General features: G+C 34.4%; 2 protein-coding genes and 1 long non-coding RNA gene across 3 annotated transcripts; all 3 read right to left on the bottom strand.

The window, feature by feature from the left end:
- Positions 1-28,621: 28,621 nt before the first annotated feature.
- LOC133029298 (uncharacterized) lies at positions 28,622-29,110 on the bottom strand. The gene is made up of 2 exons (XR_009683441.1): positions 29,023-29,110; positions 28,622-28,925 (listed from the first exon to the last, which is right to left on the bottom strand). It is a non-coding gene; the product is annotated as an uncharacterized LOC133029298 (long non-coding RNA).
- A 745-nt stretch (positions 29,111-29,855) lies between these two features.
- Positions 29,856-30,642, bottom strand: LOC133039593 (uncharacterized). The gene is made up of 2 exons (XM_061118488.1): positions 30,245-30,642; positions 29,856-30,002 (listed from the first exon to the last, which is right to left on the bottom strand). The coding sequence occupies exons 1-2, from the start codon at positions 30,542-30,544 to the stop codon at positions 29,856-29,858; spliced, it is 447 nt and encodes a 148-aa protein (XP_060974471.1). The 5' UTR covers positions 30,545-30,642.
- Positions 30,643-32,361: 1,719 nt separating this feature from the next.
- Positions 32,362-37,571, bottom strand: LOC133039592 (uncharacterized). The gene is made up of 3 exons (XM_061118487.1): positions 37,538-37,571; positions 33,393-33,449; positions 32,362-33,034 (listed from the first exon to the last, which is right to left on the bottom strand). Exon 3 carries the CDS (start codon positions 33,022-33,024, stop codon positions 32,362-32,364), a length of 663 nt encoding a protein of 220 aa, XP_060974470.1. The 5' UTR covers positions 33,025-33,034; positions 33,393-33,449; positions 37,538-37,571.
- Between the last annotated feature and the right edge of the window lie 34,518 nt (positions 37,572-72,089).

Below are 72,089 nucleotides of genomic sequence, written 5' to 3'. Positions count from 1 at the left end.
AATATTATTTGAATGTCAACTATTATCTGAGAGAACTGGCTCGTCGGAGCTGGGAATCTTATTGAAAAGTGAAAATACTGCGAGTATGTCTTCCTATGGCGAGGTAGATGCCTCGTCATTTGCTTTGGTTCACCCGTCTGTTATACTTAGTTTGTATACAATATATTAGTCCCTCCTCTTGTACACCTAAAGTTACATGGTTTCTCGTTGATGCACAAGGCAACATTGTATATTTTTATCCCGCATAAGACTATTCAATCAGTTGAGTTGTAAATATACTCTGTCAATTATGCTTTTAACAGTTATTCCACCTCAAATGTTATTATAATTACGTGCCTTAGTTCGTATTCTTCCCAGCTTGACACGTGTTTTCCTCTGATGTGTTAGTCAAATTTCGGGTATAAAACTAGCTATGGATCAAGTTAAAGATTAATGGTTGTCTAGTTTAATTTTCATATTGTGTATGGACAAATTAAGTGATGTTTTTCCTATTAGGTCATTATTGGCTTTTGCCTTAAAAATATCATTTTCACATTTTCTTCAATAATAATAATAATAAGGGATATTGGCGGCTACACCACCTGAACTTTACGGTTTGTAACACTTAACCACAAAAACCGAAATTTTGGCGGCTAAACTACCTTAACCCTGGTTCCGTTTCGCTCTGCACACCTCCGTCCAAAAATCACAGTTAAGTGCCACAGTGGACTGTCTACGTGTACACACTTGTACACGTGGCAAGTTTTTAATGGTCCACGTAATATTAGTTTTAAAAAATAATTATAAATATTAAAAAAAAAATTAAAAAATCAGATTTTTTTTTACTTTTTTTAATTTAAAAAAATAATTTTTTTTCTTCTTCTCTTTCTTCTCGAACCAGTACCCATTCTTCTTATTCTCTTCTTCTTCTTCCTTCTCCCATTCCTTCTTCTTCTTCTTTTTTTCCCCAAAAATTATTCAGATCATCTCTCTCTCCCTTTCCTTATTCACTATCAAAATCATATTGAGTCTAGTTTAGATTTAGGTTTACAACACAAATGAACAAGTTTAATAATCGTTAACATATTTTCTTAACCGAGTATTATCGAAATGCAAACCCAATTGAAGGTGAATGATTGCATATAAGTTGCAACATTATAAACAATGATGAGTAATTTCACATTCAATTGTCGTTTACTGTCAAAAACAAGAAAAGAAAAAGGCCCTGAAATGTTGCTGATTCAGCTTTGCATCCTTTGCTTTGCAGTTAGCAGCTATCACCATCTCACTTTGTACTACTCTAAAAATTTCATCATTGGCAAGTTTCCCCTTCCTCCAAGCTATCCAATTCCATGGAATCTTCACTGCAACTACTGGTAAATTGTGGGGTCATACTCATACCACCACCGTTCTTAACTGTTTGAGGACTCGATTCAGGATTCACACCCCTATCATCGTCATTATCACCCTCGCAGAAAAAAATTACGGGTTTGCTTTCTAATTTTTCATTACCATTTTCCTGGTTGAAGAGGGATTTTACTAAAGTGAGCCTATAACAATGTAATCACACAAAATAGGCAAGGAGAAATTGAAGAAATACACCTGATTAAGGAGAATAGGGAGAGCCCTAAACCTAGCAGCCGTAAGAACGGGAAGCCTGGGAGAACGACAAGACGACGTCGACAATGGCCATCGTTCTCTTCGGGTCTGGAGGATAAACCATCGAGAGTGAAGGAGAGGGAGAGAGAGATGATCTGAATAATTTTTGGGGAAAAAAAGGGAAAAGAAGAAGAAGAAGAAGGAATGGGAGAAGGAAGAAGAAGAAGAAGAGGAATAAGAAAATGGGTACTGGTTCGAGAAGAAAGAGAAGAAGAAAGAAGAAGAAAAAGTAAAAAAAATAAAATTAATTTTTTAATTTTTTTAAATTAAAAAAAGTAAAAAAAAAATATTTTTTTTTTCTGATTTTTTAATTTTTTTTAATATTTATAATTTTTTTAAAAAATTAATATTACGTGGACCACTAAAAACTTGCCACGTGTACAAATGTGTACACGTGGACAGTCCACCGTGACACTTAACTGTGATTTTTGGACGGAGGTGTGCAGAGCAAAACGGAACTAGGGTTTAGGTAGTTTAGCCGCCAAAATTTCGGTTTTTGTGGTTAAGTGTTACAAACCGTAAAGTTCAGGTGGTTTAGCCGCCAATATCCCTAATAATAAAAAAAACATCTTATTAAAAATTCTCGATTGCTTATACTCGACTCTGTAAAAAATTATAGACAATTGCTAATCGAGAAAATTAACTCATACATCTTATATATAGTATTATCTTTTTACACATTATCAATATTTCACTCTCTAATAATACTATAGCCAACAATATGAATAATTAGAATGTTGTGTATAATCTGAATAATAATTTAATAGGTTACTGATTAATTACATTATTAAATATAGCCTCTTTTAGTGACTAATTAATAAAAATTTATTTTTGACTAAAACACAATATTTAGATACAAGTTGTCACTATTTTAGTTTTAGTCACAACAAGAATTGTAACCAAAAACACATTTAGTCACGATAAATTATAATTTTTGTGACTAATACATTTAGTCACGATTTTTTTAGTCATAACATATGAATGATATTTTATGATTAGTTACAACTTTTTTAGTTTTAGTTACAAGTTTTATTGTGACCAAAAATAAATTTTTTTAAAGTGTGAGATCAATATTAGTTATATTAAAATAAAATATGTGAAAATACTTTATTAAATTTACCAACAACAATATTAATACTTGTTCATAACATATAAACATATATCATATCTCTATTAGCATCGAAAAACCTTCATAGTTAAAAGCTAAAAAATATAATGTAACTTTCATCAATTAATATTAATTAATAATAATATAAATACTAATACAAATACAAATACTTACAATTTTTTTTTTTTTTCTTTGAAAGGGCAAATACTTACAATTTGATATTTCACAAATTAGAGAAAATAGTCCAAAAATCTTAAATTTACTAACATAAAATTGGCCTGTGAGTGCAAAAAGGTACATGACATTAATAGCTACAATTAATATTGATTGAAAAAGAAAATGAGCTATAGCGAAATTTGTCTTATTGATATAATTTCCAATTTTCCATATCACTATCACTCTTACCCGGCCACTTTCTCTATTTGTTATTATTTATATATATATATATATATATATATATATGTAAGCACACATACGTATGTATAAAACTATAAATATATAAATATACAGATATATATTGTTAGAGCATTGTTATTAGGCATTAGTGGTGCCTAGCACTTTCTCGACATGTCGCGTTGTAATTGGCTAGCGATACTTCCTAAAAATTATTATATTAAACTATATGAGACCCGATACTAAGTTAAACTAATAGTTATACTAACACATAAGAGGGAGCTAGCCATGAGTACCCTTTAACATTTCTCATATGGTTATTATCTGACTTTGAATGAGTTTATTATGATAATAAATTGTGGGCCATAATCTGCACTGGGGTTGGGCACAACGCGGAGTTCAAGCTGGACAAATAGCAATCTCTGAACCACCACCAAAATCTAACGTACGCACACACCAATTATATATACATATGTATGTATATATATATATTTATAGTGATATATAATGAATAACAATGTGTGTTCCACATATATATTGATTAAATGGATTGAATTATTACAAGGGGTCCAGGACCATATAAATATATATATATAGTCATAATATATATTATTGGGTTTTGGATACGTTATAATCGGCGGTGGAAACTAATCCTGTCTCTCAGCTGATCGATCGAGACATGGTCCCTCTCAAACTCAATGCTGAATTTGAGTGCCTCTGCTGTGGACCTATAATGTATACATATATATATATGGACTTAATTATTATTGTTATTAATTATGACCATAATGTATATACCATATCTCATCTCATCTATGTGTATATATGGCTCATATTTGTTTCGATCAATATATGGGGTTTGAAAAATAGTAATATATATAACTTGGTCGTAGTAGTTACGTAGTAGAATGCAGCTGGCATGAAAGGTGAAATTGCTTAATTGAGAGGAGGCATATAAAATCAACAACCAAGAAATTATGTGTGTATATATATATCATTATATATATATATGTTGATGTAGTAGTACGGCTGTACGCTTCTATTGATTGGTAGGTGCATCACATCAATATTATATATCATCATAAATATTTAATAAAGTTACTAATATTATTCTCTCAACAATATCTCAATTATACATATACGATATATATGTATGTTATGTACATATATATACAGATATTGTGATTAGGTAGAGTACTTCAAATTTTTGCTGAATGTTATTTTCTATATAGTGATGAGGGTGGGTCCGGCGGGGCCAAACAAATTGATTAATTAAGAGTTTCGAGTACTATATATATATATATATATTTTCTACTAGCTAATATATATAGTATATATATCTCAGTTAAATCTTATTATAGCTACTAATGTACGTATACAGAGTATCAATAGTCACGTATATATCATTTGATGCAAATTTGCATGGATTTCATGCTATTATAAGACAAAAACGCAATTAGGCTAATCTAAATAAATAAGCATGCATATATAAATATTAATAATTATTTAGTAACATGTACTTATAATTAATGAGTAATAAGTCAATTAAGAGTAGTAATCACGAGAAATTAAAAGTGGTTTGGTTTCTTGATGAATATATATAATCCATTGTGGCCATGTGCTAATAAAGAAAATATATAAGCTTCGATTGCAATATGCACTTTCTTCTTGATCATAAAAAGGATATAACACAACGTGCATGAAAAAATATACACAACTCAAATCCTAAAAAAGAGGTTGACTTTTTTGTTTGACAAGCTATAGCTATATAGTCTCTTGTACAAGTAGTAGTTGTAATGAGTAGTAGTATATATAATAATAATATAGTAGAAAAGCAATATTAATAGAAGAGAAGAGAAGAGAAAAAGGGTATAATAATATTAATTAAATAAGATAAGATATATATAATTCTTTGGTTATATAAATAGAGAAAGGTATAATGTAAATAATAGAGCGTTATGGTGTCAGATGCCTAGCTTTATGCATACATTGGCATGTGAAATCATATTGGTCTTGCAGCGCGTGAAGTGCCACTTGCACATGAAAACACACACTACATATATACATATATACATATATATATATATAATAATAATATTATCCATATTTTTAGATATAGTGAGAGAGAGGGGGAGAAAGATGAAGAGTTTTATTATAACTACATAAGATGAACAATATTTGGGCCTGGTTGCACGCCGAAAAAGAGGCTGCAAAACATACATTTCTGCCAAGTTTTTCTCTTAATCAAAAATGAAAGACACTACTCAATTTATTGGGTTGTGTTTGTGTCATAAGATAAGATATATAGAGTGAGAGACAGAGTGGTTTTTGTGATAAGAGAGTTAGTTAACTTATTTCTTGCTTGTCACACCATGTGGGCTCTCATTAATATGTCCACTTGATATTATTCAGTTTATTATCATACTCCATCTCTTTTAATAATCTACAAATATATATTAATTACCACTCATGCAAAGTACCACTAATCAAAAAAAAAAAAAAAAAACACTAATGAAAAGTCTTATAAGCTATATAATGATCAATAATATGTATTTGTACATATAAATTAATTAAGAGTTTCCACCTATAAAGGCATTAACAAATGTTTATGAGTATCTCTCTCACTCCCTCTCTCTCTGTCATTATTCATCACTCCATCACATGTATATTATTAAATTTTATTATCCCTACAAAATTCTTTCATAACATTATTTTTAATGTCTGGCAATAAATAAATAGAATATAGCAATTAAACACTTATGAATATTATGGAAAATGTGATCATGCATCTTAGAAAATGTCGCTAATAATGATATTAATTAAATAGAATTGAATAAATTAGAGAAAATTCATTAAGTATTAGGGGAAAAGACTTCTTTTATATATCTGAAATAAAAAAAAAATTAATTTATTTTACAATATGCAGGGCCTTACATAGATAAAGGAATTTAACTCTAACAATGAAAAATAAAATAGAGTATATTTTTAAGCTTAATATTCCCTCTTAGGAGTGTACAAGTTTTGTAAACCAATATTGAAGACAATATTTGAAAAATGACTAGGAAAAAGAGTTTTTGTGAGAACATCAGCAAGATTGTTTTTGGAGGAGACGTGGATCAATTTGATGAGGCCATTGGTAATCTTTACCTTTGTGACAATCAATCTCGATGTATTTGGTGCGTTCATAGAAGACAAGATTTTTAGATATGTGAAAGGCAATAATGTTGTCACAAAACATGGCAGCTGTAAGGTGATGATCAATTCAGAGGTCTTTTAAGATGGCAGTGAGCCAAACTATTTTGCACGTGGCATTAGCAAGAGCGTGATACTCAACTTCAGCTGATGAGCGAGAGACAATTTGTTGCTTCTTAGACTTCTAAGAGATGAGAGAGTTGCCAAAGAAAATACAATATCCTGGAATAGATCTTCTAGTGTCAAGGCAAGACCCCGAGACGTCAACATCAACAAAAACTTTTAGCTAGAAAGGATGTGGATGAGCTGGTTGAAAGAATAATTCTTGCCCGGGAGTTCCTTTGCGATATTGAATGTAAAGACCTCTTAGTTTAATTTGGAAATTAGCAGTTTATCATGTTTAATTATGAAAAATTATTTATAGCTATTTAAATAATTATTTATACTGTTATTATTGAATTCAGAGAAGCATTTTTATCTCATTTAGTAGTTTTCATAATTTTGCATTTCCGGTGCCCGGTATCTTGAAACTCGGTGTTTGGCTCAATAAAATCACAACTTAGTATGTTAGTAGTTTGGGGCGGTTTATTAGACATTGGGAATGTCGGGAATGGCCGGGAATTTAGAATTTCCCAAAACCCCTTTAGTGTTAATTATGTGATTTTAGTGTGAAGGGACAAAATGGTCATTTTGCCCCATTGTTAGTTTGTCTTTTGTGACTTAATAAATTGGAAATATATGTTATTTAATTATTCTTTTTGGCTGAAGTAAAATGTGTTAAGTGCCTTAAAATTCATTTTCATTTCAAAACTTAGAAAATTATAAAATTTCTCAAAAAGCTCTCTCTCTTTTCCTCTCTCTTTTTCGGCCACTTGAGGCAGCAAGAAAAGTGGATTTTCCTCTTCAATTTCAAGTGATTTTCAACAAGTTAAAGTGTTTCTAGTTGAGGTATTTCTTGTCTAGTTTTCTTCCTTTGTTTTCTTGAAATTTTGATGAAAAAGATGAGTAATGCATGGATGATTTTGATGATGTTGCTGCTGTTAATTGTTGTTGTTGTTTCCATGTTTAAAATGTTGATTTAAGTATGTTTAATTAGGTTGAATTGCATGCTAGTTATTCTTGCTCTAGTTGGATAGATTTCTTGTTAAAAAGCTTGAGTTTTCAAAGAGAAATTGTGTGAATTGTTGCTATAGTTGTTGCATGAATTAGGGTTAGTTTTCTGCAGTGTTATTATGCTTGTTTATGAAGTTCTAAGCTAGTTTTGAGAACTGTTAGTGAGCTTTAGCCAAGTTTGAGTTTGAACTCAAAGCTTGGAGCTCACATGGTGTTTTTCAATTCTGTGCATTCTGGGTGATTTTAATGCTTTAGAAATGTTATTTGGGTTATATAGAACAGGTCTGGAAGGTTTGAGGTGATTTGGGTTGGATTTGATTGAGTGGTGAATTTTTGAAAAATTCCTGCGAGAACCTAATTCGGTTGTGCAACCGAAATTCGGATGAGGGTCCGGGAATTCTCGAACCGGAATTCGGTTGCGAGCCGTCTCTAGGTTGGGTGATTTTCAGAAACCCTAGTTTTCCTCGTTTTTATGTTATTTGCGGTATTGCCATGCTTTTTATCGATATGGTAACTTTTAGTTCCTAGTTTAAGTCCCCGGGAAGTGATTTAGCGTATCACTTATAGTGTTGTGATTTTTATAGTTTAGGAGCCTGTAATATCCGCCGCGCAGATAGTTCCAGTCAGGTTGACCGGCACACCTGAATTCGGAATCCAGGTAAGATTAGTATAACAGTATGCATATGTAGATTACATATTTAGCGTGCATGTAGGAAGCCTGTTAGATTACATTAGATATGTATGTTGGCTTCGAACCATCCAACTGTGTCACGTCGGTACAGGCTGGAGTATGACCAAGAATGAGTATGACCGGCTCGACCGATTAGGCCGACACCGTATCACGTCGGTACAGCCGGAGTATGACCAGCCGGAGTATGACCGGTTCGACCGATCAGGCTGATACTTAGGTTGGTGGTTCCGTACTATTTGACGTATCACGTCGGTACAGGCTGGAGTATGACCAGCAGCCAGAGTATGACCGGTTCGACCGATCAGGCTGATACTGTTACACGTCGGTACAGGCTGGAGTATGACCAGCAGCAGGAGTAGGACCGGTTCGACCGATCAGGCTGCTACTTGTCAATAGTACCATCCATATGAATGTTCAGAACTCAGTACCGTGTTGGACACGGCAGTTTGGGGGACTCAGTATCGTGTTGGACACAGCAGTTAGGGTTATGGTCAGGGGTATGGGCGTCTGATCATGACCGGGATTTATGTATGAGTATTATTATGCTTTTCTTACTGAGTCTGTCGACTCACAGTGCTATGTTTATGTGTAGGTAAAGGCAAGGCTAGAGCTGATGGACCGTGAACGAGCCTATGAAGATTGTACATGTCGGGGCGGTTAGGCCTGGAGCGTACGATCATCAGGATAGCGAGGCTATTTTTGCAACTAGTCGCTAGGCGACAAATATTTTGTATAAACAGTAAACTTTTGTAAACGATTTTGTAATCGGGATCCCGAGTCTTTTGTGTAATCGGGATCCATAAACCTCGTTGATTAGCAACGAGCTGCACAGCATGTTTAAAAATCACGTAATACGCCTATGCTAGTTAGGGTGTTACAATTTTGGTATCAGAGCCGCCAGGTTGTCTTCCGAAGATCGTCACGACATGTACAATCATCATCAGCAGTTAGCTCGTTCCACGGTTCCGTAAGCCTTTATTGCTTTAGTAGTTTATTTATTTATTTTATGAATAAGAAAAGCTTGATAGGAAGCATGTTAGTAGCCTGATAGTAGAATAGGCGCATGATTCGTTTTTAATTTCTAAATTAAACGGCATTAGTAAGCTCTCCTTGAATACGACCTGATATGCCAACTCTTGGTTTCGCAGGCGGTTCCGACTAGATGGACGCCAGGCGGACTACCAGGAGCCAGGGCAATTCAGTGGGGTCGAATCAAGGTCAGGGAGCTCAGTTTCCCCCGCCAGCTAGGGGCCGAGGTAGAGGTCCCCGGGACAGGGCTCGTGGTCGGGGTGATGAGAACCCGCCACAGGCTGCCCAGGCTCCCCAAGCCGATCAGGGAGCCTAGAATTGGGAGGTTAGGTTTGCTGTAATGCAAGCCCGGATAGAGGAACAAGACTTAGAGATTCAGAGGTTGAGGCAGCAGGGGGCTCCTGCAGTGCCTGTGCTAGTAGTTCCAGTGGCACCCGCCCCTGCTGCTCAGGCCGAAATAGTTGTGGCGGCCAACAGATTGGAACCTTTGTATGAACGGTTCCGGAAGCAAGCACCTCCGGTCTTTCTGGGAGGTCCAGATGTGATGAAGGCCGAACAGTGGCTAACGGTGATCACCAAAATCCTAAACTTTATGGGTGTCACCGGGAACGACAGAGTGGTGTGTGCCACTTTCCAGTTTCAAGAAGACGCTCTGGTCTGGTGGGACATGGTGTCTCAGATTCATGACGTCACCACCATGACCTGGGAAAGGTTCCAGGAACTCTTCAACGCCAAGTATTATAACGAGGCGGTCAGAAGCGCCAAGAGGAAAGAGTTCGCTCACCTGACCCAGCGAGAGAATATGAGCGTGACCGAGTATACTACTCAGTTTGACCGGTTGGCGAGGTTAGCCTCGGGTATTGTGCCAACCAACTTCAGCAAGAAAGAGAAGTACCTGGACGGGTTAAATGCAAAGATTAAACATGACTTGATGATCACCACTGACGACAAGACCACCTATGCTGAGATGGTGGAGAAGGCACTACGAGCTGAGGGCATAGTTGGATGTATGTCGGAGTCAGCTAGTACTCCGGCGAGTGGCGGGGCTCCTACCCCTCCTGCATCAGGTTTTAGTAGGGGGAGTAGTGGTTCGGCCATGGATCAGAGGAAGAGAGCATCCACTGCATCCGGTGGCTCGAGTCAGAACAAGAGGTTCCAGGGGAACCAGATTAGAGGTAGTCGTTCTAGTGGTGCAGAGACCCAGTTCTCCTATCCTGAGTGCCCCAGCTGCAAAAGGCACCATCGGGGTGAATGCAAGGGTCAGGGATGCTTTCACTGTGGCATGCCCGGACACTTCAAGAGGGATTGTCCCAGCTCCGCTCAGAGGCACCGAGGGCTCCGGCGATACCCACTCCAGCGAGGGTGTTCGCCATCACTCAAGCTGATGCAGATGCCAGCCCATCAGTTGTAACAGGTCAGCTTTCGGTTAATAACTCACTTTACTCAGTACTGTTTGATTCTGGGGCTACACATTTTTATGTGGCAACCAGAGTCTTTAGTAAATTGGATAGACCGTATGATAGATATGAATCAGGGTTTGGAACCCTATTACCTAGCGGAGAGTTAGTTATCTCCAAAAAGGTGGATTAGGTCTATGCCGATCAGGATAGATGGTAGAGAGTTAAGTGCTGACTTGATAGAGATGAGCCTAGTAGAGTTTGATATTATTTTAGGAATGGATTTCCTATCTAAATATTCGGCGAGTATTGATTGCAAAAGGAAGATGGTGATCTTCCAACCGGAAAGTGAAGAACCTTTTGTGTTGTTGGTTCGGTTCGGGGATCTCGGATCCCGGTGATTTCGGCCATGTTAGCTAGAGAATTATTGCATGGCGGTTGTTTAGGGTTTCTGGCCGTGGTGGTGGACACCACTCGGCCAGATACCATTCAGCCAGAGGACATTAAGGTGGTTCGGGAATTTTTAGATGTTTTTCCCGAAGAACTTCTAGGGTTACCACCTCAGCGGGAGATTGACTTCGTGATAGATTTGGCACCATGGGTGGAACCGGTTTCCAAGGCCCCATATAGAATGGCTCCAGCTAAACTTAAGGAGTTAAAGATTCAGCTCCAAGGGTTGCTTGACATAGGGTTTATCCGGCCTAGTGTGTCACCCTAGGGAGCACCGTTTTTATTCGTCAAGAAGAAAGATGGAACTATGAGGATGTGCATCGATTACAGAGAATTGAACAAGCTGACAGTGAAGAATAAATATCCATTACCTAGAATCGATGATTTGTTCGATCAACTTCAGGGGAAGACGGTCTTTTCTAAGATTGATCTCTGTTCGGGTTATCATCAGTTGAGAATCTGAGAGGAGGACATTCCGAAGACGGCTTTCCGTACTAGGTATGGACATTATGAATTCCTGGTTATGTCGTTCGGACTAACCAATGCTCCTGCAGCATTCATGGACTTGATGAATAGAGTATCCAAGGATTTCCTCGATATCTGTGTGATTGTGTTTATCGACGACATCCTCGTGTACTCTCAATCAGAAGAGGAGCATGAATTACATCTTCAGATGGTACTGCAACGGCTTCGGGAACACAAGCTTTATGCCAAGTTCAAGAAATGCGAATTTTGGCTATCTCAGGTGTCCTTCCTAGGGCACATTGTGAGCAAAGATGGGATCAAGGTGGATCCCGGGAAGATAGAATCCGTCAGGGATTGGCCGAGACCGAAGACAGTGACAGAGATCAGAAGCTTCTTGGGTTTAGCTGGGCATTATCGTAGGTTCGTGGAAGGATTTTCAAAAATTTCAATGCCCTTAACCGAACTCACAAAGAAGAATCAGCGGTTTGTCTGGTCAGACAAGTGCGAAGCTAGTTTTCAGGAGCTGAAGCAGAGGTTGATTACCGCTCCAGTGCTAGCTTTGCCTTCGGACAACGAGAAGTTCATAGTTTATTGCGATGCATCCAGACAGGGTCTGGGGTGTGTGCTGATGCAAGCCGATCGGGTTATCGCTTATGCCTCCCGTCAATTAAAGGATTACGAACAGCGATACCCGACTCATGATCTAGAGTTGGCCGCAGTGGTTTTTGCATTGAATATTTGGCGGCATTACCTTTACGGAGAAAGGTGTGAAATCTATACCGACCATAAAAGTCTCAAGTATTTCTTTACTCAGAAAGATTTGAACATGAGATAGAGACGTTGGTTGGAATTAGTGAAAGATTATGACTGCGAGATTCTTTATCACCCTGGCAAGGCCAATGTAGTGGCCGATGCCCTGAGCAGAAAGGGTCCCGGGCAAGTAGCTAATATGGTTCAGATCTCACCTCAGCTAGCAGAGGATATGGTTAGATCCGGCATTGAGTTTGTGGTAGGTCAGCTTCACAACTTAACGCTGCAATCTGATCTGTTGGAAAGAATTAAAACAGCTCAGATGACTGATCCAATGTTAGTGAAGATCAGAGATGAGGTTTTGGCTGGTCAAGCCAGGGATTTTTCAGTGTCAGACAACAGGATGCTTTTGTATAAAGCTAGGGTTTGTGTTCCGAATAGTGTGGAACTCAGGAATGAGATCTTTGAGGAGGCTCATTCTACCCCTTATTCTCTGCATCCCGGCACCACTAAGATGTACCAAGATCTTAAACCGTACTTCTGGTGGAGCGGTATGAAGAAGAATATGGTAGAATTCGTATCGAGGTGCCTCACTTGTCAGCAGATTAAGGCTGAACATCAGGGACCAGCAGGGTTGTTGCAGCCTTTAACCCTACCTGAATGGAAGTGGGAGGATATCACGATGGATTTTGTGGTCGGGTTACCTAGGACCACGGGTTTGTTTGTTTCCATCTGGGTAGTGGTGGATCGATTCACAAAATCTGCTCATTTTCTGCCTGTTAGAACAACGTTTATAGTGGATCAGTTGGCAGAATTGTATGTCAGAGAGATTGTAAGACTTCACGGGGTACCGAAGTCTATAGTTTCGGATAGGGATCCGAAGTTCACCTCCAAATTTTGGCAGAGTTTGCAACGAGCAATGGGTACAAAGCTGAAATTCAGTACAACATTCCATCCTCAGACAAATGGTCAGTCCGAAAGGACAATTCAGATATTGGAGGACATGTTACGAACCTGTGTTATGGATTTTGAAGGCTCTTGGAATAAATATCTACCGTTGATAGAATTTTCTTACAACAACAGTTATCAGAGCACGATAGGGATAGCTCCCTATGAACTGTTATATGGTAGGAAGTGTAGATCTCCCATCCACTGGGATGAGACAGGGGAGAGAAAATACTTAGGTCCAGAGTCAGTGCAGCAGACCAATGAGGCAACAGAGAAGATAAAACCTAGAATACTTGCCTCACAGAGTAGACAGAAAAGTTATGCAAATCCGAAACGCAGAGATGTTGAGTTCCAAGTAGGGGACCATGTGTTTTTACGAGTGTCTCCAATGAAGGGGATCAAACGTTTCGGGAAAAGAGGCAAGTTATGCCCTAGATTTACAGGACCTTTCGAGATTCTCGAGAAGATAGGTCAAGTGGCATACCGGTTAGCGTTGCCTCCAGCTTTATCAGCAGTTCACAGCGTATTCCATGTCTCGATGTTGAGAAAATACGTTTGAGATCCCTCTCATATACTCAGTTATGAGAGCCTTGAACTACAGCCAGATATGTCATATGAAGAACAGCCAGTGCAGATCCTGGATAGAAAGGATAAAGTCCTTCGAAATAAGACCATAGCATTGGTCAAAGTTCTCTGGAGAAACAGCAAGGTGGAGGAAGCCACCTGGGAACTAGAATCAGATATGAGAGCTCAATATCCAGAGTTATTCAGGTTAGATTCTGGGGACGAAATCCTTTTAAAGGGGGGATAGTTGCAAAGACCGCTTAGTTTAATTTGAAAATTAGCAGTTTATCATGTTTAATTATGAAAAATTATTTATAGCTATTTAAATAATTATTTATACTGTTATTATTGAATTCAGAGATGCATTTTTATGTCATTTAGTAGTTTTCATAATTTTGCATTTCCGGTGCCCGGTATCTTGGAACTCGGTGTTTGGCTCAATAAAATCACAACTTAGTATGTTAGTAGTTTGGGGCGGTTTATTAGACATTGGGAATGTCGGGAATGGCCGGGAATTTAGAATTTCTCAAAAATACCCCTTTAGTATTAATTATGTGATTTTAGTGAGAATGGGCAAAATGGTCATTTTGCCCCATTGTTAGTTTGTCTTTTGTGACTTAATAAATTGGAAATATATGTTATTTAATTATTCTTTTTGGCTGAAGTAAAATGTGTTAAGTGCCTTAAAATTCATTTTCATTTCAAAACTTAGAAAATTACAAAATTTCTCAAAAAGCTCTCTCTCTCTTTTCCTCTCTCTTTTTCGGCCACTTGAGGCAGCAAGAAAAGTGGATTTTCCTCTTCAATTTCAAGTGATTTTCAGCAAGTTAAAGTGTTTCTAGTTGAGGTATTTCTTGTCTAGTTTTCTTCCTTTGTTTTCTTGAAATTTTGATGAAAAAGATGAGTAATGCATGGATGATTTTGATGATGTTGCTGCTGTTAATTGTTGTTGTTGTTTCCATGTTTAAAATGTTGATTTAAGTATGTTTAATTAGGTTGAATTGCATGCTAGTTATTCTTGCTCTAGCTGGATAGATTTCTTGTTAAAAAGCTTGAGTTTTCAAAGAGAAATTGTGTGAATTGTTGCTGTAGTTGTTGCATGAATTAGGGTTAGTTTTCTGCAGTGTTATTATGCTTGTTTATGAAGTTCTAAGCTAGTTTTGAGGCCTGTTAGTGAGCTTTAGCCAAGTTTGAGTTTGAACTCAAAGCTTGGAGCTCACATGTTGTTTTTCAATTCTGTGCATTCTGGTGATTTTAATGTTTTAGAAATGTTATTTGGGTTATATAGAACAGGTCTGGAAGGTTTGAGGTGATTTGGGTTGGATTTGATTTAGTGGTGAATTTTTGAAAAATTCCTGCGAGGAACCGGAATTCCGGTTGTGCAACCGGAATTCCGGATGAGGGTCCAAGAATTCTCAGAACCGGAATTCCGGTTGCAGAACCGGTCTATCGGTTGGGTGATTTTCAAAAACCCTAGTTTTCCTCTTTTTTATGTTATTTGGGGTATTGCCATGCTTTTTATCGTTAGGGTAACTTTTAGTTCCTAGTTTAAGTCCCCGGGAAGTGATTTAGCGTATCACTTATAGTGTTGTGATTTTTATGGTTTAGGAGCCTGTAATCCGCCGCGCAGATAGTTCCAGTCAGGTTGACCGGCACACCTGAATTCGGAATCCAGGTAAGATTAGTATAACAGTATGCATATGTAGATTACATGTTTAGCGTGCATGTAGGAAGCCTGTTAGATTACATTAGATATGTATGTTGGCTTCGAACCATCCAACTGTGTCACGTCGGTACGACAGCCGGAGTATGACCAGCAGCCGGAGTATGACCGGTTCGACCGATTAGGCTGACACTATATCACGTCGGTACAGGCTGGAGTATGACCAGCAGTCGGAGTATGACCGGTTCGACCGATCAGGCTGATACTTAGGTTGGTGGTTCCGTACTATTTGACGTATCACGTCGGTACAGGCTGGAGTATGACCAGCAGCCGGAGTATGATCGGTTCGACCGATCAGGCTGATACTATAACACGTCGGTACAGGCTGGAGTATGACCAGCAGCCGGAGTATGACCGGTTCGACCGATCAGGCTGTTACTTTTCAATAGTACCGTCCCTATGAACGTTCAAAACTCAGTAGCGTGTTGGACACGGCAGTTAGGGGGACTCAGTATCGTGTTGGACACGACAGTTAGGGTTATGGTCAGGGATATGGGCGTCTGATCATGACCGGGATTTATGTATGAGTATTATTATGCTTTTCTTACTGAGTCTGTCGACTCACAGTGCTATGTTTATGTGTAGGTAAAGGCAAGGCTAGAGCTGATGGACCATGAACGAGCCTATGAAGATTGTACATGTCGGGGCGGTTAGGCCTGGAGCGTACGATCATCGGGACAGCGAGGCTATTTTTGCAACTAGTCGCTAGGCGACAAATATTTTGTATAAACAGTAAACTTTTGTAAACGATTTTGTAATCGGGATCCCGAGTCTTTTGTATAAATATTTTACAAGTTTAAGTAAAAAGCAAAAATTTTAATTAACCACGTTTTCCATAAACCTCGTTGATTAGCAACGAGCTGCACAGCATGTTTAAAAATCACGTAATACGCCTATGCTAGTTAGGGTGTTACATTGAAGAACTCTATGGGCTGCATCTAAATGAGGTTGTCTTGGTGTTTAAACAAATTGACTTAATATGTTAACTACAAAATAGATGTTAGGTCTAGTAATGGTGAGATATAAAATTTTTCCAATGAGACTTCTATATGGAGTAGGATTTGACAAAGATTGACCAACATCATTGTTGAGTTTGACATTAGGTTCCAATGGGGAAGGAGTAACTCTTGAACTGAGGTATCTAGATTCTTGAAGAAGTTTTAAAGTGAAGGGTCTTTGAGACACGGAGATACCTTTGTTGGACCTGCCTATTTCAAGACCACAAAAAAATCTCAACGGACTAAGATTTTTTAATTTAAATTCAGTATTTAACTGAGATTTGAAATCAGCAAGAGCATTATCATTGTTAGAAATAAGGATTATATCATCAACATAAATCAAAATAGCTAAAAACACATTGAAATTATGTTTGATAAAGAGAGAATGGTCGAGAAGGAGATTGTGCAAATCTTTTGTAAAGGAGAGTGGTGCTTAATTTTGCATACTACTGTCGTGAGGCTTTGTTTCAAACCATATAAACTATTTTGTAGTTTGCATACCAGATTAGGAGGGAGTTTACCCTTAGGAGTACTATATCCTTGAGGTAGTTTCATGTAAATATCCTCATTTAAATCTCCATGTAAAAAAGACATTATTTACATCTAATTGATGTAAGCTCCAATTATTTATAGCAGTAAGTGCAAATAGAAGTTTTAAAGTATTGAACTTAGCTACTCGAGCATAAGTGTCGAAATAGTCTATACCTTCTTGTTGGGTATAGCCTTTGGCCACTAAACAAGCTTTTAACCTTTCTACTTCTTCATTGACTTTATATTTAATTCGATTGACCCATTTACAACCAATTGTGTGTTGCTTAGAAGGTAGTGAGATGATAATCCAAGTATTATTATCTTCTGATACCTTTATTTCATGATTCATAACATTATTCCATATTGGAATTCTACATGCTTGGGTATATGAAGTAGGTTCTTCAATTGTGTTAGCAATAATAATGGCTGCTTTAAATGATGGAGAAAACTTATTATAAGATAAAAATATTGAAATAGGATAAGTAGTAGAAGATGAAACTTGAGTAAGATCACATTGATAATTTTATAAATAGGAAGGAGGTTTAGAAAGTCGCCATGTTTTTGTATTCTATTGTTCTGATATAATATCATCAGGTTGTGAACTAGGATCTACAATATTAGTAGGAATAATAGTTGTATGATAAAAGTTATCAACAAGATAATTAGCAAGGCAATTATGAAATGGATAAATGTCTTCATGAAAAATAAAATCTATTATTGAAGTAGAAATCTAGTTACTTTGTAAATTAAGAAGACAATAAGCTTTCATATTTTTCAGGATAACCTAAAAAAACATATGCTTTTGATCTTAGAGAGAACTTGTGCCTATTTCTATCTAATGTGAAAGCATAGGCAAGGCAGCCAATGTCTCAAGTGTGCATAAGTTGGTGATTTATTATTAAGAAGCTCAAATGAAGTTTTATCATTAAGAAGAATAGATGAAGCTTTATTAAGTAGATAAACAGCAACCTTAAAAATGAAGCTCCAATATGCAAGGGGAGTATGAGACTCAAATGTGAGTACCCTAGCAATGTTTAATTTATGCTGATACTTTCTTTCAACTACAAAGTTCTGCTTAGGTTTATCAACACAAGAATTATACTGAATGACTCCTTTACTAGCAAAAAAGGCAGTTAAATTGAGTTTTTTGGCATTATCTGTACAGACAGACTTGATAGTAGTGTGATATTATGTATGAATTAAAGTAAAAAAAAATTATGATTGAGATAGCATCAGATTTGGCAGCAAGTAAATATATCCAAGTAAATTGTGATTTATCTATAGTTAAGATAATACTAGTTACATGGAATGAACACCATATATCAATGTGAATTAAATCAAATAAGTTGGGGGCAAAATTATTATTAGAAACAAAGAAAGTTTCTTTTATTTTGCAAGATGATAAGTAGGACAATGAAATGAATGATGCGAATCAATGGGAATGTCAAACATTTTATTGACTTTATTTGTAACAGTCAATGAAGGATGGCCAAGGCAAGAATGCCATTGGTGATTTTTACATTGAATATTATAAAAAAAATAGTAGTATCATAACATAATTTTTGCTCAAGATTATTACAAGAAGTTGTGTTAAAAAAAGTAGACATTTGCTGAAGATAATAGAAATTCCCATGTCTTTTAGTAATCCCAGTCTTCAAAATTTGACGGGGTTCCTGTAAGAAACATTTATCATGAGTGAAGATCATGGAATAAGAAGAATTTTGCATAAATACACTTAAAAAAAGTAGAACTGAAATTGTAGAACAAAGAGAACATTAATCAAAATTATGGCATTAGAAAGATGAATAGTGCCTATGTTGACAATGGGAACAAGTGTGTTGTTAGGTAAATTAACATGTTTATCACTAATGGTATGAGTAAATGAAGAAAAATATGTTATATCACATCAAACGTAATATCCCGACAAAGAGAACATTAGTCAACATTATGGCATTAGAAAGATGAACAGTGCCTATGTTGACAATGGGAACAAGTGTGCCATTAGGTAAGTTAACATGTTTATCATTAATGGTATGTGTAAAAGAAGAAAAACATGTCATATCACAACAAACGTGATCGGTAGCACCAGTGTCTTTAATCTAATATTTATGGCGAGAAACATGGTTACCAAAGAAATTAGTGGCCACTTGTTGAGCTAAAGAAGTGTTAGGAGCATCTTTGGTTCATTGTTGACTCAAAAGTGAAATCAGTTTTTGACATTGAGCTGCAGAAGGTAAATCTGAATGTGGTGCAGTGGCCAAGAATGTCCTCGCCTTGGCGACTTCACAAAGTTAAAATTAGATGTCTCTACCCACCATCTCGCCGCGACCATAAGTCGTGGTTGTCATGGCGAGATTGCCTGGCTACGACCTTATTCTTCCTTGCTGCGGCCACTAAACAAAATTTGAAAACCCCCATTCTGTAGTGATCTTGCTGCAGCCATAAGTCATGGTTGCCGCGACAAGATTACATGAAAAATATGTATTTAAGCCTCATTTGTCCTGCCTCGATTCTTTTTCAAATATTGATGCACTTGACTTGTAAAAATCACGAGAGCCTGGAAAATATAGATTACATGCATAATTCTGTCCTAAAAGCATTAATAATACTAAAAATAACTCTAAATATCAACCTGAAACTTAGGCTAAAAATAGCCTAACAAATTCTCCCGAACTAATTCCTTACTCGTCCTTGAGTAAAACTAAAACTAAAGACAAACAAAAAAATAAACTAACAAACTATAAGATAACTAAGCCTCCAAATAATCAAACTACCGCCGCCACTTATGAAACTTCAATCAATAGGTTAAACCAGATTTTTAATTAAAAAACTCTAACAATTAACATGGATACTTCTTTTGAAATATAATGTATAACTGCAAATTTAACGTCAATATTTCAAAAGCATTACAAATATTATACATCTCACCAATTTTTCACAATCCAATGTTTAATATGCTTGCATGACCTATCTCTCTCCACTAATGTCGACAATCCTCACTTAGAATTAAAAGGTCTTTTTAGGTTGTAATATCACGGCTTAGGTAAAAGGTAGATGAAAAGTCATTTCGCCTTAATTATACCATAAGCACATCATAAACCAATTAAGAACCCATATAATTTCCCAATTCTCCACATTTACTCAAGAAAAATTCTTTTAACAATTGAGACAGTTTAATTTTTGAATCCAACAACACTAATTTTTTCTTCATTAATTGAACTTCTTTTTCTTAGCGAGAAAGTATCTTTTTTTCAGTGATGTTAGAAACACTTTCACATTAAATAACTTTTTCTCAATCTCCCACTTTTCACATAATTTCTCCATAACAATCCACTCCCCTAAACTTATCAGTACACTTATGGCATAGGTTCATTGAGAATACATGTAGTGAATGGGAATAACATCGGCTTAAAAAGTAGTTAAAATTTTATAACAGGCTAAGGCTCGAGTTCAAGTAAACTAAGGATACAACACAAGGGTAGGCTCAAAAGGCTCAATCGGTCTAATAAAATTACCTTAATCATGTTCCAAGTAATATGCATCCAGGATTTTTTCTCAAAAAAATAAATCATGCAAGTTTTATTCCATCCAAGCAAACATTCCACGGACTAAACTAGAATACAAATGATATTCTCTAAATATTGATCATTTACATCGATACACAATTTCAAATAGCAACTAAATTAATCTAAAAAGTTTACAAATTAAGCACAATGTTTACATATCAATCCATTCTACAAATAACATTGGTAATTCAATTAATCAGTTATCATCGACTCAAGTATTAATACTCTAAACACTTTAAACTTAACTAAAAAAATAAACATAACATTAAGCAAAAACAGAAAAAAATAGCAAAAATTTATAAGTCCCATCCTCCAAAAATAAAGTGCATATTATCCCCAATGTGTCATGCAAAATAAAGAAAAAGGGACTTATCTGCAACCCCCATCAGAAGGGGTTTGGTAGTGATGGTTGGTCATAAGGGTAAAATCGAGGTGGATTTTTTACATAATTAGGGTCCTAAATCCTGATATTCATCTGAGTGATCGAAGAATTTAGCTGTTGAACTTGCCCTTCATCAAAAATTCTCCTCTGCGCCATATAATTTTGCATGTGGATGTTTTGTTGAATAAGATAGTTCAGTTGATCATGTGTGTACTTCATGGCTGGGTCAATAGGGCTAGTAATGTAACGTCCCCGCTTCAAGCCTCCATTGGGTCCTTACACCCACAGAATGAATGGCTCTTATACACGAGTATGTCACTCTGGCTGCTTCATGGACTGACGACTGACCTTACAGACCAACAGGAGTGGTTCCAGCATGCTTTTTCCTCACTCGCACGCTTCTTGGGAAAACTTCCCAGGAGGTCACCCATCCTTAAATTACCCCAGGTCAAGAACACTTAACTGTGGAATTCTTTCGTGATAGGCTACCGAAAACCAAGATGCACCTTGTTGATAAGTACCAATCAATCCATTTAAGCTCTCTTCGACTGTGTAGTCCCATACCTACACAGTCTCATAATCATCCCACTTGACATTCCCCAGGCAATGTGGGATTGCACAACTTACTCGGTATTTCCCTTTACAGATCACGGGACTACTGACTGTCACAATCACCTCCCTTACGGGGTTTGATGTCCTCGTCAATCACACTTCCGACAGGGTCAAGGCTCTGATACCATTTTGTAACGTCCCTGCTTCAAGCCTCCATTGGATCCTTACACACACGGAATGAATGGCTCTTATACACGAGTATGTAACTTTGGCTGCTTCATGGACTGACGACTGACCCTACAGACCAACACGAGTGTTTCCATCATGCTTTGTCCTCACTCGCACGCTTCCTGGGAAAACTTCCCAGGAGGTCACCCATCCTTAAATTACCCCAGGTCAAGCACGCATAACTGTGGAGTTCTTTCGTGATGGGCTACCGAAAACCAAGATGCACTTTGTTGATATAGGTATTACCAATCAATCCATCTAAGCTATATTCGACTGTGAGTCCCATACATACACAGTCTCATAATCATCCCACTTGACCTTTCCCAGGCGATGTGGGATTGCACAGCTTACCCGGTAATTCCCTTTACGGATCACGAGACTACTGACTGTCACAAGTAATGCATTGTGGCAACTCTTCATCGTGCACTTCGTCATGCTTAGGAGGATTCATTGGGGGCTTCTTGTTGTGGTGGTACTGGGTTTTGACCAGGAAGAGGTTGTCCATATGGATGTGGAGCTTTCTATCTAGACATCATCCCCGCATCAATTTGGCATTGTGGAGGGACCTTCGAATCATATGAAAACTAACAAACATTATAGGCCTCACACAAATCAGTAACGACGTTAGCTAACCCAAGTCCTCCATCGAAAGCTTCTTCCACCATTGTATCAAAACTTCTTTGAATAATGTCACACACATTTAAATTGTAACCCTTTATAATAGCATACACATATATCAACCTATCCATTTGATCATCTGAAAAGTGTTTACTTGGCACCAACTTGCCACTCACAAAGTATAACTAGGCACGAGCTACCTAGTTCAGCTCACATCGATACAATTGATAAGGTTCTCCATCACACTCAAGAAACCTTAGGCTATGGTACCCAATTGTGTCAGCCACATCAACATAGTCAATTTCCTTAGCCTCCTCAATAATTCTCACACGTTGTTCCTCACGTGGGAAGGTGGGAAGCAAATACAATGCATGAATTGCTCGCGTTGTGACTGGAACATTTTTTTCCCTTACTTTCACCACTTCATTCTTCCTTTTGGGCCAATTAGAAAAAAAATCAAGGCCTAAAGTTTGATTCGTCTTTTCCTTAATATCAACAAATTGCGCCCAATCTCTTCTTTGAATTTAGAGCCTAATAGTTCCAAACAATGGGTGATTAGGCATAGGAGAATTACTATACTCAATACCCTTATCTTCAATGAGCACCCTATTTTTCAATTCAAGATAATGATCTTGGGCTTCAAGGCTTACAAACCTAGTCCTTTCCAAGGTTGCCCTTCCCGAAGCTCGTGGAGAGTTGGATGATGAGGCACCCTCTTCAATTACCCTTGAACGCTTTGGACCCATTATTCAAAACTCAACTTTTTAGTCTTTGGCTACAAGCCTAGCTTTAAAAGTCTTTACCTTCCCTTCATCATTTCTCTTCTTCTTATAAATCCATTTGCATCGTATTGGTGCCACACCTTTAGGTAGGATTTCATAGCCTAAGACTTTGTTGGTGAGCATAAAATCTATTTCTTGATCCATGGCATTGTTCTACTTATCTGATTTCGGGTCTTCCATTTCTTGCTTTTAAGTCAATGAATCGTTCTTGTTTGTGCCATAGATAAGAAAATGTGCCTCATGTTCATAGTAGACAGGTTGTGTCACAATCCTCCCACTATGACGATGTACATGGGTTTCCTTTTCAGGAACAATGGCAAAAATTATTAGTCATTCAACAGATGGTACTAAAATCGATGGTTTAGAAATCTGCTCATTTTTTATTTCCTTGATAACCACTTGACTCTGTGGTTTTTGACCTTTCATATAGTCATGTTCCTAGCATTTGTCGATACAAACACTTTATATTCTTCATAACTATAGAAGTACATATCTTGAGTTTCCTCTGAATAACCCACAAACATACAAACTTTTATCCGGGAGCAAGTTTCCCTATCCTCAGTTTTATAACAAGAGTAGGACAACCCAAAATATAGAATTGTTTCAAATTGGGTTTTCTTCTGTTCCGTAATTCTATTGGGGTCTTGCAGATTCTCTTTGAGGGTACTACATTCAAAATATAAGTAGTCTCTTGAAGTGCGTATCCCTAGAAGCTCAATGTCAGTAATGACTAACTCTTCATTGATCTAACCATGTTTAATAAGTTTCAGTTTCTATTGTTCAATGTGATCTTTTAGTTAAAATTAATATAACCATATCATGATTACAATATTTGATGTAATAATTGAAATCTTTTTCATATATATTTATAGGATAACTTGTATAATATATGTACTAATTTATATATTATGTTTACTAAGCCTATCCACACTAGAATTTTGATAATTGAATAGATATTATGTCTAGTATCATTAATTTATAAAGAAAAACAAAAACTAAAGAAAAAAGAAAGAAATTATATATTTACACGATAAAATCTATCAAATGACTCTTTTATGGGTTACTGAAAATAAATGGAAAGAAGTTCATATTCTTTTGAATTGTTGGCAAGTAATCCAAGCCTTGGTCATCAAATACTAATGCTCTGCAGATTGGAAGTCTCTTAGTACTTCATTATCTATTTTAGATCTTATTATGCAGTTTGATATTTATAGTTTTAACTTGTTTGGGAATGACCTAACTAAAAATATTAGAGGTTGCTAACCAATCAGCAGGCACATTTCAATGGATATCTTATTAATTAATGAACTCAGTGTTCTTCCAAAAAAAAAAAAAATCTATCAAAAGAAATAAAAAAAAAATTATCCAAAAAAGTTAAAACAAACTTTATATAATATTTTTTTTCTATACAAGTATTACTTGATATATAATGTTCAGGTTAAATTCTAGTGTAGTACTTATTATAATAAAATGTACTCAACTGAATCACATGCTAAGTAGAAATGACAGCTTGAAAACCATGATTGGGCCAACCATGCATACTAATTAAGCAACTCAAAGTACCAACAAAAGCTCCCTCGGCAGCTCATATATATTCTACAATCAAGTTTTAATTAGTGCTACAATTTCTTAATACACAAAATAAAATATTGTTATAACTAATAATTAATAATTTAATTAGGTTAGCATAATAATGATGAGCTACTCAGCTAGAGATAATAATCACTCGAATTAACACCCACTGCACCACATATATATATATTTATTTAAATATATATATGTTCTGTTATAATTATATTTGTTCATATAATTAGTCAATTAAATCATTAATCAGACTAACATGGAATTCCAACTTAATTTATTGGGCGCTTTCATATCGGATCTGATGATCTGTAACAGAACTGATCTGCATGCAGTTTAATTAATTATATAATGTTTTTTTTTTTTTAACAAAAAACTATAATTAATTTGAGTACTTGTGTCTTCTATACATAACAAATATAACTAATAATTATATATGCACACTCAATATACACGACACCTTGGTTTGTCATAAAAATTAACTTAGCAAAATATATTATTTTAAAAAAAATAATAATTGTCAACGAATAACTGGAAAAATTTTGCGAGATCACTTTAATTTCGACTATAAACTATATAAACAATATATAAATGTGAACAAAATAAGTTTGGTTTGAATAATTTTTATTTTTTTGTATGATCTAATTGAGATCTCTTAATTGATGACTAGGATATAAATTAATGCACATGTGTTATATATAAAAATTAATGCATGTATATTTATGTTTCAAGCCAGTCAAACATTATATTGCTATTATTCCATGTTCAAAATTGAATAGTATTATTTATATATGTATATATATACGTAGTTTTTTGTATGTAGATTATTAATTTATACGTATAAGAAATGATGATGAATAATAGGGCCACCATGTGACCATATATGCATGTTGTTATAACGTGAGACATGCAAGCTCGCCTTATTCGTTCGGTCCAAAATTCTTATACTTATCGAAAATGTTCGGATTAATTACCAAATATTAGACTATATATATATATATATACTTTACATATTTATTTTATTATTGAGGGGGAAAATCTTAGATTACTTTAGAGTTTAGATTCTCATACATTGAATTTATCACGAAATTACAATATATACTCTACTATATCGTTGGTCCCATATCTATATTTGGAAATGTAATAAGAAGTTGGACGTACATAATATATATAATATATATTTATAATAATGTTAATTATTAAAAATCATAATTTCACTCAATCCTTACACCTACCTAGTGATTATGAGATTTGTTTTACTATAGGCTTTTTATTTTATTTTATTATTATTTTTGTTCAAAGAGTGTGTAAACATAATTATTTGCCAAACAAAAACAATTCATGACACTCATTTCGTAATTTCATAATGTGGTGTTTCAATCACCATTCAAGAACATAGAACAAGATCAAATTAAACCAGTAGGAGAGAAAAACATAAAGCAGAAAAACAACCATCAAACCAGAAGCAAGAAAAAGAAAGAACACAACCAGATTACAAGGTTCAATCACAAGTGAATTAACACTTGGATCTAATCCTTGGGAGGAATTGCCTTGAGGCTTTGCCTTTCTTATTATGAATGTAGCTCAGTAATCAGTAACAACATACAGCAAACACACTAAATGGAGTCTTGCTCCTACACCAGAAACTTTGACACTCGAGAGATATGAATTGAAATAATCATTCTCTGTTACAACTCAATGTGAATCTCTCTGCTCACCACAAGAACTCTCTCTCTGTTTGTTACCCCTCAATTACAAAATACAAGCCTTTATATATAGGCTGAGAGTACAAACAACCAAAACAAAGTAACAGAAATAACTGTCAAGTTTTACAACAGAAACTAACTGACTTAAACTAATACTTGCAACTGTACATAAACCCCACACATAATATATAAATAGCGATGCATTATATATAATTAGTAATTTATACTATTACAAAAGGTATTTTTGGTATCGTTTAAAATATTACTAACATAAAAAATCTATACTTAAAATTACTCGAAGTCTTAATAATTCTCAGTTCTAAATCAAGAACATAATTTATCAATGATGTCGGTAGTGTAGATTTAAAGAAACAATATGTTGAATAGAAATCTCAGCTAATGAGTGAGTGATCAGCATTTCATTATATAGTAGAGTAAGATATTACAAGAGAAAAATAGAGACCAATAAAAGCATTACACTTGTTAGAGGAATTATACAAGAAACAAGGCCTAACGATAAGTTTGTTAGAAAAGGATAATGATTACACAATGATTGTAAAATTTTGGGATTCTCTCATTCAGTACTGCCACTACTCCTATGCCAACTCAAGATTGAATTCAATTTCTTTAACACCGCCCCTCAAACAATAAGGTGATTGAATCACATTGAGTTTGTTGACAAGAAATTGAAACTGAGTTGGGGTATGTCCTATGGTTAAGCTATCAGATACTTGGTCATGAGAGGGGACATATCTAATTTGTAGTTTCTTCTCCAAAACTTTATTTCTCACAAAGTGAACATCGAACTCAATGTGTTTCGTTCGAGCATGATAGACAAGGTTTGCAGCCAATGCACTTGCACTGAAATTGTCACACCATATAACAGGTGCGAGGTGCATTTGAACTTGAGTTCATTCAGCGGCTCTTGGATACATGAAATTTCTGCAGCTAACTGAGCATCTATATTTAGACTTTGTGCTGCTCCTAGCCACGACTGTTTATTTCTTTGATGACCAGGAGATCAAAGCATCTCCGAAGAATACACATGAGCCTGCAATAGACTTTCTATCATCTGGCAGCAGGCCCAGTTAGCATCAGAAAAGCCAATCAAAGTTAGATTAGTGGTTGGAGGTATGTGTAATCCATGATGCATTGTCCCCTTGAGATACCTAAGTCTGCTCCCCAGTGCACATCAGTAGGTTATTTGAGGGACTGGCTGAGCTTATTGAAAGCAAAAGAAATGTCAAGTATGGCAAGGTTGAGGTATTGCAGGGCTCCTATTACACTTCTGTAGATTGTTGGTTCACTCATACGTTTGCCATTTGTTATAGAAAAGGTTTTCCCTACTGTTATTGGAGTGACACTAGGTTTTGTATTTTCTATTTTAACCCTTTGAAGAAGCTCAGTTATGTACTTACTTTGGAACAAGTATATTCCAGTGTTGTCCCTGTAAATTTCAATACCCAAGAAGTATTGTAATAGTCCCAAATCCTTTAAAGAGAAAGTTCTATTGAGCTTGGTGATGAAAGTGTTAATTTGGCTTGGATAACTTCCTATTGTCACTATAAACTTCAATGCCCAGGAAGTATTGTAATAGTCTCAGATCTTTTAGAGATAAAGTTATGTTAAGCTTGGTGATGAAAGTGTTAATTTGGCTTGGACAACTTCCTGTAACAACTATATCATCAACATAAAAAAAGAGTCATGATGACAAACTTTGAGTATTTAAGTGTTAAGAAAGATGAATCAACCTTGGAATTTTTGAAACCCCACTGACACTACTACAAAAAGGGGTATTTTCGTCGTTTTATAAGTGACATATAAAGATTTTGCGTCGGTCTACAGAACCGACGTGTAATCCGTAGACGTAAATAGTGTTTTATTTGCGTCGTTTTTAAAAAGACGCAAAATACAATTTTCGTCATTTTAAAACCGACGCTAAAAAATTACTTTTCTATTTTATTTTAAGCGTCGGTTAAAAAGTGACGCTAAATGTGTCATGGCATTTTAAAATTGTCACAAAAAACTTATTCCGTCGGTTTAAAAATGTCATATCTATTTCGAAAAAACTTTTTTTTTTTACCTATTGCGTCACTTATAAAATGAAGCACAAATATAAGTAAGGGAAAATTGCAAACTTTTCATGCAATTTTCCCCACCTGCATTATCAAATTTTAGAATAACTCTATATAATAGTAAATACATAATACAAAAAAAATTAAAATAACATTTTTGAAACTTATATTAAATTAGTAATCGATTCTATTAACTAATCACACAATACCAAAATTGTTAATAAAATCGATTCTAAAACTTAAATTCCATGTATATCGTAAACTAAATATAAACTAATAATATATGCAAAAGATAACAATAATCATAAAACTTGTTACTCATGTATTATATCAAAAGTGTAGTAACCTTAAGTACTTAATCTATAATCAATGGCTTCACAAATTCGGCCAACTCATCCCGTACGGCATTGATCTCCTCGTTACTATAGGGAGCGTCTAACTTGAACTGTAAAATAAAAGATCAAAAAACATTAATCAACATATTAAAAGTATATATAATTAAAATACAAACTAAATAGAGAAGAGTAGTTATTCATGTTTACATGATTTTTCAAAAAACTTGCAGGATTAACAACCGTCATGAAACTCTGAATAATCTTCATAACATAATAACCACATTGTATTCCATCCTCTTTGTCGACACGTGTATTGGTTGATTTTTACTAGACACTTGTTTCGTATATTTTTTTCGATCCTGTACATGTCCACAACACTAAACAAAAAAGAAATTAATTAATGAATTGATTTGTAACATAATCTAAATTTAAAAAATTATAACTTACTTTTGGATACATTTCATAATATCAGTTCGGATAAAGTCATTCGTCGAGTCAAGATATGCAACACTTTGAGTATTGGCATGAATCATAATTGTCAACCAGTGATCACTACAGAACAAAACATGTTAATTCAGTCAACTCACTAATCGATCCATTAGTTTGTTACATTTATTAATATAAAAACATACTTACCCTGAATTCCACGGACATATCAACCATTGTTCAGGTTGCATACCCATCATTCGCTGACATAGATTCTCTGAACGTTGTTTGAGTTTACCAGCTTCAGTTGATACTGAAGCAGGATTATTAAATGCATATGTATTCCTCAACCCACCAAGATTAAGTGTGTGTTCTTGCAAATAACTAAATTAAAACAGATTATTAATAAACAGTTGTATATATAATTTTTAACTTAGATATTAACTTAGTTATTAACTATTATCCTGCACCAAAGAGACATAACGGTATTTCCAATCATATGGAGCTCGCACACATCTTCCACCTCGTCGGCGGCGATCCAACACTCTTGGCCTTCTCCTCCGAACACTTCGGTTTAATATAGTATCTCTTTGATTTCTTAGCAGGCCAATTCTTCACAATCTGCGAAAGTCCGGACAATAATTGTGTCTTTGCGGGGGAATGTACCGTTTGACAGACTGTTTATTAGGCCCCTTTGGGTTTATCGGTGGCTGAGTCGGTGGAGCCAAATGATCTCTTGAAACTTTCTTCTTTCCTTTCATCTACATCAAACAATTAATTACAATTTCAAAATATAATAATATCCCGAGGTTAAAGTCTTAAAATACTTACAAAACTAGCTTTGAATATATCATGGCCACACAATTTTCACCAATAATGCATTCCCATCCCACTAGACACTATCATTAGCTTCTTTAAAAAGAAAGTATCACCAAATAACTATTTGAGTTCAACCTACTCATTATTCAAGAAAATATACTTGAAAAGGAAAAAAATGATGTACCTTCGCTAAATCATCTGGATGTATGTTGATTAGGTTCTTTGGCCAAGCTACAAAATTGTTTACAGCTAAACCAACTGTGTCGAAGCCTTCATGTTCTATAGGGCATGGTAGAATGGCATTTTCTTCAACCACCTTCTCAATAAAGACACGTTTGAAATCATCAAACTTCTTTTTAACTCCATGTATTATAATATTGTCTTCTTTGTCTGCCTTTTCAAGTTTCACATAACCTGATGCAACTAAGACCGGATCTTTTTCTTTGGGATCAATCACGTACATATCACACCTCAATCTCTTCATTTGCAAACAAAACAAGAGACAAACAAAATTTATTTTAAAAAGAACTTAAATAATTATGATATAAAAATTAAACATGCATAATGAAAATTATTTTAAAAAGCAAGTAAATAATACATTATCAGAAGTAACCGGAGATGGTCTTTGGTGGAGCGGTACACAAGGTGTGGCTGGTGGGGCAACAAGTGGAGGTGTTGGAATAGTGGCCTTGGGAGCTGGTGGAGCGAGAGGCCTTGGGAGGCTGGTGGAGCGAGAGGCCTTGGGAGCTGGTGGAGCGAGAGGCCACGGCATTTGGTGTAGTAGAGGCCCGGCCAGTTGGTGGAGCGAGAGGGCACAGCGGTAGGTGTTGCTCCTAGAACCGAGGTAACGGCGGCAAAAGGCTGGTTCGTTGGATGCTCCCCCAACACCTGAACCAGATGCATGTGAGGTGCCCGCAACACCACTTTGGCTTTGGACTATTTGGAGGAGTTTATTTAATAATTCGTCTTGTCTACGACGATGTTCCTCTAACTCTTCAAGTCGCTTCTCCACCTCACTCATACGATCATTGTCATCGACTCTCTTTCTTTTAGGACGCGGGGTTTTGAAAAACTGTGTCTGTGTGACACCACCCCCCATTCCTCTAACACGTCCTCCATGCTCTTCTGTTCCCAAGGCTAGAGTGAGTATGTCTTTTGAGCCTTCTACTAATATTGTCCCCTCCTCAACTTGCGTTCGTATCTCAGCCTACATTCAAGAAAGTAAAATTTGTAAGAATTTGAACAACATAAAAGTGTTTAAGTATTTGATCAAGCACATATATGATAAATGGAACTTACAATCCGGTCAGCGACCTCCTGAGCAGGGCCATCGAGCTCGCCGTTTTTGTTCGTGTGTATTCTAATCCACAAGTCTGCCCTGTCATATATAGTAAGCTGGTGGCCCAACTCTTTCTCCAACTTTTCTTCAACTTTCTTAACACCACCTCGGCCCGCATGGTGATTGTATGTATTTTGACTCCTGATATCTTGCATTTTCTTTCTCTTTTTTGCCCATTCGGGACTACATCTTTTGGCAACAAATGCTTTCCAATCTTCGGGCTTGTAACATGAAGCATAAGCATCTGGAGGACGATCGAGCATTGCTGGAACTTTATCTTTGTATTTGAAAATTAGGTTCCTTGTTAGGAATGCTTTCCAGTCTTTCCATCTTCGTGCAGCAGTTTTTAAGGTAGAATGCTTAGCTTCTGGGCCTAACTTGAACATTGACTGCAAAAATTAGCAATAATAGTTAGAATGGGCAAAAAATATTCAACTACATATGCAAATTAATCTTAGCTATTAGCATTACCTTGATGTACTCCCATAATAGATTTTTAAATTCCATTGGAACTTTTCTCCAATCATTGTATGCCAGTGGAAGATTTCGTCTTGCATACAAGCCAATCTGGCTAACCAGTTCATTTGCAGTGTCCCCAACGCACTGGCCCCATTGGTTGTACTCGACTTCGAGAAGTATTCCTTCACTCCTATTCTTTATATGCTTCAGACCCTTATATGCCCCCTACCATTTTTCTTCTTTGGTTGTGAATCAGGGTCAGGTTCCAGTTCTGGTGCAGCTGGATCAGATTCAGATTCACCACCAATGGATTGTCCCCAAAGGGCAAAATCATCATCATAGTCACCGGGGTCATCCATAGTCAATGTACCTACACATTAAAGCAAAATAATAATACATAAAATTAACACAGAAATTTAGATTAGGCGCAAAAAAATATAAAATAATATAAAACAAAACACACCAATATTTATAGATTGATAGTTTACTCAATCCATAATCCTTCACGTTGGACATGATACCTCATCCACAAATCTCTTTCGATATAGGATGCAATCGTTAGGACATGCATGTATCTTTTCATATTGCAAGCCTAACGAACACAATGTCTTTTTTGCCTCATAGAAAGACAAAGGCACCTCATTACCTTCGGGTAATAATTCTCCTAAGAAAGCTAGTAACTCTGTCAAACTCTTATCACTCCACCCGTGTTTTGCTTTCAAATTGTATAGCCTAATAAGCGTCGATAATTTAGTAAACCTAGTACAATTAGGGTAAATCGGCTTTTCAGCATCTTCTAACATAGTTTGAAATGTTTCAGGACGAACTTGAGATTCAAACTCTGCTTCGTTAATCATCTCTGCGATGTGATCATCTTCATACTCCACATTATTAACAATCTTATCCTTTCTAGAGGGTCCCTCGCCCGATCTTCTAATTTTTTCTCCGTGGTGATACCAAACCTTATAACTCCTGTCTATACCGTTCTTAAACAAATGTTCTCTTATTTGGGCAATTTTCATACGCTCCATGTTACCACATTTGAGACATGGGCAATGAACCAAATCAGGATTATCCGCATTCTTTGCAGAAAACTCCAAAAAGAAGTCAACACCTTCCCTATATTTTACCGTTAACCTATTCGCACTCATCCAATCTCTATCCATTTCGAAACTTCTAACAAAACAACAAAACAACAATTTAATTAACCTAATTAATACAATAAAATAATTCTATATCAACTTAACCTAATTAATTTAATAAAATACTAATCCTACTGAAATTTCTACCGAAATTTCGACAGCATAACATCTATAATTCGGACGTTCCCGAAAATTTTAAACATGCAACTAATCTATTAAAACATCCACAATAATACAAACAAACAAAACTATAATTAACAGTACAAATATTACCACCCATCCGACCGCAGTCATGCAATTCCAGAACTTACTTCACTATGGATGAATATCTAGGATATTCAAACTCTTCTAGGATTTATAAAATATAAAGAAATAAAGTTTGAGTAGCTTACCAATTCCAAGCTAGCGTTCAAGCAATTTCTTCAAAAGATACTACCACAATTGAAAAGCTGCATTGTGAATAAAAGTAGTAATGTGAAAAATTGTATATTTGGTCGAATAGCCAAAAATACAAAAACAAAAGTACGTACATACAATATATATATCATACTAGACAAGAATGTTACTCGGATAGAATACAATTGTTCGTTTCACTTCAATATGAATCAATCTACTTGTTTTCCAATTTCAGCTCACATGAAGATGAAGTATAAACATATAGAACTAATTATGCCAACCCACTTACTCTATGTACACAAGGAAAATACATTCCATAATAATAAAATGATATTTTCCCTAATACCTTAAGACATTTTTCTTAACTGAGAGGTGATTCTATGATGTCAACAAACCTAACTTTTGACTGCTTTAACTATCTTCTTTAGGAGATTTGAACTTCTACCATACATTACCAACTACCTAACATGGCTAGAATCTAGAAACAACACTTTACTATTTATTTCTCAATTTATTTTTCAGCCCATTTTCTTTTATAAGTGCAATGACAGTAACTCACTAATCTATGCACTAAAATAAGGATAGTAGGCCCTTGTCCCAGGATCTAGATTTGAATGATATTGATTTCTTCTTATAATCTAAAGCAATGCCATGAAATCATTGCCAAACAGTAGCAAAATGCCCCATTCAACTATAATTAAAATTGGTCTCTGTTTTAACACTTACTCATTCAAATCTTTTCAATATTATGGTTTATATAATGAGTGACTATAGAAGGAACAGAGTCAAAAAAACATGGACACATAACACAGTAAAATAGTATTCATTCTTACTTGATAAAATACCTACGGGAGAAAAAGAAGAAAAGCTTATTTAATTTTGTAGACCAGAAATTCAGGTGAAAAGATTGAGGATGGATGATATAAACCAATTCCTCGTCTGTCATCCTGCTAATAGAATTTGGTTCTACTGCTCTCATTTAAATCTCATGATACTTCAATGGTTTTGATTTATTCTGCATATTATTAAGTCAAAAATTTAATGCTTCAATGGTTTTGAAACTTCCCACTGGATGATTAGTGTAAGATTAACATAAGTAGTTCTGGTCATGATGACGGTGTCTCGAATGGAACAACCCTATGGATTGGATTCAATCTAAGTGTGAGTAGAGTTTCTTGCTGCTAGGTGAGGGTTGTGTTGCTTGGAAAGCTCAATTAACTTGACCCTCCTTTTGCTAGAGCTAGAGGGAATATTGCAGACTGCAACTGGTATATCTCTAAATTGATCTTTTTAAAATTTGAATATTGTTAAGAAAAATCAGAGTGATGTGTTCCTTTGATCCTAGACTACATTGTCTAACTCGATTTCATTTTTAAACATTATGGCTATTGAATGCTAAAAAAGTTTAACTAGTTTGTTGTCCATATTGTGTTAAGAATGTATGAAAACTTGATATACCAAAAAAAAAAAAATGAAAATATTACAACTAAAATGAATAAGCAAAATTACCTAATTTCTCAGTATGAATCACTCTTTTATAAGTAATAGAGTTTTTAACAAAAAAAGTGATTACAGTTTGAAAAAGCTCTTCATAGGCAGGAAAGGCAAGCATAAACAAACCAATGGCTATCCTTTACAATCCCAAAACCGAATCAATTAAAGCTCTGCAGCAGATTCTAATGCAATGAATTTAATATATTTCTTTAATTTTAATGCAATGAATTTAATATACTACTAATTTTATATAACTTTTCACTACAATTTATCAAATTCTTTTATTTAACCAAACTGAGCATGTTAATTTTATACAAGAAAACAAATTATTTAACTATGTTTTGGCATGCATTCTCAAAGTTACCATGGAAGCTTGATTGAATGTTTCAATGCTTTCTCAAAACATATCAACTTTTAAAAACTCAGTGTGTCAATACAATACAACTAAAGATTTTGTATCTGTTGCAGAAAATCCAAAGTTTCTCACAAGTCACAATAGGCCCACAAGATATTTCAAACCAGAATAACAGTACCTTGCTCACTCATAGAACTAGATTATTCAAGGATTTATCTCAAATCAAAAGTCATAACAATAATAATTAGCATAAAAAAGCTAATTATTGATATTTGAAAGGAACAGAAACCAAAACCTCAGAATTTGCCTACTTTATTTATTTATTTATTACAGTTGTGCTTAAACCAAAATTTCTCTGAAAATAATAGCTACACTGTTACACTTCTGCGCATGAAAGGTATTGCAACTTATAAAACATTTCTCTATATGCAGATACCATTAGTAAAATGACCAAACAAGACAAGAATTAAAAAGAAAAAAGAAAAGAAGATATACAAGTGACTATATTGAGAAGGGACAAGTTGCTAATGATGAATCTACAATTGACATGTCAAGTCATAAGTAGGCTATATATCTCCTTGAACAAACTCTCGAATCAGCATTTGGCTATAACTAAATTTTAAGACTATCATTAGAACTTCAGTACCTACTCACCCGAAACTCCCACACAAATAAATTTTGTTCTGCAACTTCATCTATTTCAATTGTTACAATATTCACAATGGCAAAATGTGTAAGAACATTTTGTCTTAGAAAGTTGCAGAAGCTTGACTTCATCAGCATTGGAAAAAACTTAGCCAAGGCCCAAGGTTGACTTTGGGCTTATATGTGGTGGTGTGTAAGCCTATGGAAGCTGGATGGTTATAGTAGGTCACCTACGTATTCTTTTTTATATGAAAGTCGAATAGCTAAGATAGATGTAGTAGGTCACCCACATATCACCTCTTATGTTCTCACCCACATATCACCTCTTATGTTCTACCACAAACACAGCATTACAACAGGCGTACCAATTAAGATTTGCTAAACAAAATCAATAGCATACCATAAAAGCAGAAAATTACTACAATATGCAAGCCCCCAAGAAAAGAAAAATTAAAAGGGGCAAACCATCACAAATGAAATACAAAACTTCTGCTGCCTGATCTTGTTAATCAATGAGTTATAAAAAAATGGCATCATAGAAAAGCAATTATAAGCATATTTATAACACCCAAGAGAAGCTTAGCAGAACACCTACTGTCCTAATTGTTCAGTGAAGTAGCTGTCAATTATAAACATCTGATCTTGTTGACCAATTCAATCATATCTTTTAAGCAATTATAAACATCTGCTCTTGTTGACCAATTCAATCATATTTTTTAAGCATCGAGACTACACAAAACACCATCTAGTGTCCCACTTTTAAATTGTAAAGGATTTAACAAGATAAAAAAGTAAGTGAAATCTAAAGAGAGTGAGACACTATAACTTCTCAATTTCCTGAATTTAAAAAGCCTTTCCGGATTTCAAGATTACTGCTATACTTCCCATGTAAATGAGAAATTTCATGACAAATTGTACAAGTAAAGCAATCCCACAAATGTTAACTATCGCAAGATAGTAATCACACCAAGAAAAAAGAGAGGGAAAAAGGAATCAATTAGAACCCTCCTCCAACAATTGAAGAAATGTAACGGATCAAAACTTGGTTACCTCCACACGCGCAAGCTAATAAGTAAGCAAAGATATAAGAGAATACCATACAAGATTAGCATTTAAACTAAAAGAAAGCACAAAGATTCCCAAAATGGACTCATTCCATAAAAATTAGTAGCTTAAGAACCTTCAAACTACTGCCTGAGTCACACTATAATAAGGTTATGCTATGGTATTAATACTAACCTTGACTCTTCTGTGGGAACCCAATTCCAGTATCTTCGATCTTCAATATAGCTTAACTTAAAACCTATCCTATTCGTGATGCACCATTGAAATATTCTCAATTATATATTGTATAAAATTATTAATTTCTCCTCCCAGTTCAACCCTAAAATCCTTGAGAAGCATATATATCTAGCAATAAGCTATGCCAGTACTTAAAAGGAATCAAACTCTGAACCTGTTAACGTCATTGGGTTCTTTTAACAAATTGGTTAATATATCAAACCCTTGAATTATAATAAATCACTTAGATTCAAAACTCTCAACAAAATGAGAAATTATCCATTGATGATGAAAATAGAGCATATATACCATGTTATTGTTATAACATAGAGCAAGACAGAAAGAGAGGGAAGTAGAGAGACTTACGGAGGTGGCCGGCCGGTTCGAAATCACAACCTTCAGAGCTGATGAGGACGGGCGAGACCTGTTATAACACAGAGAGACTGAGAGAGAGAGAGAGATTGAGAGAGAGAGAACGCAAGAGAAAAAGAGAGGGAAAGAGAGAGACTAACGGAGGTGGGAAAATCGCAGCTCCATTGACACCTTTACACCTTCGAAATCGCAAGAGAGAAAGAGAGGGAAAGAGGGCGCTGTTCAGAGAAAAAGAGAGGGAAAAAGAGAGCTCGATCGAAATGAAAGTGTGTTTGGGGGTAAGTGAAAAATAGGAGGATTAGCGTCGTTTTGTCACACTCACAATAGATTTACCGTCGGTTTTAAAAGGCCACATAAAGCATAAGTGAGGCTTTTAAAACGACGCTAATAATGAACGAATTTTTTTAATTTTTTTACTTTTACCGTCGGTTGGGTAATTAGTGACGGAGTAAGAACCGACGCAATTTATGTATTTTTTGTGACATTTTAAAAATGACGAATATATTCAATATGGTACTATTCACGTCGGTCAACGCGATGAACAGTCGCGTTGACCGACGTGAATAGTGACTTTTGTAGTAGTGTGAATAAGTGTTATCCTTAGCTGCTCATACCAGATCCTTGAAGCCTGTTTTAAACCATAAATATACTTGTGCAATTTGCACACATGATGTGGTTTTTGAGTGTCTTCAAAGTAAGGGGCTGTATCATAAAGACATTTTCATCAAGCACTCCATTGAGGAATGCATTGTTTATGTCAACTTGTCTCACTTCCCAGTCATAAGCAGCAACTAAGGTAAGGACTAATCGCACTATTGTAGCCTTAACATTTGGGCTAAAGGTTTCACCAAAGTCAAGGCCAGGTCTTTGAGGAAAACCTTTGGCCAATAAACGTGCCTTAAGTCTTTGAAGGTTTCCATCAGCATTGCATTTTTCTTTGGGCACCCATTTGCACCCAACAACATTAATGGCATATGTTCTGGGAACAAGAGTCCAGGTGCACAATTTCGAATAAGTGCTGCAATTTCATCTGACATTGCATGATGCCAGCCCTCATGTTGAAGGGTCGTGGCTACTGAAGCTGGAAGAGAATTGAGACTGGCCAATAAAAGTGTAAGGTTTGAAGATGTCGGCCTTACCCCTAGTGATCATGGGATGAGTGACTTGAAGTGGAGCAGGGACACTACTAGTAACAGGACTCTCATGGGATTTAGGAAGAGATGAGGGAGAAGCAATAATGACTTCTGTAGGATCAACAGCAGGAAAAGAAATAGGGGAGCTAATAGTGAAGAAAGAGTCACTTACAGAGGCAGTTGGTGAGGCTGGGGTTGGTGATGCTACAACAACACCTGGAGATGGTGTAGGAGTAAGGGAAGAAGAAGACAAAGAAACAATAAGTAGTGTAAGGGAAGAAGAAGAAGAAGGAGTAAGGGAAGAAGAAGACAAAGAAACAATAAGCAGTGTAAACCATGACTATGGAGTGGTCATAATGACAAATTGTTCAGGTTGTCTAGTGTTGAGAAAACTAGAAGAAAAGAGAAATTCATTTTCATTGAAAATCACATACCTTGTGATATAGATTCGACCATGTAGACTAAGGCATTTAAAGCCTTTATGAACCTCACTATAACCCAAATTAAGACATTTTACAAAGTGAAACTCAAACTTGTGACTTTGATAAGATCAAATACAACGGAAGCAAGAAACACCGAAAACTTTTAGAAACTTGCAATCAAAAACTTTAGAGAATATTGTTTTTCAAAGGGTGACTTACCCTTGAGAACAGTAGTAGGAAGTCTATTGATCAGGTACACTACTGTTTGAAATGCACCAGACCAATATTTAAGGGGCATTTTGGCCTGAGCAAGAAGAGTTAGTCCAGTTTTTACTATGTGTCTGTGTTTACGTTCAGCCTACCATTTTGTTCTGAGGTGTGTGGACAATTATGATGAAAATAGATACCATGTTCACTTACTAAATCTGAGAATGCTTGGAATTCACCACCCCAGTCAGTTCTCAATTGTTTAATTTTCTTTTCAATTTGATTTTTTACTAGTCTTTTAAAGTGAATAAAAGCTGATATTGCATCAGATTTTTGTTTGAGTGGAAATAGCCAAGTATATCTACTATAGTCATCTAGAAAATGAATATAGTATTTGTAGTTGGTGAGTGAGGCAATCGGGCTAGGCCCCCACAATTCAATGTGTCTTAGTTCTAAAACTTGAGAAGCATGACTCGTTGATGTAGGGAAAGGTAGAGAGTAAGCTTTGCCAAATTGGCAAGTATCACATAATCTGTGTGTTTCATTAGCATTAAAAGGTACATGAGACAAATTTAAAACTTGATTCAATACTAACTAGATGGATGACCTAGGCGTCTATGCCATGTATCTTTTAGGAAATTAAAACTAGACACAGTAGATAGAGTAGAGACACTAGATAGGTAATCGGCATAGGTCGTGGAAGTGCGAGAACTGGATGAAGTGGAGCTAAGTTGGTAGAGGGCATATTCAAGTGTTCCTTGCAGCACCTCCTTCCTATTGTTAGATCCTTCACACAACAAAGATTAGGGAAAAACTCAATAGATACATTGTTGTCACTGGTTAGTTTTGAAACACTAATGAAATTTTTCATAATAGAGGGAACATGAAGTAGATCATTTAGAACAAGAGAATTAGAGTTTATGGTATTTAACGAACGAGTACAGACATGAGAAATTGTAAGCTTGTTGCCATCACCTATCATCATTTGATCCTTACCATGATATTCAATTTAGTTGGTCATTTTCTCAAATTTTGGAGTGAGATGGTTTGTAGTCCACTATCAGCATACCACGCACCATCGTTTAGGGTCTGAGGAGTAAAAATCAGTGCTGTCATTTGGGAATTTTTATCCTGGTATTGCTGATTGTCACCTTGTGGTGGTTGGCCCATGTAATTATCATTATACCTGTAGTAGCACATAGCTGCTAAGTGACCAAACTTTCCACAGAGTTGACAGGTTGGTCTCGAGTTGTCCCTGTTGTATCTTCCCCTATCCATAATTTTTTCTACTATAGTTGTTGTTCCCTCTAGAGGTATTGCCTTGATATTGACTTCCACGGCCCTGATTATTATTGTATCCATTTCCTCTTCCTGGTTGATTTCCTTAATTGTTAGGATTGTTGGGTCACTGAGCCAAACTTGCAGAGGGCTTGCCCAACGTCTTGCTAGTTGGAGAGACAGCTCCCAATGATTCAAGTTTACTATTAAAGCTGAGGAGAGATCCATGCAACTCTTGCTAGGTTAGATATGTTTAATGCTCAAGCAGAAGCACAATGTAGAGATACTCCATGTCAAGTCCAGACAACACATTTGCTATTAGATATTTTTTTGGATATGGATCACCAGCAAAAGATAGTGAATTGACCCACATTCTCTTCATTTTTAAGTAGTCAATCATTGGTTGGGCTCCTTTTCTTGTATTTTGAAGTTTGGTATGCAAATCATCCATGTTAACCTTTGAATGAGCTCCATAAATCTCCTCTAGAGCTATCCAAAGCGCAGATGCAGATCTACAACCCATTACCTCAGATGTGATGCTTTTAGACATGGATCCATAAAGCAAGCCCATTAAGAGCTGGTCATGCACAATCCATGCCTCAAACTCTGGTTTTGGCTGATGTTCAGTGACAACAACCTCATTCTCAGCTATTCTCTCAACTGAGATAACTATGTTTGGACATGGTTTTCGACCATTGAGATATCCCTCTAATCTGTGACCTATGATTATGGTATAAACCATTATTTTCAACAAGGAAAAGTTTTTTCTGTCAAGCTTGATAGTAAACGGCTAGCTCAGGGTATTACTGAAGGGAGTTGCTAATGTTAATGGAGTAGTAGTCATGGGAGAATTGGTTTGGGTAATGGAGCTTCCTTAAGAGTTTCCACCATCGACATTTCTTGGTGTAGTTTGGCTCTGATTTGTCGACATTGGCAGAGGCCAAGGAGTGGCTCTGAGACCAAGTGAAGTTTTAAAGGAACAATATGTTAACTGGAAATCTAAGCTCAAGAAATGAGTGGATGAGTAGCATTTCATTATATAATAAAGTAGGATATTACAAGGGAAAAATAGACGGCCAATAAAGGCATTACATGTGTTAGAGGAATTACACAAAATAAAAGGCCTAACGGTAAGTTTGTTAGAAAGGGGTAATGATTACATAATGATTGCAAAACTTTGGCATTCCCTCATTCAATATTGCCACTACTCCTATGCTAGCTCGTGATTGGATTCAATTTCTTTAACATCAGCTAGTAAATCGAGATAGAAACCATAACAGATACAAATTGAGTATAACTGTCAGTTTATAACACACACTAAAACATCTTTTGGTGTCGTTTATAAACCAACACTTATAGGCATTTTTTTTTAAAAAAAAAAGTTCTTCAGAATATAAAAAAAGAAAAAAAGAAAAAAAAAAGAGTATAAATAGAAAATTATAACCAAGAAACCCTAATCTCATCTCTTCCCTTCTCACTCTCTCTCTCTTGATACCCTCTCTCTGTCTTGCTCCCTCATCTCGCAGCGCCGGAAAAAGCCAGAGCAAGACCAGCCCACTCTCTCACCCAACTGCTCACTCTCCCACTTTCTTCCTCTCTCGTGGTTGAGACATCACTCTCCCCGCCAGGCCAGACAAAACACGAAGAGCTACTATCTTTCTCACTCTTAGACTCTTCGTCTCTTGTTCTCTCGGTTCTCTTGGAGAACAAGCCACTGGATCCTACTTCACAATAAAAATGAACCAAACCATGACAGTTTCTCGTAAAGACATGAATTTCACGAATTTAGATGGGTCTCCTTGACCGAATGACAAGGGAGAGAAGTGGAGTGACACTACAAGAAAATCACTCTTTGCCAAAAAAAAAATTTCTCACCAGTAAAACAAGGCGTAAGTTACTGGTAATGTTTTGTCGATGAGGTTACGCACCAATAAAGGTTGTCGGGGATCCTTGGTTGACATAAGGTGTTTTACCTGGAAAACACCATACTTCATTGGTAAAAAAAAATTGTCGACGAGGTTTTTTTGGTTAGCATAAGCCACATTGTCGACATTAACCTGTCAGCTAAGGGTTGCTTGACGAGGTTTTTTCGGCAAAATCAGTCACCGACAAAACTTTCACACCAAATTTTTTTCTCGCAAAAGTCTTGCTTACGCACCTTACTTCGCCGACAAAACTTTCCAAAAAAAAATTATTTTGTTTTGCCGCGGAAGTAAATTGCATCGATAAAAGTTTATTTTTATTTTCTTAAAATTTTAAAATATATAAATAATAAAATAAAAATTAAATTAAAACTAAAGCCAAATTTTTTAAAATAATAATATATAAATATAATTCGAAAATTATATTATAAAACTAAAATTTATATTATAATTACAAAACTAAATAAAATTTATAAAACTAAATAAAAGTATCATGAGTGTATAAAAATTAGTATTGTTTATATTGTAAACTAAAAAATAAAACTACAAGTCAACAGCAACATCATCGTCGCCATCGTCATCATCGTCCTGGGTGGGAGGAGCAGCCTGTGAAGAATACCCAGTGCCAGGAGGTCGAAATGGTGGAATCAGAGCAGTCAGGGCATGTTGAATCCTTGAACAACACCAGCCAGATGCATCAGTTATTACTAAAATGTGCTCAAGGTTTGATTTTGAGTCTACATCATTTGTTGCTGTCACTTGTTCCATGCTTACTACTCTTCCACCCTTCGCTTCAGAGCCTCATATTCCTCTTGAGTGAAAGTAGGTTGGATGGAGGGACCTACCCTGAGAGTTACCCTTTTGGCCCCCGCCCTAAGCCTCAGCAACTGGCCCAGTCCCCTCAAGTTGCGTGACCGCTCACCCATTACCTATGTCATAACAAGCATGTCTGTGGGAAACTGGGTGGGTCTGGTGGGTTTTATGCCCTAAATAAAACTCTTTACAATCTGATTAGTTATCAATATAAGAAATTTGAAGTGATTGATGTTTGCATGAATACATGCTAATGGTTTAATATGTTTAATATGTTTATTACATTCATACACACAAAATCAGTTAAATCCAGATCATATGTTTATTCACAATTACAGTATCGTCAACACAGTGGAATGTGATTGTGATCATATGAATCAAAAGTTTTGATCCCTGTTTCATCAGTGTTATTGGATTTACACTAATGTGATAATCAGCGATGATGTGTACTTACACTTGGAGTAAGTGTTATGTTCTTTCCAGGACATTAGTAAAGTATACTAGTTTCGAATGTATGGAGTATACATTGGACTGGACCGATATTGCAACTAAGTTAAGATATTACAAACTTACCGTTATACATATCTTTCCAAGTCAATATCAGTAGTTGATCTTAAGATTAAAAGAATCTAAATCTTGATATGCTTAGGCTCAACTCAGGAGTGCTATTCATGTTCTTAGATTTATTAGTTAAGCCTACTTTCGGGTCAGGGTGATACGTATATTTTGGGAACATGATAGTATGATTGAGTGGGAGTGCTGAACATAAATATGGAATCTATAGCTTCTACTGGTGTATAGAAGTCAAGTGATGATTCCTTTCGAGCTTAGCAAATAGAAGTAAATGGATGAGCTCTTGTTTAACTGACTAATTATTAGATCACTAAACACCATTTACAGGTAGCTAAGTGTTTTAAGGGGCAAAATACATTGAGGGGTGAGAACGGTAAAGAAATCCCATCTCGATGTAAATCATCTATATAGAGGATCTTTAAATCACAATAAGATTATAACAATGGTTAAATGAGATAGTATATTGGTATCGTGAAACATACAATATGCTCTATATAAGTCTAAGAGTGCAATTCTAAGTTCTAAGAGTGGATTCAACGAAGAATTAATAAGTAGGAATTTACTTGGTAAATTTGGTTCACTTATTGGAAGCTCAGCATATAGATCCATGGTCCCCATTCTAGTTGAGAACATTCTGCTTGTAAGACTCATTAATTGATTCGTGATTGATCAATTATAATTCTAAAGTTAGACTATGTCTAATTTTATGAATTGTCACTAAGCAGGGGTGAAATTGTAAGGAAAAGAGTTTTCTAGGTTTATTTATTTATTAATGGACTTTATATGTCTAATTAATAATTAAATTAAATGACAATATTATTTAATAATCTATTTTAGTTATTAAATAATTAGTTTTGGCATTTAAAAGGTTAGAATTGGAAAATTGGTATTTTTGAGAAAATAGAGATAAAATTTGATAAAATTGCAAAATTAAGTAAGGCCCAATAACACCATGTGGCCGGACACTTAATATTGATTTTTCAAATTATTATTTTCATTATTTTAATGGTAAATAATTCTAAACCTAAACCTAGTAGTTGCCTATAAATAGAAAGTGATGGCTCAGTCAATTCACATGCTTTCATTAGCTTTCTGACAGAAATTTCTCTCTTCAGAAAACTGAGCCTTCCTCACTCTCTACCTTGGCCGAAATCTCTCTCTCTCTTTTCCCTTCATCTTTTTCGTGACCCTAGTGAAAGAGTAAGTGCCCACACACAAGTGGTAACTCAATCATAGATTGGAAGACTGTGAAGGATCAAAGCTTGAAGAAGAAGGAGATTCGGGCTCAGATCTTGATTATACTCTGCTACAGAAAGGAATCAAGGGTTAGAGATCTGAGTGGAAGGAGACATTTATTCCGCTGCATCAATGTAAGGTTTTCTTAACTTTATATGTGTTTATTTTATCGTTTTAGAAAGTTCATATTTAGGATGTTAATAAACATACTTGTGAGTAGATCTAAGATCCTGGTAAAATAATTCCCAACAACTGGTATCAGAGCCATGGTAATTGATTTACTTACATGTAATTTGGACTTTAAAACGATTGTTTGTATGTTCTTTGGATGGTATCATGTTGTATTGAGTGTTATTTGATGATTGATTGATGTTTGTGAAATTTTCGTGAAAAATAATTGTGATTTTGTTTCTGGAATTATTTTTATTGGATAGTATGGAAAAAATTAAGCAAGTTAGCCTTTTACAGAACTCAATTTGGATTTTATTTGAATTAGTTATGATTTTTTGAAGATTAGACAAAATCGGGACTGTGCTGATATTTTGTCCGTACAGTTTCGAATTTTTCCTTTTTTCTTCAATTTTTCATACTTTTTCATGGAATTAACTTCCAATTTTTTGTATGGTTTTGTATATATACTATTACTATTCATAATTCAATTCTAATTATCATTTTTAATTAATTTAATATTTTTTTAATTTAATTCAAGATATTAGTGTAATTTGAATTTGAATAGAATTAGTATTTATCTTTTTGCTTAAAAATCTATCTTATTTTTAAATTTGATTATATTTTTTAAAATTTAAGGTCAGACTTTATAAGATATTTTAAAAATATCTTATCTTTTGAGATATTTATAATATCTTTTAAGATATTTTAAAAATATCTTATCTTTTGAGATATTTATAATATCTTTTAAGATATTTTAAAAATATTTTATCTTTTAAGATATTTTAAAAATATCTTATCTTTTAAGATTTTTTAATTAAATCTTTTTAGATATTTTGACCTTATTTAAATTTAAAATAAGATATTTATAATCATGTAATTTTAAATAGATGTAAGATATTTTGCTAACTTTTAAATTTTGTTATTTTATTAATTTAAATTAAATCTAAAATCTGAAAAGATGTTTTATTTATCTTTTCTATTTTTTTTTAATTTTTATTTTTAAAATAACATTTAATTTTTAAAAGTAGTTAGCAAATTTTGAAATGATATTTAGGTTGGTTGAAACCTAATTTTTCAAAAAGTAGGTTTAATTTTAAATATTTTTTTTATTTCGAAATTTAAATTATTATTTCCGAAATTAAAATATTTTTTTTTATTTTATTTTTCGAAAATTAAAATATTTTTTAATTATTTATTTTTCGAAATTATTTATTTAAAATTAAATAAATCCTACTTCCAACTATCCAGCTAACCTTGTTGCAGGAGTATGTGTTTTTTTTTTGGCCTGTGTATAAGTTTTAAAAAACCTATTATTACTTGATTGCAAATAGCCATGGTTACTTTTTGCCAGATCTAATGATCTGATGGCTCCCTTGGTCAAGTTAATAATTTGTAACAGGTAAATTTTACAATCTTCTTTCATCTGTGTGTGACCTAGCAACATGATAGGATCCATCCAAAGTGTGCCTGTGTGAGCCTATATGTTTATTTTATTATATAGATGCATATAGGTTGTTGCTAAATAAAATGTCACACCATGATAGATTTTATTTAGGTCCATTTAGTTATTGGACCTATTCAATTAATAACAGTTATTCATTTTAAGGTTAAATTCCTCTCTTTTGGGCCTTGTGTGAGAGTTGGGAGCCATAGAAGTGGGTACGACATACTGAACCCAGCACCCCCTCACATGAACTACCCCAATTGTGAAGGCCCATTTGCCTGATTTGAATAACTGTACTAGGTTAATTATATTAGTTTGACCTAATAAAATTGAATTAGCAACATAATTAACTTTTAAAATATATGAAAATTTATTTTTCATTTTAATATTTTAAAGTTAATTTTAAGAAAAACACTTTTAGTTTAGATATTACTTCTAGACAAACTATTTGTATTTTTCTTGTATTTAATTAAATATAGAATTTTAACTAACTAGATTCTTTCTGGAGCTTATTTAATTAAATATTTCTATTTAAGTTATAAATTAGTTGTATCAACTGATTTTTCTTAACTAACTTAAATTTGAATATTTGATTTAAATTTTAAATCAAGTTGAGGAATCTTAGGCATTAGTTATTAAAGATTCTTAAGATATTTTTTAAGTTAATATCTTTTCAAATATTAACTTAAAATGGAATATTTTAGATATTTTTTTGGTTAATATCTTTTCAAATATTAACTTTAAAAAGATATCTTCAAATTAAGTGGTTACAACTTAATTTGTGATATTTAATTAAATCTAGATTTGAAATTATTTAAGTTTTAGATTTTTTCTATATAACTTAAATTAGATATTTTTCAAATTTTTGAAAAGATACTTAGTCAAATAAGATATTTTCTAGATAGTAATTTCTAGACTACTCATTATTTCTAATATTTAAATAAGAAAATTATACTTTGTGAAATTAATTATTTAAATAATTAATTTTGGTACAATTTTATTAAGTATATTTTTCCTAGTATTAAATAGAAATTAATAATTAAGCTTTCTCTACACTTAATTATTATTTCTTGAATTTAATACATTTAATTAAGTTGAAAAATCTAAATATCTAAGTTGATTTTCATCATGATACTTAAATATTTATTGATTTTTTCATGACACTTAATTAAATAGAAAATTATTTTTAGGTTGAAATTTAATTTTTCAACTTAAATTTAAATAATTTTCAAAATATATATTTTATTTTATTTTATAAATCAATTTCGAAATTTGCATTTTAATTATGCAATATTTTCGATTTTTTTTGAAAAATAGATTGAGTTGTAAATTAATTATTTATTTTAATTAATTCTTGGACCAACTACAATCAATGATTTTTTCATTTAATTGATTAATTTAAAATAAATGAATTTGAAATATATATATATATATTATTAGAAATTGAATTAACTAGTCAAAAGAATATCTAGATAGGTGATATTTTTACTTGAAGTATTTCTTTTCTATTTTTATTATTTTTCGAAAATAGTATATTTATTTTTATATACTTTAAATTTTCGAACCCAATAAATATATTCTCAAAGGAAATTTTTAAGTTGCTAATTATTTATTTAATTCAACTTAAATTAATTTCCTTAATATTTATATTTAAGATTATTACTAAGATGAAAATAATTAATTTTATTTCAATCACCATCTAGTATAATTTTATAAATATTATATTAAATTCTTATTTTTAAATTTTAATTCTTAAATTTTGAATTTAATGAGATTTATTTATTAGAATAATAAAGAAAATACATTTTAAACAATGAGCTTTATTATTATTAAGATATTCGATCTCCATTGTGGGTTTTACACCGCGTTTGTTTTAGTGAGTAATCCTCTCTAATGGAGGAACGTTCTTTAGCAATTTCGCACCGTTTAATCTCGCATGATAAGTGGTTTGTAAGTGTTTTATATGGTATAGATCACCCTAATGGTGGCGACCATATTTGACTTGCAGATTGCGAAACAATGGTAGAAGCTCATAAGATAGAATAGCCTTGACTCTCGCCTAAACGGGACAACGCTGGATTCTGATCTTGATCGAATAAAAGGTTGCTAGAATGTTTAACATTTTAGATGAGCTGACAACTCTATTCAATGGATGGTAGCTTTGACTCTCGCCTAAACGGGACACTGATATCAGTTTGTTGAAAACCTTGGAAGTTATTTAGGACTGAATTTCTTAAGTATTTTCTCATATCATTCCTACTTGCTATGTGCTTATAATTTCTGAATTGATTTTGTGTGTTAAACCATTATTAATTTCTATTTGTTGATTTCTATTATTTTGTAGTATCCTGTTTTGTCAAAATGAATCCCATGTTATCACTGTTGACTGAAAATAAGCTGAATGGATCTAACTTTAATAAATGGAATGAGAACATTAATATTGCTCTCATAGGAGAAAGTGCCTTGTTTGTTTTAACTGAGCCGTCACCTGAAGTGCCTGGGGATAATGCATCCAAAGCTGTGAAAGAAAAGTATGAGCGTTGGCAGAAACCAAATGACAAAGCTCTATACTTTATGCTTTCTAGCATGGTTGACACCCTCAAAACTCGGTTTTCTAAAACTGAGAAGGCTGCTGAAGTTATGACGAAGTTAAATGAGCTATTCGGTAAGGCATCGCTTCAGTCACGCTTTGACGCGACTAAGAAGTACATTAACGCACGGATGGAACCTCATCAAAACGTGCATGACCATGTTCTCCTCATGTCCAGTTATTTCCAAGAAGCCCAGGATCATGGTGCTGAAATGGACAGTGCTACTCAAGTTAGTCTTATCTTGAATAGCCTGACTCTAGCATTTCTACCATATACATCAAATTATGTCATGAATAAGAAGGAAATTGACTTTCATGAATTAGTCAATGACCTTCAAACTTATGAAAATTTGATTGGAGGACCCAAGAAGAAAGGGAGTAAACCTCACAATCCTAGTAATGGTAATGGGACGATAAAACCTGAAGCTAATGTTGCCTCTGCTTCAAAGCCCAAATCGAAGAAGAAGTGGAAGAACACCAAGAAGCGAACAAAAGCCATGAAAAAGGCTGCTCCTTCTGGTGATGCTACACTTAAAGGAAAGTGTTTCTACTGCAATGAGAAAGGTCATTGGAAACCCCAGTGTCCCAAACTTCTTGCAAAGAAACAAGGTATTTCCATCAATAAACTTTAAGAGTTTAGTGAATTGTTATCCAATTGGATTGATGATTCTGGACTAACTTTGTTTATTTGTTTTCTTCTTCTGATAGGCCAAGCTACTTGAACTCATATGAGTTGGATCAAAAGCTGGACCAAAGGGTGAAATCGTCCAGATGAAGATGAAGCTCTTCAATTTTTGAATTAATTGTTTTAGTTTAAAGACAATTTGGATTTCAAATTTTAGTTAGGGATATTTATCCCTGTTTCTCTCATATTGTTGCAATACATTTTTTTTTTATTAATAAAGTTTTATTTTCGAAATTCCCTATTGCAATTTATGAGATTGAGCTTCATTTAATTTATCTTCATCAATTATTACCACATTATATTTCTATGTTTGTATGTGTAAGTGATTTTATTATTGATGCAAATTCTATAATATTTACAATTAGAAATTATTTCTATGTTTATCAATAATTGTTAATTCTCATACAATTATTAAGAATTTGTTTAATAAAAGGATCTTATGATCTGATAGGGGTGGAGAAAAGTTAAGAAAACTATGCAGTTCAACGATCTTTTATATCTAATGAACTCTGGATAGTATTCAACTCCACATAAACTCTATCACACTAAGAGAATCATGATCTATACAACCTTTAGGGGTGGATCATAATCTCTATATACTTAGGGGTGGAGGTTATCCATAGTACCCTATATGTATATTCTTAGGGGTGGAGTCCATTCCACAATTCCCTATGAAACACATATCTTGTTTAAACATAGAAGTAATATAATGAGTCAGCTATTGTCAATATAAATTCTTGATCTTGATTGTATGTTCCATTTCGTTTTTACTGTTGTAAGTAAAAGTTTGATACCTTTGAAAGTTCTTTGTTAAAGTTTCACACTACCTTAATTGAGTGGGAGAATTTTAAAGTTCTATACCCATCTTCATTAGGTTGATAATTGTGATAGGTACTTAAGAACACTACTGAAAAGCAAATCTAACCATTCACATGGAAAGGAATAGCTTATCAGAATTATGAGAATAAGATAAAGAACTCTAGTTCAGTCCATTCGAATGACTTGAACCAAGAATTCTTAATCCTCATAAAATTTTGATGGTATCTTAATTTTGATTACTTTATCTCTGGCATGTATTTTTCACTTCAAATACTAGTCTGCTATGTTGATGACTTAGTCTTAACTTAAAGTTTTAAGAATAATACAAAAGTCACAACTAGGTAACTCTCTAAACAATCAGAGGTTAAAAGTATTATTTAACCAGACATCTGCTATTGAGTGGGAGCTATCTGAGATGTAATCAAATAGGGAACATTAGAAGATATTCAAGAAGGATTTATGAAAGTGATCTATATGTCAGATATTAAGGAACTGTGTATCAGTTGTCTTTGTATCTCACCATCTAATTTCGAAATTCTATAAGATGGTGCTTACTTTGGGGGTGGAGGAATTATTGTATGATAATTCAAGCTCTACCAGAGAAGAACTATAACTTGGTCTATTCGAAAATACCAGAAAGTTATATCAGTGAAGAAAAGTCTACACTGTATTATCTCAATTACATATTTTAAAATATGAGAGATATGTCTTCTGTTAATTCAGATGTACTTTTAAAACAGTAAAGATTTCAGTATCCCTTGATGAGTAAAGCATATAGTAAAGGATGTTTCATAAGTGTATTTATGAACTAGTTTCCAGAAGTTTGGGTGGATTCAAATATACTACACTTGATGCGAAGATCAAGACATCGTAATTGACCTATTTGCGCAGTTTGTTTTATATTAGTGCAAGTGGGAGTTTGTTGGGTTTTATGCCCTAAATAAAACTCTTTACAATCTGATTAGTTATCAATATAAGAAATTTGAAGTGATTGATGTTTGCATGAATTTTACATGCTAATGGTTTAATATGTTTAATATGTTTATTACATTCATACACACAAAATCAGTTAAATCCAGATCATATGTTTATTCACAATTACAGTATCGTCAACACAGTGCAATGTGATTGTGATCATATGAATCAAAAGTTTTGGTCCCTGTTTCATCAGTGTTATTGGATTTACACTAATGTGATAATCAGCGATGATGTGTACTTACACTTGGAGTAAGTGTTATGTTCTTTCCAGGACATTAGTAAAGTATACTAGTTTCGAATGTATGGAGTATACATTGGACTGGACCGATATTGCAACTAAGTTAAGATATTACAAACTTACCGTTATACATATCTTTCCAAGTCAATATCAGTAGTTGATCTTAAGATTAAAAGAATCTAAATCCTGATATGCTTAGGCTCAACTCAGGAGTGCTATTCATGTTCTTAGATTTATTAGTTAAGCCTACTTTCGGGTCAGGGTGATACGTATATTTTGGGAACATGATAGTATGATTGAGTGGGAGTGCTGAACATAAATATGGAATCTATAGCTTCTACTGGTGTATAGAAGTCAAGTGATGATTCCCTTCGAGCTTAGCAAATAGAAGTAAATGGATGAGCTTTTGTTTAACTGACTAATTATTAGATCACTAAACACCATTTACAGGTAGCTAAGTGTTTTAAGGGGCAAAATACATTGAGGGGTGAGAACGGTAAAGAAATCCCATCTCGATGTAAATCATCTATATAGAGGATCTTTAAATCACAATAAGATTATAACAATGGTTAAATGAGATAGTATATTGGTATCGTGAAACATACAATATGCTCTATATAAGTCTGAGAGTGCAATTCTAAGTTCTAAGAGTGGATTCAACGAAGAATTAATAAGTAGGAATTCACTTGGTAAATTTGGTTCACTTATTGGAAGCTCAGCATATAGATCCATGGTCCCCATTCTAGTTGAGAACATTCTGCTTGTAAGACTCATTAATTGATTCGTGATTGATCAATTATAATTCTAAAGTTAGACTATGTCTAATTTTATGAATTTTCACTAAGCAGGGGTGAAATTGTAAGGAAAAGAGTTTTCTAGGTTTATTTATTTATTAATGGACTTTATATGTCTAATTAATAATTAAATTAAATGACAATATTATTTAATAATCTATTTTAGTTATTAAATAATTAGTTTTGGCATTTAAAAGGTTAGAATTGGAAAATTGGCATTTTTGAGAAAATAGAGATAAAATTTGATAAAATTGCAAAATTAAGTAAGGCCCAATAACACCATGTGGCCGGCCACTTAATATTGATTTTTCAAATTATTATTTTCATTATTTTAATGCAAAATAATTCTAAACCTAAACCTAGTAGTTGCCTATAAATAGAAAGTGATGGCTCAGTCAATTCACATGCTTTCATTAGCTTTCTGACAGAAATTTCTCTCTTCAGAAAACTGAGCCTTCCTCACTCTCTACCTTGGCCGAAATCTCTCTCTCTCTTTTCCCTTCATCTTTTTCGTGACCCTAGTGAAAGAGTAAGTGCCCACACACAGCAAGCAGTAACGCAATCATAGATTGGAAGACTGTGAAGGATCAAAGCTTGAAGAAGAAGGAGATTCGGGCTCAGATCTTGATTATACTCTGCTACAGAAAGGAATCAAGGGTTAGAGATCTGAGTGGAAGGAGACATTTATTCCGCTGCATCAATGTAAGGTTTTCTTAACTTTATATGTGTTTATTTTATCGTTTTAGAAAGTTCATATTTAGGATGTTAATAAACATACTTGTGAGTAGATCTAAGATCCTGGTAAAATAATTCCCAACAGGGTCGATATTGTACTGGAAGGAGACATTGATCGACTCTGGTTGAGTTTCACGAATCTTAACCATTTTGGCCTACAAAAAATTTGAACAAACAGTTAGAGTTGAATAGAAATATTTAATATAGAGTAATTTTATTAAAGATATAAAATTACTTACATACAGTTGTTGTGTGTGTTCATCGCGCCATTTGTTGTTCTTGTTCTGGAACTTTTGAAAAGTGTTCGCAACACTCGGAAGTTCCCCAGTCTTGGGATCAGCCTGCTTTTATACAATACAAAATATTAGAAATATAGTATTCAAAAAATATCAATTTTCAGACAAATCTGCTGACAACATCATACCTTGCTAATGATGTGGCCGACTATGGTCTTAGACCCCCATCCACCTTGAATCTTCATTTGGGCTCGGGTTTTCACATTTTGTTTGGCTCTTGCCTATAATTTAATGTAAATTTATTTTTAGCAACATAAACAAAAAAAAAAACATAATTTAATGGAGATTTAATTTTACAACTTTAATTTTTATACTTGTTGTTTTAGGTCTTTCCAGTATGCAATAACCTCTGCCCAGACATCCAGTTTGACCACATCTAGACGTGATCTCCTAGTCGCTTCTTCCTCTCCATATTTCCTAGTATTATCCTTCCATGCCTTTTTTGTGTCTGCTCTCCAGTCACGTAGCCCTTTTGACATTGATTTAAGACTGCAGTCCTCAAACATAGGATTGTCAGTTGGGAGCTCAAATTTAGTCCGAAAAAAATAAACATTAAAATCATATATAATTTTTTTTGTAGGATAGATATTTTGTTTGATCTATTACAATAAAAATTTGAAAGTTACCACTAGTCTATCCTTGATAGTCTAAATGACCCCTTCGTCAACGTCCTCAAAATTGAACTTATTCATAGGAATTGTATTGCAAACAACCAACTTGACATAATTTGTCATAGTCATTTATAGAGGCCCCAATCCCCTTATAATATTTAAATTTTAACTTATGCCCCGTAGGCTGTTTGGCCAGTTCATCTTCAATATTTTTTCCCTTGTACTTTTCCGTAACTCTACTTTTCTTACTGTTACCTGCACTTGCATCAGCCATTCTACGCATACAAGCTATATTTATTAATATAAAAATAATTAATTAATCAACTTATTAACAAAAGGAACATGTAGTTCATTTAATTAATGGAGGGTTTAAATATTACAATACTTAAAGTCTACAAGTCATCAGAATCATCATCATCATTAACAGTTACATTATTTTCATGATTAATATCGCAAGTATCTTCATCATCACTATAAACAATGAAATCATCTAAATCTTGACGGTCAGGCTGCTCACGTTCTCCTGGTCACTTCAATTGGGTTGACATCATCACAGACATATTCAACATTGTCCAGTTGTGAAAGTTGTACGACTAATTGGGTTCTCGAAGAGTTTCTTTATTGTATAGCTGTGGTCTCATCATTATCCTCATCTGGGAAATCCAAGAGATTGTAGGGATGTAAACATTGACATGCTTCCAATCAACTCTATTCTTCAGGTTAGGAATGTAATATATTAAATTTTCTTAGGATGCAAGTATGAATGGTTCATTTCGATACCATTGATGGATGACACAGACACTAGTGAAAAAACCATCACTTTCTTTCTTGTTACTGTTTGTGTCCCACCATTTGCACCAAAAAATGATAACCCTATAATCCTTCAAGTAAGTCAACTCGTAGACTTGTTTGAGTACGCCATAAAAAAATTTACCACCTTCTCCAGGCACCAAAATACCACTATTTTGGGTGTTACAATTGTCATCCCAATCCTCAAATAGGAATTTAACATCGCTAACAATACATCCTGGATAACAATAGCATGCTAAATTAGAGGGATTTACGATAGCGTACAACTGATCTGATACTTCCTCAAGGTTATCATCTCAGAGTTGATTGATTTATCATTGAGTGAAAAATGTAATCAATACTAGTACAAGAAACTGTATTTGAATGAAAAAATTAGTAGAAAGCAATACTTACTCGAGACTCGAACCAATTGGGAAACTCGTTCTCTTAAACTATGTTAAGATTTTGATCACCTGATACTTCCTCAAGGTTATCAGCTCAGAGTTCATTGATTTATCATTGAGTGAAAAATGTAATCAATACTAGTACAAGAAACTGTATTTGAATGAAAAAATTAGTAGAAAGCAATACTTACTCGAGACTCGAACCAATTGGGAAACTCGTTCTCTTAACTATGTTAAGATTTTGATGACCCCTAAGTTGTAGCTCGTTCATATGCTAAATACACATAAATAGATTTTTGTAAGATAAGGTTGTGAGTGAAGAAAAGTAAATTAAGAATGCAAAAAATATCTTACTTTATAAACTTTTCCACTTCAGTATAATTGTTCAGAATGTACCACTACCTTAAAGTTTTCTTGCATCAGTAAAGACACGATGGTCCTGTAAAGCCCGCTTAGTTAATTTGGAAATTAGCAGTTGTTTATGTTTAATTATGAAATTATTTATAGCTATTTAAATAATTTATTACTGTTATTTATGGAATTCAGAAATGCATGATTATGTCATCAGTAGTTTTTATATTTCGCATTTCCGGTGTCCGGTATTTTGGAACTCGGCGTTTGGCTCAGTAGAAATCACAACTTAGTACGTTAGTAATTTGGGGACGGGTTTTAGACATTGGGAATGTCGGGAATGGCCGGGAATTTAGAATTTCCCAAAAATACCCCTTTAGTATGATTTTTGTGGTTTTATGGTGGAGGGGCAAAATGGTCTTTTTGCCCCATTAGTGTTTTGTCTTATGTGAGCTTTTTATTTGAAAATTTAAATGCTTAAGTGTTTAATTGTTGGCTGAATATAATGAAATGTTATAGCTTTTATTCATTTTTCCCAAACTTAGAAAAAAATTACATTTTCTCAAAGAAAACTCTCTCAACTCTCTCTCTCTCTTTTCGGCCATTTGAGGCAGCTTCTAGGGTGATTTTTCCTCTTCAATTTCTAGTAGATTTCAGCTTGTTGTGTGTCTCTAATCAAGGTAATTCTTGTCTTGCTTTTTCTAATTAGTTTTCTTGAGATTTTTATGAAATTGGATGAAATGCATGCATGATTTTGGTATATGTTGCTGCTGTGATTTTGTTGTTGATTTATGTGGATTAAAGCATGCTAATTGAAGTTAAATTGGGCTGTGTTAAAGCATGTTAGTTAGGTTGTTCAAGCTTTTAGTTTTTATGTGAAAAAGTTATGAATTTTGGAAAGAAATGGTTCATTTTGTTTCTGTGAATTGCTGGGTGTTCTTGTATGTTTTCAGAAGCTTATTCATGCTTATTTGAGTAGAATTAAATAGGTTTGGATGCATGTTAGTGGATTTAACCAAGTTTGAGTTTTGGAACTCAAAGCTTGGTCTTTAATGGTGATTTTTGTATATGTGCTTTCTGGGTGGTTTTGAGGCTTTGGATTTGTTCTAGGGATAGTTTAGAACAGGTCTGGAAAGTTTGGGACCAATTGGGGTTGAATTGGTCGAGTTATGAATTTTTGAAGTTGCTGCCTGCGAGGAACCGGAATTCCGGTTGTGCATCCGGAATTCCGGATGAGGGTTAAGAAATTCCCAGAACCGGAATTCCGGTTGGGCAACCGGTCTGCCGGTTGGGGAATTTTTCCGAACCCTAGTTTTCCTCGTTTTTAGGTTTTTAGGGGTATTGCCATGCTTTTTATCGATAGGGAAACTTTTAGTTCTTAGTTTTAGTCCCCGGGAAGTGATTTAGCGTGTCACTTATAGCGTTGTGATTTTTATGGTTTAGGAGCCAGTAATCCGCCGCTCAGCTTCAGTTCCAGTCAGGTTGACCGGCACACCTGAAATCGGAATCCAGGTAAGATTAGTATAACAGTATGCATATGTAGATTACATGTTTAGCGTGCATGTAGGAAGCCTGCTAGATTACATTAGTTATGTATTTAGGCTTCGAACCATCCAACCCCGTCACGTCGGTACGGTGGAGTATGACCAGCGGCGGAGTATGACCGGTTCGACCGATCAGTCGACATTTGGTTGGTGGTTCGGTTATTGACCTATCCGTCGGTACAGGTGGAGTATGACCAAGCGGCGGAGTATGACCGGTTCGACCGATCAGGAGGATACTTGTCAATAGTACCGTCCCTATGAACGTTCAAAACTCAGTACCATGTTGGACATGGCAGTAGTGGCTCAGTACCATGTTGGACATGGCAGTAGCGGGACTCAGTATCGTGTTGGACACGGCAGTTAGTTTTATGTATGATATTATTATGCTTTTCTTACTGAGTCTGTCGACTCACAGTTTATGTTCATGTGTAGGTAAAGGCAAGGTCAGCCGATGGACCGTGAGCGAGCTTATGAGATTGTACATGTCGGGGCGGTTAGGCCTGGAGCGTACGATCCTCGGGACAGCAAGGCTGAGATTTTTGTAACTGGTCGTTAGACGACTTTATTTTGATGTAAAAGTTAAACAGTTAAAACGTTTGTAAATGATTTTATAAATCGGGATCCCGAGACTTTTATAATATGGTTTATAAGTTTAATTAAAAAGCAAAATTTTAATTAATCACGTTTTTCCATAAACCTCGTTGATTAGCAACGAGCTGCACAGTACGTTTAAAAAAATCACGTAATACGCCTAAGATAGTTAGGGTGTTACAGGTCCTCTTACCAATGAGTAGCCCAACATGCTTGAAGATAGAGAATTACCTTTTAGGCTTATTTTGGAGGACATAGGGATGAGCATGTAACCCGGTGGGCCGACCAACCCGGCCAACCCACATCAAAAATGGGCCGAACAACCTGTATAATTTTGGGCCAAAGTCCACATGGTTTGAAAAATCCATAACCCACTGGTTGTGGATCGGACACAACCTGGACATATTATAACCCAAACAACCCAACCCGTGCCGACCCTATCTTAAGAAAAAAAAAAGTGGTATGGGCTTCTTTATAACATTGGGCCTGCACTTTGTAACCCTAGCATATATATATATATATAAATTCTATACACATAAGACACACAAGACTCAAACACACACATACACAGACATGGCACTAAAGCAGTCCCTCTCTCTCTCTCTCTCTCTCTCTCTCTCTCTCTCTCTCTCTCTCTCTCTCTCTCTCTCTCTCTCTCTCTCTCTCTCTCTCTCTCTCTCTCTCTCTCTCTCTCTCTCTCTCTCTCTCTCTCTCTCTCTTTTACAACCTCTAACCCTAAGTCTAACACGATACAACCTCTACCTATCTCTCTTTCTCGTTCTTGACTCCATTGACGCACACCACAGTAGACCAACTCACGCTTTCTTGGCTGAGAAAATATCAGGCAATGGCGTCAAGAAGGTTATTCATCTTCTCTTATGTCTATTTATTTTTCAGCATTATCTTTTGTTCTTTGTTGGAGAATGACACTTTCCTAACTTTAGTCTCTTTCACAGTTTATATATATATTCGTATCATTCATTTTTTATATGTTTTTATTTTAGTTTTATATTTTTAAGTATAAATTTGGGTGTATTGTTATTAAAGTAAATAATTTTATTTTTTATCACAATTTTTTTCTTTGAAATCATAGTTGTGGTTTGAGTTTTCTGTCCTATTCTTTTAGTTAAAATTAATATTTATAATATTGATGTTTTGCTTGATTGACATTCACTAAAATGTCTTCTATGCACTCTTTGATTTGATCAATATATTATTTGATTTTGTGTGTGATTTATACTAACTTGTAGTTTTTTTTGCTCAATTTATTGGCCTATGTGACTCTTTTGTTGTTGTTGTTTTTCCTTTAGTTATATAATTATTTTAAATTATTATCAATTATAATAATGCTCTTGTTATATGTTTTTTTTTTTTTTTTTTAATAATCTGATCAATTTTCTGTTTTGAATTTTAGGCCATAAATTTGAGGACAAAGAAATACCAAAAGAGAGGAAGAGTAGAAAATTATTGAAATTGATGATTGATGATTATAAAAATTATATATTTTATATTGTTCAAATTTGTAATAACTATTTAGTTAGTAGGTCTTTAATTGAATGGTTGTAATGCTTAGTTTTTAATCTGTAGAGCTTTGAATTAATTTACCTCATATTTATTTTATTTTAGAAATTTTTACATGAAAAATCACTTTTGCACAATTTATTACTAAAATACTCCTACACGCCTATACCAACTTTTTTACTTACAATGTTGGTTTTATTACACAAATACCACTTAGTCATCATTCCATCCATCATCAATCAAATCCTACTCTCTTCCCTCTCTTTTTTCATTTTCTATCAATCAATCCATCATTTCACTCTCTTTTTTTCTTCTTTTCTTTTTATTTTTAATTTTATTTCAGTTTTTAATTTTTAATTTTTAATTTTATTTCAGTTTTTAATTTTTAATTTTTAATTTTATTTTCAGTTTTTAATTTTTAATTTTTAATTTTTTTTCCATAACAATTCTTCTTTTCTTTTTATTTTTAATTTTTAATTGTAAAGCTAGTTTCTTATATATTGTTGCTTAGGTCTAGGATTGATTTCTATCAATCAATCCATCATTTCACTCTCTTTTTTTCTTCTTTTCTTTTTATTTTTAATTTTATTTCAGTTTTTAATTTTTAATTTTTAATTTTATTTCAGTTTTTAATTTTTGATTTTTTTACATAACAATTCTTCTTTTCTTTTTATTTTTAATTTTTAATTGTAAAGCTAGTTTCTTATATATTCTTACGAAGCCAAGGAAAGTGTTCTGAGAAATGAAAAATGTTTTCACTGGTTTTAGGCACAATCTTAGGAAATCATTGTGCTTCTTATGTATGTTTGCTCAACAAATAATGCAGAGATTTCATTGTCAACGTTTCTGGGAAAAAAGTTAATGTTGGTGCTGATGTTCGAACCGAGGTTTGTTTTCGGTTTCTTTTTGGTTTTCTCCCATATTTGAAATTTTACACCTTCTGTATGTATTTTTTTAATATGTTTTTTTATCTAGTTGTTTCCTGTCCATTTTTATATCATCAATGGGTAACAATGAGATTTATCATGGATGTTGATGTTCAAAGAGTTTTTCCTGTATTTTAGTTTGTATACAGTTGTTTTGTAATTTTATTATAGTTTTGCTACTTGCATATGTTATTTCACTATAAAATTAATATGCAACTATTTGCACAAAACTTACTATGTATAACTACTATTTCTTAGTCCCCATCAAATTAAATGCTTGCATAATATATAAACTATCATAAAACGATAATGCAACTATAAGGCAACTATTTGCACTTGCATACAGTTGTTTTGTAGTTTTATTATAGTTTTGCTACTTGCATATGTTATTTCACTATAAAATTAATATGCAACTATTTGCACAAAACTTACTATGTATAACTACTATTTCTTAGTCCCCATCAAATTAAATGCTTGCATAATATATAAACTATCATAAAACGATAATGCAACTATAAGGCAACTATTTGCACTTGCATACAGTTGTTTTGTAGTTTTATTATAGTTTTGCTACTTGCATATGTTATTTCACTATAAAATTAATATGCAACTATTTGCACAAAACTTACTATGTATAACTACTATTTCTTAGTCCCCATCAAATTAAATGCTTGCATAATATATAAACTATCATAAAACGATAATGCAACTATAAGGCAACTATTTGCACTTGCATACAGTTGTTTTGTAGTTTTACTATAGTTTTGCTACTTGCATATGTTATTTCACTATAAAATTAATATGCAACTATTTGCACAAAACTTACTATGTATAACTACTATTTCTTAGTCCCCATCAAATTAAATTCTTGCATAATATATAAACTATCATAAAACGATAATGCAACTATAAGGCAACCAAAACAAAAAATAAATCAAAATGTAACTGTATATAACGTAGATGTATTATTCATGAGGTTTTTTTAAAAATTTTCACATCATACATTGTTTTGAATTTGGTGGGAGGTCCAGATCTGTTTGTTACAGATTTACATATCATGAATCTGGATTTCGATATTAGGGGGAGTTGTTTTGATCGAATCAAACAGAAAACAAATGTGTAATTTCAGTTTCTTCACAGTTTTTCTGATTTTTTTTTTCGTCATTTTCAGTTTAGATCATTGCAGGTATTCTTTTCCAGTTGATTTTGCCAGAATTAATAGTTGTATTTTTCTCGTTTTGGTTTCATTTTGGTTGTTTTGCGGTTTTGAAACGAGCGCGTATTTTCATCTTCATGGTTCGCTCTGTACAGCTGAAGGCTTAGTGCATGTGGTATTTTTGTAAATATTTGTATGTGGAGTGTATAAATGTTTAATGGACCGGCCCAAAGTATTTTTGTAATTTTTTTTCCTTTTTTGTATTTTTTTGTTTTTTTCCCTTTATTTTTTTGTTCATTTTGAGATTTTCATATTTAAATTTTAACTACCAATGAAGGTTGTAACTCCGACCCAACCCAACCCAACCCGTAATTTTTTGGGTTGGGTTGGTTTGGGTTGTACATAATATATAATATGAATGGGTTATATTTTTCCAAACCGATTTAATTGGGTTGGCCCATTGAAATTTCTTCAACCCGGCCAACCCAACCCATGATCAGCCCTAGGAGGACATATGTAGCGCCCTAACCCATAAAGGCGCTATATGTGTCCTTTTATAAATTAGTATATAATAATAAACTAATAATTTAAGAAAAAAATGTGATTTAATTAAAACTTTTAGAAAATTGAATTAAAGTATAACTTAAACTCTTTTCCAAATTATTATTGTATTCGGGGATCCCCTTGGTTACAAACTTTTACTAAAATGCCACTGTATTAGTTTGTTACAAAATATTGTTACATATTCAAAGCATTACAAAAGACGAATCCTGTCAACTGTGTACAAAAGACGGCGAGGCTGATATGTACATTCGTCAGGAGACCTCTGACTCATGGCTGATCTACTTTTCCTTTCCCTTACCAGTACCACAAAGCATCCGTGAGTCATAAAGACTCGGCAAGAGAAACGAGAAAAACACAAATATTAAGTATAGCATAGAATTCAAAACAACAATGCACATACATTTGAACATATAATTTAATCAACTATTCACCGTATAATCAAATGCCAGTAATCAGTTAATTGTCTATAAGATAAGCCTCTATACTTTAAAAAGTATCATTAACCCTCGTTAGCAACGAGTTACTAATGTCACTATCTTGGCCTAAAGAAGCAACCGATAAGTAAGAAACCTAATAGTAGTTTTAAATTAGAGTAATAACTCTTTTGTATTAATGGTACTAACCGTATCATAATTTTTACATGTTATACAGTAAAATTAACTTTTCTTATCTTAAGTCCAAATTCAAGTGTGCGGCCCGACCAGAGTGGAATGATGCTTAACAATCTTGAGCCTTATGTCACGACAACAATAATTTGGTAAATAACATAATCTATCCTATTCTAGGACCTAATCTCAAAATCAGACAAACCCCTATCGATAAACCACAAAACCTAACTGCTGGAAACAATCCAAAATGGTCCACCGTTTTCTAAAAATAGACCACCATTTTTCTAGGTTCTGCCCTCTACCGTTTTTACAGTACCTTGTAAAAACGGTAAGCTATGCATTAAAAACACCAAAGTAGTTTCTGCAACTCAAAAAAGCATGCTGAAAGTGGTGTTGGCTTGTCTAGTTTGCCATATTTGGGAGAAAGAAATGATGTATTATGGAATCAAAAGATGTGGCATGTCAAGGCAATGGTAAAACGCATTCAATGGGAAAGTAAGCTCCGAATTATGGAAGCTATGCCTAGGAAAACTAAAGATGTAGATAAGAATTGGATTGTGAACATATAATTCTTTGTTGTAATTGTAATTGTGTAAATGTCTAACTAGTTGTAAAAGGGGATCGGGTGTAATCAAAATGTATGTTGTAAGATATTGATTGAGCAATACAAGAACCTTATTCATCAAAAAAAAAATGGTAAGCTGCTTTTCCTGCAGAACAGTCCTACCTCAGGTTTTTCACTTCAAACCCCTCCAAAACTCCTCCAAACATAATGAAACCTTCCCAATTAATTTAATATCATATATACAACATATCCCAATACTCAAAACCAATAATTAACTTAAAATCACAAAAATACCATTGTTGAGTGAGTTTTTGAGTTCTTGAACTTAACTCACCCAACCAAAGCATAACAGCTCATAATTCTTGAAATTAAAATTTAAACAACCTTGAATTAATCCTAAGAACATACTCTAAACTTACCAAAACCTACAGACCCGAATTCATCTAATATTCCTCAAAGACTCAACTCAAAATCCTAAAATCATCAAGAACAAATGAAGAAACTTGCCTCATGGTTTGGATAGCTCCTAAGATTGAAGAAATTGAAAAGACGTGATGAAATAGATATTGACTTTGCCTTGGTTCTGTTGGGTTTCTTTGAGCCAAGAGAGAGATAGAGAGAGTAGATAAGTTTGTGAAATTTTCTTGTTATTATTTTTTATTTTATCTTTTAATTATCTAATAACATAAACTAAATCTATTTTCTTCAGCCTAAGGTTTTCTAAACAATCAAATAAAGCAAAAGATTGAAACTAAGTAAAATTACCATCTTACCCTAAATCCAACTCTTAAGAAAATTTATAATTTAGGGGTATTTTGGTCAATGTTATCTACCCTGAATAATCCAACAATTCAAACATAGTAAAACATTCTGGTACAATCCATAACTTATTTTATTACTGGCCTGACATCCTTAGCCAAACAATTGAGTTCTCACGGTCGTTGATCCTGAAAATATTTTATTTCAAAATTAGTACATATAATACCCAAATGTTTAAATAAAATCTCTATAATTAATAAATTACGCTCATTTATTCATTTTCTAAAAAGTCACTAATTACCTCATAATTGGCCTTAGTAGAAATATAATCTTACTCTAATATTTATATAACTACATATTTAATAAAATATGTCCAATTAAACATATTTATAGTTTTTTGGACTATTGCAATTATTCCCTCCTTACAAAAATTTTGTCCTCAAAATTTACCTGAATAATTCAGGATACTGCTTTCACATCTGTGACTCTAACTCCCAAGTCGCTTTCTCAATCTTGTTATTCCTCCACAGCACTTTAACTAGAAAAATAGTCTTATTTCGCAACACTTTCTCTTTTTTATCCAAGATCCGAATAGGTTGTTCTTCGTACAATAAGTCCATCTTAAGTTCGATGTCATCATAACTTAGAATATGGGTCGTGTCAGAAACCTATTTTCTAAGCATTGAAATATGGAACACATTGTGAACTTCAAAAAAAGTAGGGGTAAAGCTAGTTGATAGGCTACTTGACCTAGCCTCTCCAGGATCTCAAAGGAAACCATAAACCTAGGGCTTAATTTTCCTTTCCTTCCAAATCTCTGAATCCCCTTCATACTTAACACCCACAGGAAAATAAAGTCCCCAACTTATAATTTAATATCCATATGCTTCAGATTAGCATAGCTTTTCGATCTATTTTGTGAGGCAAGCATACGAGCTCGAATCTTCTCAACAACTTCACTAGTTCTCTAGACTGCTTCGGGTCCAAGATATCTCCTTTCATAGCTTCATCCCATTAAATAGGTGAACAACACTTCCTTCCATATAACATTTCATACAGTGTCATGCCGATAATAATTTGATAACTATTGTTGCATGAAAACTTAATCAGGGAAAGGTACTTGTTCCAGGAACCTTCAAAGTCCAACACACATTCCTATAGAATATCCTCCAATATCTTAATAGTCCTTTCAGACTGACCATTGGACTGAGGGTGAAAATTTGTACTGAACTTGAATTTAGTACTCATTACTCGATGAGAGCTTTCCTAGAACATGGGCATAAACTTTGGATCGTGATTTGAGACAATCGAATTTTGGAGCACCTTGGAGTCAAATTATCCCATTGACATATAAATCAGCGTACTGATCCACTGTATATGCAGTTCGTACTGGAAAAAAGTGTGTTGACTTTGTATATCGATCCACTATCACCCAGATAGAATCATAAAATCATGTTGTCCTTGGTAATCCAACCACAAAATTTATAATTATATCTTCTCACTTTCACTTAGGAATCTTTAGAGGTTGAAGTAATCCCGCTAGCCTCTGATGTTCTGCCTTAACTCGCTGATAAGTTAGACATTTTGACACGTACTCAAATATATCAAGTTTCATACCTGGCAACCAGTACGGTGCCTTGACATCTTGATACATCTTAGTTGTTCCCAGGTGTAATGAATATGGTGTGGTATGAAACTAATCCAAAATTTCTTGTTTGATACCATTGTCTGCTGGAACACAAACCCTACCTTTATACCACAATAACCCATTTGATGAAATTGAGAAATCCTTTGCGAACTAGCCTCAAACTTTTCTTTATACTCTAATAATGCTGGATCACTTTACTGAGTGGTCTTGATCCTCTCTAGCAATTTAGACTGTAACTTAATGTTGGCTAATTTCACATCACAAACTCAATTTCTGCTCTGGTCATGTCCTCAGCCAATGTTGGTGAAATCATCTTCAATTTGTAAACTTGCCTTGGACCTCTCTCTCTTAGAGAATCTGCTACCACATTTTTTTCCAGGATGGTAGAGGATCTTGCAATCATAGTCTTTCACTAGTTCCAACCATCATCGTTGTCTCGTATTTAAATCTTTCTGAGTGAAAAAGTATTTGAGGCTTTTATGATCCGTGTAGATTTTACACTTCTTTCCATACTAGTAATGGCGCCAAACTTTGAAAGTAAATACCACCGCTGCCAACTCAATATCATGTGTGGGATACCGCTATTCATACTCCTTCATTTCCTAGATGCATAAGAAATAACCTTACTAGATTGCATCAAAACGCAGCATAACCTTTGTTTCAAGTCATCACAATAAATCCTGAATTTCTCATCAATAATTGGAAAAGTCAGTATTGGTACAATAATCAATGATTAATCTCTGGTTCAACTCATGGAAGCTACTTTCACACTTATCAATCCAAATAAACTTATAGTTCTCGGTTAACTCTGTTAAGGGTGTAGAAATCTTAGCAAACCCTTCCACAAATCTTCTGTAGTATCCTGCTAACCCCATGAAACTTCTAACTGCAGTATCCTGCCTCAATCTTTACTAAGTCCACCAGAATTCCATCTTCATTCTCAACATGCCCTAAGAAATTTACTTGGGGCAACCAAAATTCACAATTCTTAAACTTAGCATAAAGTTCATGCTCCTGAAGGCGTTGTAACACCATCCAAAGATGTTTTTCATGTGCCTCTTCCAAATTAGAGTAGATCAAGATGTCATCAATGAAGACAATCACGAAGTCATCCAAAAATTATTTGAACACTCGATTCATCAGGTCCATAAAAGTCGTTTGGGCATTAGTTAATTCGAAGGACATCACTAGGAATTCATAGTTCCCATACTGGGTACGAAATGTAGTCTAGGGAATATCCTTCTCCCGAGTCATCACTGGTGATAACAATATCAAAGATCGATCTTACATAAGACGGTCTTTCCTTATAATTAATCAAATAGATCATCTATCCTTGGCAAAGGATACTTATTCTTCACTGTCAATTTATTCAACTCTTGGTAGTCAATACATATCCTTAGTGTCCCTTCCTTCTTCTTAATGAAAAATACAGGTGCACCCCAAGGTGAGGTATGTGGCCTAATAAACTACAAATCCAACAAACCTTGCCATTGAACCTTTAGTTCTTTTAATTCTTTTGGTGCCATCCAATACGGGGCCTTGGAAACATGCTCTGCCCCTGGTATCAATTTGATCTCGAAATCATTCTCCCGTTTTGGTGGTATCCCAAGTAACTCCTCTGGGAAGACATTCAGAAAGTCTCGTACCACTGGCACGTGTTTAGATCCTAGTAGTATCTCTCTTGTGGTATCCACCACACTGGTTAAATAGCCGATACATCCATCACATAATAAGTCTCTTGCCTTAAGCATGTGATCATTGGAATCAAGATCCTTGAACCATTCCCACAAACACAAATGGGTCCTCACCCTCGAGTTCAAAAGTTACCATCTTCCTCTAACATTCGATGGTTGCATTATGCTTTACTAGCCAATCCATTCCAAGTATTACATTAAAATCTTCTAAGTCTAATTAGATTAGATCCACCGACAGTTCTCTACCCTCCACATGCAATGGAAGGGACTTAACCCACCTGCTGAAGATAACCAACTCCCCAGTATGCAACAAAGTACAAAAACCATTTGGTAAAAAATCACTAGACTTGTTCAGACTACCGATCACTCTACTCAGCACATAAGAATACGTAGCACCAGAATCAATTATAGCAGAAAACTAAATACCATCAATAGAAATCTGACCTGTCATGGTAGAAGGATAAGCATCGGCCTCTGCATGGGTCAAAGCAAATACCCAAGCATGAATAAAAGCATCCTCCTTATTATGTTCTGGTTTTAATAACTACGAGCAATTCTTCTTCAGATGGCGTACTACCCCACACTAGAAGCAGGCTCGAGCTTGACATTCATCCTGATGGCATCTCTTGTACCTTCGACACTCAGGATAGGTTCTCTAGTTCTCATTTCCACCTTAGCAAAATCCCTTATTACCTTGAAATTTCTTTTTGGGACATGTGGCTGGTGGGTCATTGGATCTTTTCTTGCATTCATTAGGGTCAACACCCCTACCCTTATCGACATTTAGAGACAGCCTCCACAAATCTCTTCTCATATTACTTCTCTTTTGTATCTAATCTTCAACACCCTCAGCAATAAGGGCTAACTCAACCACTTGAGCATAAGCTCAAACAAACCCTGGTTGTTTAGCAACTATAGCCACATCCCAAGAAATATGTTCTTCCAACCCCCGGATAAACTTAACATGTCTAGCAGCCTCAGTGGCCACTTCGTCAAACGTAAACTTTGCCAACCGGTCAACTTTGGTGGCGTACTCGGTCACTGTTATACTACCCTGAGTTAGCAATATGAACTCTTTTGCCTTAGCAGCAAGGATAGATTCATTGTAGTACTTTTTATAAAATAAGGTCCAAACCATATCCCATGTCATGTTAGTCAGATCATGACCTTAGGACATGATTTCCCACCACAAGTGAGCATCCTCTCGCAACATGAATATAGCACACCCAACCTGATCGTTACCCTTAACTCGTATAAAGTCAAAGATAGAAGTTATCATGCTCATCCATTGCTCCACGTTAGGTGGGTCGGCACCACCCTTAAACACTAGCTAGTTCTAGTTTTTGAACTGCTCATACAACAACTCCAAACGATCTCCCATGTCCTGCGGCACAACCAGGGGTGCCAAAGGAATAGGATTAGGAGCAGGCCAAACTTGCTACTCTCTTAGTTCTCTAATTTGATCTCCTTGCTACAGAATGATCTCTTGCATTACAGCATACATTTGTTCCTAATTTTTTGGTGGTAGAGGATTTGTATCTTCACTACCAGCCCCGAGCCTAGAAAGCTCGCGATTAATCCTACAGTATTACCTCGAGTGCATAATATAATATACCTATGACCATATACTCTCTAACATTTAGAATTCCCGAACCAACACATATAACATCATTATGTATAACATATCATGCTCTTCTAATAACTCATGCATCTGAAATAACCAAATACTCCAAGTAATTAATAGATAACAAATAATCAATTACCACTTACTATACCATGAGTCGAATGAGTCTTTATAGCCAATATACATATCTAACCAGTCTTCATGATCCTTAAATCTTTATTGCCCTGATATCATGTTGTAACGCCTTTACCCGTAAAGGTGCCACGTGTGTGCTTTTATAAATTAGTTTATAATAATAAACTAACGGTTTAAGATAAAATGTGATTTAATTAAAACTTTTAAAAAAATTATTTAAAGTATAACTTAAACTCTTTTCCAATAAATTACCTTATTTGGGGATCCCCTTGGTTACAAACTTTTAATAAAATACCATTATATTTGTTTGTTATAAAATATTGTTACATATTCAAAGTATTACAAAAGACAGATCCTGTCAGCTGCGCACAAAAGATGGCAAGACTGATATGCACATTCGTCTGGAGACCTCTCACCCATTTTCCCTTTCCCTTACCTGTGCCATAACGCACCCGTGAGTCAAAAAGACTCAACAAGAAAAGCAAAAAAAAAAAAAACAAATATCATAGAATTCAAAACAACAATGCACATACATTAACATATAATTTAACACTCTACTCACTGTATAATAAAATGCAAGTAATCAATTAATTGTCAAATAAGACAAGCCAAACTCGATATTTTATAAAGTGTCATTAACCCTCATTAGCAACGAGTTGCTAATGTCACTATCATTGCCTAATGAAGCAATCAATAAGTAATAAACCTAACAACAGTTTCGAATTAGAGTAATAACTCTTACGTATTAACGGTAATTACCGTATCATAATTTTGACGTGGTATGCGGTACAATTTACTTTACTTACCTTAAGTCAAAATTCAAGTGTACGGGCCGACCTAAGTGAAATGATGCTTGACGATCTCGGGTCTTATGTCATGATAACAACAATTCGGTAAATAACTTAATCAATCCTGCTCTAGGACTTAAACTCAAAACTGGACAAACCCCTATTGATAAAGCACAAAACTTAATTGCTGGAAACACCCCAAAATGGTTCACTGTTTCTAAAAATGGAACACCCTTTTTCTGGGTTCTGCCCTCTATTGTTTTTACACGCAACTGTAAAAACAATAAGCCATTTTTCCTGCAGATTAGTCCTACCTCGGGTTTTTCACTTCAAACACCTTCAAAACTCCTCCAAACCTAATAAAAATTTCCAAATCAATTTAATATCATATATACAAGATATCCCAACACTCAAAACCAACAATTAACTTAAAATCACAAAAATATTATTCTTGAGTGAGTTTTTGAGTTCTTGAACTTAACTCACCCAACCAAAGCATAACAACCCATAATTCTCGAAATTAAAACTTAAACAACCTTGAATTAAACTTAAGAACATGCTTTGAACTTATCGAAACCTACAGACCTGAATTCATCCAATTTTCCCCAAAGACTAAACCCAAATCCTAGAAATCATCAAGAACAAATGAAGAAACTTACCTCAAGGTTTGGATAGCTCCTAAGGTTGAAGAAATTGACTAGAAATGATGAAATAGATATTGATTTTGCCTTGCTTCTATTGGGTTTCTTTGAGCCGAAAAAGAGAGAGAAAGAGAGAGTAGATAAGTTTGTGAAATTTTCATATTATTAATTTTGACATTATCTCTTAATTATCTAATAACATAAACTAAATCTATTTTCTTCATTCTAAGGTTTTCAAGACAATCAAATAAAACAAAAGATTGAAACCTAATAAAATTACCATTTTACCCTAAATCCAATTCTTAAGCAAATATATAACTTAGGAATATTTTGATTAAAGTTATCCAAAATGAACAAGAATAACCATAGTTGTCCAAAATAATCACAGTATACTCTGTAAAGTTTGACTAAAAAATTATCACTAAATGTAACAGTTTTTTGTAGTGATATAATCATATTGTTAACTTTCCTAGACATTACAACAGAAGAGAAAACGAAAGGAAGAGAAAGAGAGAGAAAGAATAGAGAAAGAGTGAATTGCTATTCAATGAACAAAGAGCACCATACAAGCTTATATACACAAGCTAAAAATAGAAAGAGAGGAAGAAGATAATCAGTTAGAACAGTAACCAACTAACTGAAAAGCTAACTAACATCGCTAACTAAATTAACAGAATTGGTACCCTTAACACTCCCCTTCAAACTTAGAATTTAGGCATCTTCAATTCTGAGTTTGTGTCGAAAGTTGGTAAATCTATTGCTGGAAATGAACTTCATAAGACCATCAGCAATTTGATCGATTGTTGGGACATGCCTGATGTCAACAACATGCTGCAGAATCTTCTCTCGATCAAAGTATAAATCGAGTTCTATTTGTTGGGTCTTGGCATGTAGAACGGGATTTGTAGTGAGTAGCATACCACACAACAGTGGTTCTAGTAAGAAGAACATGCAGCTCAGAGAGAAGAGAATGGAGCCATGTTATTTCAGCAACAATATTAGCAAGTGATCTGAATTCTGCCTCAGTGCTTGATCTGGAAACAGTATGCTATTTCTTGGAGGACTAAGCAACAAGATTCGAGCCAAAATAGATTGCATAGCCTGAAGAAGACCTCTGTCATCAATGTCTGCAGCCCAATCAGCGTCACAGAACGCAGCTTTTTCAGTGTGTGGAGGTTTCTTTAGATGAAGACCATAGCTCATTGTGCCATTGAAATACCTTAGAATCCGCTTGACAGCAACCCAGTGAATTTACAGAGGGTGTTGCATGAATTGACAAACTTTGCTCACACT

This window comes from Cannabis sativa, chromosome 7 (assembly GCF_029168945.1).
Source record: "Cannabis sativa cultivar Pink pepper isolate KNU-18-1 chromosome 7, ASM2916894v1, whole genome shotgun sequence".
Lineage (NCBI taxonomy): Eukaryota > Viridiplantae > Streptophyta > Magnoliopsida > Rosales > Cannabaceae > Cannabis > Cannabis sativa.
This window is presented reverse-complemented; position numbering and strand designations above follow the sequence as displayed.

Bases quoted from the DNA above. Each gene is read 5' to 3' on its own strand.
- LOC133039593 (XM_061118488.1), bottom strand. From the start codon at position 30,544: ATGAAGAGATTGAGGTGTGATATGTACGTGATTGATCCCAAAGAAAAA. The intron at 30,003-30,244 runs GTACATCATTTT...TGTTTGATGTAG, and splicing joins ATCCAGATGATTTAGCGAAG to ATGAAAGGAAAGAAGAAAGT.
- LOC133039592 (XM_061118487.1), bottom strand. From the start codon at position 33,024: ATGGATAGAGATTGGATGAGTGCGAATAGGTTAACGGTAAAATATAGG.